At 40.1% G+C, this 72,089-nt stretch overlaps 1 protein-coding gene, 1 long non-coding RNA gene and 2 pseudogenes across 2 annotated transcripts; 2 read left to right on the top strand and 2 right to left on the bottom strand.

Annotated features, from left to right (window-relative positions):
- Positions 1–41,759: 41,759 nt before the first annotated feature.
- On the top strand, positions 41,760–43,043 carry LOC144366584 (archaemetzincin-2-like; annotated as a pseudogene).
- Positions 43,044–49,246: 6,203 nt separating this feature from the next.
- LOC144367724 (U6 spliceosomal RNA) lies at positions 49,247–49,342 on the bottom strand (annotated as a pseudogene).
- Positions 49,343–55,818: 6,476 nt separating this feature from the next.
- Gm2a (ganglioside GM2 activator) lies at positions 55,819–70,061 on the bottom strand. The gene is made up of 4 exons (XM_005335808.5): positions 69,802–70,061; positions 64,535–64,696; positions 57,792–57,974; positions 55,819–57,468 (listed from the first exon to the last, which is right to left on the bottom strand). Exons 1-4 carry the CDS (start codon positions 69,889–69,891, stop codon positions 57,313–57,315), a joined length of 591 nt encoding a protein of 196 aa, XP_005335865.2. The 5' UTR covers positions 69,892–70,061; the 3' UTR covers positions 55,819–57,312.
- LOC144378025 (uncharacterized) lies at positions 61,300–65,984 on the top strand. The gene is made up of 2 exons (XR_013439481.1): positions 61,300–61,378; positions 65,159–65,984. It is a non-coding gene; the product is annotated as an uncharacterized LOC144378025 (long non-coding RNA).
- Positions 70,062–72,089: the final 2,028 nt, after the last annotated feature.

Below are 72,089 nucleotides of genomic sequence, written 5' to 3'. Positions count from 1 at the left end.
ATTTACCTACAAATGCCATGATTTTATTCTCTTTTAATGCTGAGTAATATTCCATTGTGTGTATATATATACCACAGTTTCCTTATCCATTCATCTACTGAAGGGCATCTAGGTTGGTTCCACAATTTAAATATTATGAATTGTGCTGCTATAAACATTGATGTGGCTGCATCATTGTAATATACTGTTATCTTCATTCTTCATTCTCCTACACCAAAATAAAGTCAGAATATATGAAAGAAAATTCACCTGTGGTAAATATAGTAGTATGAGAGTAGAAATTCAATATTGGGCTAAACAAAAGAGAATAAATTACACAGCAACTGTATAAACATAGTAAATAGAGCAAAGCAGCGTGGAATAAACAAAAAAATATAATTAAAAATTAACTTTAACCAAAGGAATGGAAGGGCAGACACAAAAATATTTTTTAATGCTACAAAACTTAGGCAACCAGATTGAATAAATATGAACTCCAAGACCAGAAAGTCACTGTGAAGAAATGAATATGGAAAACTTAGATTTGTGTAAATAGACATGCTGAACAAATTCATTACAGAATAAATGACTAGGAATCAGAAAGAAATAGAATGCGGCTTTCAATTTAATTTTTGGTATGTAAATATACATAAAGGAGAAGGAAAGAAACAAAGTTATAAGTGATTCAAAGATGAGAGATTTTAAAAAAGAAAAGCCAAATAATGGAACAAAGTCATAGGTAATAATTATGGTTTCTGAAGTAAATAGATGAAAAACTTTGCAATATATCCAACTCACAGGTAAATGCCTCAAAGTTAAAAAAGAGTCAAAAAATTCAGAGTAATCACACTCAGGTCATCTTTCCTGTGTCTTATTACCCTCACAAATACTGTCACTTTCAGCAGCACAGTCTCCACTTTCAAGTTAAAAGGACTTACTTAGAAAGGTAACAATGATGCTTAACAGTATAAGGATTTAAACCCACAGGATTGCTGTATTGAAGTTGTCATTTTGATTTCACCTCCAACATACTTAATGCATGTTCCTAATCCATCAAGGACATGTTGTATCCACTTAGGTTAAGGGTATACCTTACTGTTTTAGCATCAAGTTCCACTACATTCAATTTATATAATTGTGTTTAATTCCAAAAACAAATTTTAACTTCTGTCTGTTACTTTGCCATCTCAAATCAAAGGGACAAAAAGAAGAAAATGAAAATTTAAGAAGTATTATTACTGACAATTTACAGTTCTACACACATACAGGGGAACTGATAAAGTGAAGAGTGATACATAACATATATAAGGATAGGACACTGTGTGTTGGCACATTTTAAATTATCCTGTTATTATTTCTGTTCCTCTGATTGGAGACAGTGAGGTAGCAAACAAAAATTTAAAATTATCCTTTGAAGTGCACACAATTAAATAGATTGAATGAAGTGAAGGCAAACTTGAGATAAACATGAAGAGCCAGGTGTTCATGCCCACAGTAGATGAGATATGGAGACATGAAGAGTGAGAAGCCAAAATACAATATCCCTCTAACTCCTCTGTCACCAGCATGCTCTTCCCCTAACTTCTGACAAGTTGTCATCTATCTTCTCTGCTGCTCACAGCTCTAGGAGTGAAAGTCATGTTTCCCATGAGTCTCAGGTCTCTCCACCTAGACTCCCTACTCCACAAACCTGTCTGCATCTACAATGGTTTTTACCTATTGTGTCCGGAGGTCACATTTAAATGTGGCCATTTTCCTCTGCCTTCCTCCTCTCCTATTTCTCTTTCCTGTACATTTGGCTCCTTGTTCTGGTAAAAGATGACATGGAAAGACTGGCAGCTAAAGCCCTCACTGACCCCATGTTGCACATAATCCTGAAGGGCCTCTAAGCTGGGACCCCCAGCAGCCCATACACCTGTAGCCGCTCTGCAGACCCACCAGCCAGCCACTCCGGGGATCTGGGCCTGGACTTTTCTCCAGAGGAGGAGGCAGCTCTGTTGGTCTGTCCACACCCTTTCTCCCCTCTTGTGCTATACCATCCAAGCCAACATCACTGCCCATTAATGTTCTTTGTAGACACATGGGACAGGGTCACCTCTCGGGAAAGGCAATGGTTTGCATTCTTGGCTTCTTTTTGGAGGGCTTCTCTCCTTCTGTCTCTCACTAGACAGACACGCCCCTCTCCATTTGGACCCAGATTCAGTAAACGTTCATAACTCTTTCCTTTTTCACTTGCCCTGAGGATGGAAAAGCTTCACTGGCCAAGGCCGTTGAATATTAGACATGTGGAAAAGTGGAGAAAAATCAGATCCTGATAAATTCTGTTCTAGAGGCATCTCAGAGGGACCAGGTTATAGAACTTTGATGTAATTTATTGATTTCTAGGAAAGGAGACAGGAGAGAGGATGGCCATAAGAATGTCCTTGTGTGTGAACATGAGGAATGTGGGTAAATATCTCTGTCATAATTGAGAATTGTGTTTGTGGTGTGTCTTGTCTGAAACATAAACCTGGCATAAATATGTGGGCCATGAGGTTGTGGTATGTCTTATGAAATTTTATGTATGTCCTGGTACACATGGGGTGAATATTTCTAGTGCTGTTTAAAGGAGAACATGATGAGTGTGTATCATTGTATCTCTGTGTCTTGTTTGTATCTATATGAGTGTATGAGTACATTTGTATAGTAACAGTATTTAGTGCTCAGCTGTGCACCCCTGTCAGACCACACAGTGCCCTCTGCCTAAATAGTGTTCTCCCCTTGTCATCTCTACTAATCACACTAGATCCTGTTTTGGAAGATTCCCAACTTCAGAGCACATTCTGAAACGTTGAGTGGGTTTTATTTTTTTCTTGCATGCTTTCTGTCCTTTTGAATCAATTCTACTGCATCTAAGATTTAAAATACAAATACAAATTTAAAATAAAAACGTCTAGCTTTTCTGATTTTTGTGCATCTATATTTCCAATGGGAAATATATTGCCAAATGGGAACAGCCATATCTTTGAATTCACAAAATTAAATTAGAATTGAAATACAGAACTTTATCTCTGAACTCCCATGTAGTGCACATTTGGGCACAGAAACCAACCATACAGGAGGCACAGAGCATTTTCATTCATTTACAAAATAAACTAAACTTTCTAGGATGTTACTCATTTCTTTTTTTTTTTTTAGAGAGAGGAGAGAGAGAGAGAGAGAGAGAGAGAGAATTTTTAATATTTATTTTTTTTTAGTTCTCGGCGGACACAACATCTTTGTTGGTATGTGGTGCTGAGGATCGAACCCGGGTCGCACGCATGCCAGGCGAGCGTGCTACCGCTTGAGCCACTTCCCCAGCCCGCATGTTACTCATTTCTGAAACCACTGATTATTTTTCAAATTCTTTCATGACAGCATTTTGATTATGTTTTTATATCCTCAGAAGATTTAAACATAGTTAAGAATGATCACAACAAATTTGTGGATTAATATGTCTGCCTACAACTTAAATATATCTTTTTGTTTTGATTGAAGAATTAATATTTAATTAAAATTATGTGTTCTGTTGTTTTATGTTAACTCCTTTTCACAAGTCTTTATTTATAGTATCGTCTTAAGGATGGTTGACTGACAATTCAGAGTTCTACATTTTTACATGCCAGACATACTGGGCTAATATTAGACATGTTTTAATTTTATGTTTGTTCTTTGCTTTTAGGTCTGATTGACACTACAAATTGAAATGACATTTCTCATGAATTCACCTCTTCTCCTCTGATATTCAACATTTTCTTCACAGAATGTAGCCACAGAGAAACTCCCATTTCCCCCCACCCAAAAAAATAGGAAGTTATTCATTATGAGATCCTGTTCATGAGACAAAAACAGAGGCCCAGAATCCCAAAAAAAGTACACAGGAGGTGAAGATTAAGATTGGGTCCAAACTATACCTTTCTTTCAGGAAGTGAGCAGAGATGTTGAGCTTGGTTTCTTCAGGTGTGTTCAGATTCCCACTCTATTGACCTAGACTTTGCTGTTCTGCAAGTGTGTGTGTGTAGAAAGAGGAGTCATAGGAGAAGTTATCCAAATCAGAGAATGAACCTTTATCCTCAAGGTCCAGGACATAGTCTTCCAATGAGTATGCAGAATTTAGATAATATGTGCGTAAGTTTGAAACTCCTAGAGAAGGAAATAAAGATCATGGATTTGGGGCTGGAGTTGGGGCTCAGTGGTAGAGTGCTCATCTAGCATGCATGAGGCACTGGGTTCAATCCTCAGCACCACATAAAAATAAAATAAAGGTATTGTGAGATATATATATATACATATATATATATATATATATATATAGAGAGAGAGAGAGAGAGAGAGAGATAATGTCTTAGAAAAAGATCATGAAGCTATAGTAGAAATTTAGTGCATTCATATATTCAAACAAAAAATATCTGAATATCATGTGCTAGACCTAAGGATAGATATGGTTCACGACTTTATAGAAAACAAATTGTATATCCTTCCCAACTGCAAACCTATATGAGCACTATATTCTCATTGCACATTGGGGTTTGCACTAGACTTCCTTCATTTGTTTGGACTCCATGCCATCCACCATAGCTCTATTCCTGATGGTGTCAGAGTTCATGAAGTAGCAGAATGGTTGACTTCCATTATTTTGCTAAATTTTGCTCTGAAAATTCTGCTGACATGGAGCCTGCAGGCTCACACACTCCTGTTCTTGGTTTCCAGGACACAGTTGCATACCCAGAAGAACCAAAATACCTAGGCAAACTCCATTAGGGATGAGAACTTGCAGCTAAAACAGCTGCTCACATCCCCATCCTTCTCCAACCACCAAGCACCACCACATAACACACATACATTCTTATTTTATTCTGTACAGTTACCTCTGGCTCAAATAGGGAACATAGGTTCCAATACTCTGTGCTTCCACCTGAATCCTGCCCTCAAGACTCCTCATACCCACTAACCTTGGTGAAGATTGGGAACTATTCACCTTTCCCTCGTTGCTAAAGTTCCATTCTCTCCTTGTCACATCCTACAGATTGACAGCCTCAAATCAAACATTTGGTAAAATTTGGTTTTTGAAGACATTAAATATTATGTCGTTGTGTACTATGCTAACCAAGCACCCCAGCCAGTATTTAACTGTCCAAGATTATCAAGATCTCTCATTAATGCATCTGGCATGTATGTTATACTCACATCACAGCCCGATGGTGTGTGGTGATGAGTGAGCTTGGCGTGAGTGAGTGCATAGCATGTAGGTTAAAATTGGATCCTGCTTTAATGTATGATGAATGACATGTTTACAAATGGGAATATGGGTATAGTTTGGGTGAGAATAAACAGTTTGTGTCTGTTGGTTTGACACATATCTATGTGCATTGATTTCTTGTCCTGTGATGGAGGACTTGTTTCTTTGTGTGCAGTTGGTGTTTGTACCTCTGTGTGTTGTGCATTTTTATGTGGTTTATCTGTTCACTGTAATTAATGAAATATCTGAGACTAGAGCAATTTGTGCATTTGTGAATTCTAATGAAAAAAATCAAAGAATAGGAAGATGTGAAAATCAATGTGTGTAAACAAAAATGTGAGTTTTCAAAACAAGTGTAATGAAAGTGGTATTTTTTAATTCATGTAGCACAGGAAGTAATGAGAATGAACACCCTAGAGTCCCAGCTGGCATGGATGAATAACCACACAAAATGATGAGTAAAAGCAGCGAGCACACAAAGGAACTAAACAGTCACTTCTCAAAGGAAGAAATATAAATGGTCAACAAATATATGAAAAAAACGTTCAACATCTCTAGCAATTAGTGATATGCAAATTTAAAATACATTCAGATTTCATTTCACTGTAGTCAGATTGAAAATAATCAAGAATACCGGGGATTCCAACATGGCGGCGGGCGCGGAGAGATCAAGTCTCTGACCTCTTCAGCTGTGCAGGCATAGGGAGTCGTAAACAGCCTAATTCTGTTTGCTCAGGATCACTAGGCAATGCTGAGCTGACGTGGATCTGGGACGAGCAGTCTGGGCCTCTCAGAACACACACTGAGCCCGGATCGGCTGAATTCAAGCTCCCGTTCGCCTGCTTCCCGCAGACAAACAGCTGTGACTCAGCACTAATCCATCCAGCTAAAACAACTAGTCAGCCCTTCTGATCCTACGGAGGTAAATGCCAACCAATCCTTCATAGGTAGTGGCCACAGGTATGAAACGGGGCTTGGGAGAGACAGTAAGGACCCACCCGTTGCATTGGTCACCCGGCAAAGGGAAACGAACTGTCGCCATTTGCAAGAGATACCACCATGGCAGACAACTGACGTCATCAGACTGCGGTGGAGGAGATAACTTCATTGAAACCTGCGGCTACAGGTGTGTAATTCCCTAGCCTTCCCTCTCCACACATCGGGGAAACCTTAAGGGCCAATCCCAGCTCTCCTGTAAGGGCCTCTCCCAGCTCTCCCGTGAGCACGGTAGCCAGACCAAGGGAATTAGAGGTGGCGCGGGACCCGCAGCGCGGGACTACAGCTCCAACCAGTGCTGACAGCTGAGGTCTCTTGCACCAGCTACCGGGGGTGTGGCTACCGGAGGGGCAGTAAAATTCGCTGAGGATTCTCAGCCCCAAGCTCTACAAACTTAGGGTCTGAGGGAATGGCAAACTGGAAGAGTGTGCCCAGTCATTCATGACAACAGGGCTCCCGGGAGCAGCAGACCTGGCGTGTACCCAGTATTGTGGTGAGCGGCACCTGTGAGAGGGGCCTGGCTAGAGGAAAAGTGGGAAGGTGACTAGACACAAGAGGATGCCCTAGGCACCCAGGATTGGAGACTTGCCCAGTCGGGGAGGAGGAGCTGCTGCACAGTATTGGTTTCCACGTATTGATAGGAGAAACTTGGCCTGGTGGTCACAGCGCCACCTACTGGAAGAGAAGTTAATCAAACTCTAAGACTGCATTTATTAGGTTTTTGTTTGTTTGTTTGTTTGTTTGTTTTCTTTTTTTTTAATTTTGATTTCGGGTTTTCTTTCATTTTCATTTTTCTTTCTTGTTTTTTTTAATTTTTTTTACAATTTTTTTTTCTTCCAATTTTAATTTTAATTTTTTTTTATTATTTAAAAAAAATTTTTTTTTCTTTTTTTATTTCCTATTTTTTTCTTCTTTTGTCTTTTCATTTCTTTTCAATTATCTTATCCCCCCTTCCTTGAATTCTACCTGCTTACTCTCATTCTCTTTAGTGACTTTTTCCCTTTCCTTCTAATACCTTTCCTCCCAACCATCAAATAAATTTATAGGAGTAAACAGTAACTCAGCAGTCAAACAGAAAAAGAAGTAACATGAGCAGCTTCAAAAAGCAAGGAAGAAAAGGAGTACAAACAATGCAGGACAGCCTAAATATTCAGGAGGACCTAGAGTCATCAGAAAAATGGTCATATAAAGAACTCAAGGAATACCTTAGACAGATGGAATGGAACCTTAAAGAGGATACGAGACAGCAAATTCAAGCAGCGAAAGAACACATTGAGAATGTATTACACAATCAGATAAAAGAAGAAGTTAAGCACCTTTATCAGGAGATAGAGATTATAAAAAAGAATCAAACCATAATCTTAGAAATGAAGGAAACTATAAACCAAATTAAAAACTCAATTGAGAGTATCACTAACAGAGTGGAGCAAGTAGAAGCCAGAACGTCAGATAATGAAGACAAAATATTTCATCTTGAAAAGAGTCTAGCCAACTCAGAAAGGCTGGTAAAAAATCATGAGAAAAACATCCAAGAGTTATGGGATAACATAAAAAAGCCAAACTTACGAGTCATCGGGATAGAAGAAGGTACAGAGATACAAACCAAGGGAATGAGTAACCTGCTGAATGAAATAATTACAGAAAACTTTCCAGAAATAAAAAAGGAAACAGATATACAAATTGAAGATGCATACAGGACACCGAGCACACAAAATCACAGTAGACCAACGCCAAGACACATTGTTATGAAGATATCCAATATACAGAACAAAGAGAAAATATTAAAAGCTACAAGAGAAAGGAGACAGATTACATTCAGGGGTAAACCAATAAGGTTAACAACGGATTTTTCATCACAGACACTGAAAGCAAGAAGGTCATGGAACAATGTATTTCAAACACTGAAAGACAATGGATGCCAACCAAGAATTCTGTATCCAGCAAAATTAAGCTTCAGGTATGACAACGAAATAAAAATCTTTCATGATAAACAAAAGTTAAAAGAATTTGCAGCCAGAAAACCAGCATTGCAAAGCATTTTGAGCAAAACACTACACGAGGAAGAAATGAAAAACAATAACCAAAACCATCAGAGGGAAGTGCCTAGGTAAAGACAGAGGGCGAGGGGAAAAATAATCATGGAGAAACAAACTAAATTTTTTTTTAAAAAAAGGATAAATAATCAAACATGGCTGGAAGTACAAACCATATATCAATAGTAACTCTGAATGTTAATGGCTTAAACTCTCCAATAAAGCGACATAGGCTGATATCATGGATTAAAAAAACAAATCCAACAATATGCTGCCTCCAGGAGACACATCTGATTGGAAAAGACATACACAGGCTGAAGGTGAAAGGATGGGAAAAAATATACCACGCACACGGTCCTCGTAAGCAAGCAGGGGTGGCCATCCTCATATCGAATAAAATCGACTTCAAGACTAAGTTAATCAAAAGGGATAAAGAAGGACATTATATACTGTTAAAAGGAACCATTCACCAACAAGACATAACAATTATCAATATTTATGCACCAAATAATGGCGCTGCGACATTCATAAAACAAATTCTCCTCAAGTTCAAGAATCAAATAGACCACAACACAATAATTATGGGTGACTTCAACACACCTCTCTCACCATTGGACAGATCCTCCAAACAAAAGTTGAATAAGGAAACTATAGAACTCAATACCACAATCAATAACCTAGACTTAACTGACATATATAGAATATATCAACCATCATCAAATGGATATACTTTTTTCTCAGCAGCACATGGATCCTTCTCAAAAATAGACCATATATTATGCCACAGGGCAACCCTCAGTAAATATAAAGGGGTGGAGATAATACCATGCATTTTATCTGATCATAATGGAATGAAACTGGAAATCAATGATAAAAGAAGGAAGGAAAAATCCTACATCACATGGAAAATGAACAATATGTTACTGAATGATCAATGGGTTACAGAAGACATAAAGGAGGAAATCAAAAAATTCTTAGAGATAAATGAAAATACAGACACAACATATCGGAATCTATGGGACACAATGAAAGCAGTTTTAAGAGGAAAATTCATCGCCTGGTGGTCATTCCTCAAAAAAAGAAAAAACCAACAAATAAATGAGCTCACACTTCATCTCAAAGCCCTAGAAAAGGAAGAGCAAAACAACAGCAAATGTAGCAGAAGGCAAGAAATAATTAAAATCAGAGCGGAAATTAATGAAATTGAAACAAAAGAAACTATTGAAAAAATTAACAAAACTAAAAGTTGGTTCTTTGAAAAAATAAATAAGATCGACAGACCTTTAGCCATGCTAACAAAGAGGAGAGAGAACTCAAATTACTAACATACAGGATGAAAAAGGCAATATCACAACATATGCTACAGAAATACAGAAGACAATTAGAAATTATTTTGAAAACCTATATTCCAATAAAATAGAAGATAGTGAAGACATCGATAAATTTCTTAAGTCATATGATTTGCCCAAACTGAGTCAGGAGGATACACACAATTTGAACAGACCAATATCAATGGATGAAATTGAAGAAGCCATCAAAAGACTACCAACCAAGAAAAGCCCAGGACCGGATGGGTATACAGCGGAGTTTTACAAATCCTTTAAAGAAGAATTAATACCAATACTTTTCAAGTTATTCCAGGAAATAGAAAAAGAGGGAGCTCTTCCAAATTCATTCTATGAGGCCAACATCACCCTGATTCCGAAACCAGACAAAGACACCTCAAAGAAAGAAAACTACAGACCAATATCTCTAATGAACCTAGATGCAAAAATCCTCAATAAAATTCTGGCGAATCGAATACAAAAACACATCAAAAAAATTGTGCACCATGATCAAGTAGGATTCATCCCTGGTATGCAAGGCAGGTTCAATATACGGAAATCAATAAATGTTATTCACCACATCAATAGACTTAAAGATAAGAACCATATGATCATCTCAATAGACGCAGAGAAAGCATTTGACAAAGTACAGCATCCCTTTATGTTCAAAACACTTGAAAAACTAGGGATAACAGGAACGTACCTTGACATTGTAAAAGCTATCTATGCTAAGCCTCAGGCTAGCATCATTCTGAATGGACAAAAGTTGAAGGCATTCCCTCTAAAATCTGGAACAAGACAGGGATGCCCTCTATCACCACTTCTATTCAATATAGTTCTCGAAACACTGGCCAGAGCAATTAGACAGACGAAAGAAATTAAAGGCATAAAAATAGGAAAAGAAGAACTTAAATTATCACTATTTGCAGATGACATGATTCTATACTTAGAAGACCCAAGAGGGTCTGCAAAGAAACTACTAGAACTAATAAATGAATTCAGCAAAGTGGCAGGATATAAAATCAACACGCATAAATCAAAGGCATTTCTGTATATCAGCGACAAAACTTCTGAAACGGAAATGAGGAAAAACACTCCATTCACAATATCCTCCAAAAAAATAAAATACTTGGGAATCAACCTAACAAAAGAGGTGAAAGATTTATACAATGAAAACTACAGAACCCTAAAAAGAGAAGTAGAAGAAGATCTTAGAAGATGGAAAAATATACCCTGTTCATGGATAGGCAGGACTAACATTATCAAAATGGCGATATTACCAAAAGTTCTCTATAGGTTTAATGCAATGCCAATCAAAATCCCAATGGCATTTCTTGAAGAAATAGATAAAGCAATCATGAAATTCATATGGAAAAGTAAAAGACCCAGAATAGCAAAAGCAATTTTAAGCAGGAAGTGTGAATCAGGCGGTATAGCGATACCAGATTTCAAACTATATTACAGAGCAATAGTGACAAAAACAGCATGGTACTGGTACCAAAACAGGCGAGTGGACCAATGGTATAGAATAGAGGACACAGAGACTAATCCACAAAGTTACAACTATCTTATATTTGATAAAGGGGCTAAAAGCATGCAATGGAGGAAGGATAGCATCTTCAACAAATGGTGTTGGGAAAACTGGAAATCCATATGCAAAAAAATGAAACTGAATCCCTTCCTCTCACCATGCACAAAAGTTAACTCTAAATGGATCAAGGAGCTTGATATCAAATCAGAGACACTGCGTCTGATAGAAGAAAAACTTGGCTACGATCTACATATTGTGGGGTCGGGCTCCAAATTCCTTAATAGGACACCCATAGCACAAGAGATAATAACAAGAATCAACAAATGGGACTTACTTAAACTAAAAAGTTTTTTCTCAGCAAGAGAAACAATAAGAGAGGTAAATAGGGAGCCTACATCCTGGGAACAAATTTTTACTCCTCACACTTCAGATAGAGCCCTAATATCCAGAGTATACAAAGAACTCAAAAAATTAAACAATAAGATAACAAATAACCCAATCAACAAATGGGCCAAGGATCTGAACAGACACTTCTCAGAGGAGGACATACAATCAATCAACAAGTACATGAAAAAATGCTCACCATCTCTAGCAGTCAGAGAAATGCAAATCAAAACCACCCTAAGATACCATCTCACTCCAGTAAGATTGGCAGCCACTATGAAGTCAAACAACAACAAGTGCTGGCGAGGATGTGGCGAAAAGGGTACTCTTGTACATTGCTGGTGGGACTGCAAATTGGTGCGGCCAATTTGGAAAGCAGTTTGGAGATTCCTGGGAAAGCTGGGAATGGAACCACCATTTGACCCTGCTATTGCCCTTCTCGGACTATTCCCTGAAGACCTTAAAAGAGCATGCTACAGGGATGCTGCCATATCATTGTTCATAGCAGCACAATTTACAATAGCTAGACTGTGGAACCAACCCAGATGCCCTTCAATAGATGAATGGATAAAAAAAAAATGTGGCATCTATACACAATGGAGTACTATGCAGCAATAAAAAATGACAAAATCATAGAATTTGCAGGGAAATGGATGGCACTAGAGCAGATTATGCTTAGTGAAGCTAGTCAATCCCTAAAAAACAAATACCAAATGTCTTCTTTGATATAATGAGAGCAACTATGAACAGAGCAAGGAGGAAGAGCAGGAAGAAAAGACTAACATTAAACAGAGTCATGAGATGGGAGGGAAAGGAAGAGTAAAGGGAAATTGCATGGAAATGAAGAGAGACCCTCATTGCTATACAAAATTACATATAAGAGGTTGTGAGGGGAATGGGAAAATAAACAAGGAGAGTAATGAATTACAGTAGATGGGGTAGAGAGAGAAGATGGGAGGGGAGGGGAGGGGGGATAGTAGGGGATAGGAAAGGTAGCAGAATACAACAATTACTAATTGGGCATTATGTAAAATTGTGGATGTGTAAGTGACGTGATTCTGCAATCTGCATTTGGGGTAAAATTGGGAGTTCATAATCCACTTCAATCTAGTGTATGAAATATGATATGTCAAGAGCTTTGTAATGTTGTGAACAACCAATAAAAAAATAAAAAATTTAAAAAAAAAAGAATACCGTAATGGGCTGGAATTGTGGCTCAGTGGTAGATCACTTGCCTCACATGTGTGAGGCATTGAGTTTGGTTTTCAGCACTGAAAAAAATAAATGACTAAATAAAGGCCCATAAACAACTAAAAAATATTTTTTTAAAATACAGTAACAATAAATGTTCATGAAGATATGGGGACAAAGGTGTACTTATACATTGCTGGTGGAACTGCAAATTGGTGCAAACACTATGGAAAGAAATAGAATTTAGTCATTATCAAGAGAAGATAAGAAAGACACAACAGAAATGAACTAGTAAAAATAACACAAAATCAAACCAAGACCTACAATACAAAATACCTGAACCCTCAAAAGACAAGGCAAGGATGAAATAACTACATTTCTAAAAAAACAGAGAAAAAGAAACAAATCAATGTATGTATATATGTCCCTGAACCAATCAGCACAGAAGAATTTGTGCACGTACACACACACACACACACACACACACACACACACACACAGAGAGAGAGAGAGAAAAAAAGTCTAACGAATGAAGGAATCACCTACACAGAGATGGTACAATAATTGACCAAATTGGGTGGTCATGTCCAGTATTCTTCCTTTCCAGTCCTTCTTGAGTCATGCACTGATAGAGCTGGGGTGGGGTTGTTGGCCCCTTCCTGTGTTTGTGTTGTTCTCTGAGCTGCCAGTTGGAGCAGCCTAATATTGAAGCTGTTTGATGTCAGACTCAGCTTCCCTTCTCACCAGTATGAGGCAGGGTGAGTTGGGATGGACTTTCAGTTGGCATTCTGTCCATTCAGGCGAGGTGGTGCACTGTCAGGGTGCTGCTTCTGCAGGATCTGTGAGGGGAGTTCCAGCAGGTGGGGCTGAGGGCTAATCAGGCCTCAGGTGTAATCAGGCTTTGTTGGGTGGTGTCTGCTTTGGAGACATTAGATCCACCTGCCTCTAGGGAGGAACAGTAGCTGATCTCTGATGTGGGTCTTGTTCTCAGCAGCCTCCAATGAAATCCAATTGTGAGACATGGGGGTCAATCCTCCACTCATTGCTGTCCCCAAGCACAGCCTTCCTGAGATTAGTCCCTGAGTGAATTCACCCCTTCTGCTTGGACTCCCAACCTACTTCAGCAGGTCACAGCAGCCACCAGACTCAAAGGAGAGGCAAGCTGGGCTCTCCTTCCCACATGAATTTGTTGAGAGCCACAGCCGAAGGGGCCCCAGCAAACTTCCAGCTGCCAGCAAACTTCCAGCTGCCAGCTGATGATTGGCTCACAGCGGCCCCAGCAACTTCTAGCTGCCAACTGATTGGCTCCTCTGCAGTGATGCTCATTGGGCTGTTTCCCTGCCCTTTCAGACCATGGAGCTGCTCATTGGGGGACTTTTTTGGCTCCACCCATGCGACCCAGCCAATCGGCCTCAAGAGCAGGAGGAGTGGGGGAGGTGGAGAGGCTTGTGGGAAGCTGGTGGTGGCAGTTGGGCTCTGAAGGTTTTCCTGAGGGGCTGTTCTGTTTGGCGTGTGTGGTTCTAAAAATAAAGTCAGAGCATACATTGATACAATACAAAAATGTAGCCCATGGCTTTTTAAGGAAGAGTTGTTAAATATATCACAATGGAACCATCATGGTGAAGATTTAAAAAGAATAGAAAAGAAAAGCCCAGGGACTCTGCCAGTTGGCACATTGCCATTGTGGACGTTGGTATCTTGTTTGCTTAGTCCAAAGCCTTCAGTTCAGACAAAGGTAGAGGAAGGAGAAGACATATTGATTCAAGTAAAAGAGAAGATCTCTTAAGTTATGTCACAAAGAGGAAAAGATTCAAGTAAAAGAGAAGGTCTTTCGAGTTAGTCAGATAGAGGAAGAAAGCTTAGAGCAGAAAAAGCCATCAGGGGAAAAGTTACAACAGGAGACTGCTACTAACACCTTTCTATCACCAGAGGGTGTAAGTGTCCAACCAACAGCACCACCTCTACAGGAGACTGCTACTAACACCTTTCTATCACCAGAGGTCATAAGTGTCCAACCAACAGCGCCACCTCCATATGCTGGGAGGCCCCCAACCCCTGCAGTTGATAGTTGGGATCCTGAGACAGGATCTCAAATATTAACATGCCCTGTATTTGAGGCAGGAGGGCAGCGAGTTCACCATGCTTTAAATTTCAAAACAGTGAAGCAGCTAAAAGAGACTGCAACAACCTATGGTCCTCAAGCACCCTTCACTGTAAGCATGGTCAAATCCATTAACAACTTGAACATGACGCCAGCAGATTGGGCTAATATGTGTAAAGCTGTGCTAAATGGAGGACAATACCTGTTATGGAAGGTTGCCAATGAGGAATTTTGCAAGGAGACGGCTAGGCAAAATGCAGCAGCTGGTTATCCTCAGAGAAATCTAGATATGTTGTTAGGAAAGGGACCCTATGAGGATCAGCAGCAACAAATTGCATATGATCCTGGTGACGCACAAATTCCTATAGATGCAGTTAAGGCATGGAAGACTTTACAAGGACATGGAGGTTTACAAGGTCAATTATCTAAGGTAATACAAGGAGCTAATGAACCTTATGCTGAATTTGTAGATAGGCTTATTCAAACAGCTACCAGAGTTTTTGGGAATACATAACAAGCAATGCAATTACTGAAACAACTGGCTTATGAGCAAGCAAATCGTTGGTGCAGAGAAGTCATTAGACCATGGAAACATGAAGATTTAAACACATATATTAAATTATGTAGAGACATTAATGAACAACAGCAAGTCATGGCAGCTGCAGTAAAACAAGCTTTAGAACAAGGGCAAGTCGTGGCAGCTGCAGTAAAACAGGCTTTAGATGCCAGGCCAAGAACATGCTACAATTGTGAACAAACAGGACATTTTAAAAGGAATTGCCCCATAGGAGGAGGGTTTAACAAAACTATGTATCAAAGGAGTAGAATACCAGGTATTTGCCCATGATGCCATGGAGGGAGACACTGGGCTAATGAATGCCATTATCAAACAACCATAGAGGGTACTCCATTATCAAAAACGAACAAAGACCAGGTGTTTATCCATGATATCGTGGAGAAAGGCATCGGGCTCCGTTGCCAAAAAATGGACAGGGGGGCCCAATGCTCCAGGGCCCAAAACCACAAATATATAGAGCACTGGAGGAACCCAGCAACCCCATCAGGGTAATGCCCAGGACACATTGTCCATCAGATCCCTCATCAGACAAACCAGAGGGAGCGCAGGGTTGGACATCTGCACCTCCGCCAGAACAGTACTAACTCCAGAGATGGGAGTTCAAATCATTCCCACAGGGGTAAAAGGACCTCTTTCCAAAGGAACAGTAGGCTTATTATTGGGACGCAGCTCTTCTACTCTAAAAGGACTTATGATACGTCCTGGGGTAATTGATCCCAATTATAAAGGTGAAATAAAAATTATAGCCAGTTCTCCAAAGGGTATATCAGGAATTTCACCAGGAGATAGAATAGCACAGTTACTAATAATACCCAGCCTACATGATAAATGTTCCAGTCGTACTGTAGAAAGAGGTTCCAAGGGATTAGGCTCCACGGGTGTAGATTGAGCTATGCTTTCTTTAAATTTAGATTCTCGCCCCATGCTAAAACTAAATATTCAAGGACATGAATTTAATGGGCTACTGGATACAGGTGCAGACCTTAACATCATCTCTCGTCAAGAATGGCCAAAACAGGGGCTGGGGATGTGGCTCAAGCTGTAGGGCGCTCGCCTAGCATGCGTGCGGCCCGGGTTCGATCCTCAGCAGCACCACATACCAACAAAGATGTTGTGTCCGCCGAGAACTAAGAAAAAATAAATAAATGTTAAAATTCTCTCTCTCTCTCTCTCTGTCCCCCTCTCTCTCTCACTCTCTCTTTAAAAAAAAAAAAAAAAAAAAAAGAATGGCCAAAACATTGGCCATTACAACAAGCCACTCAAACGCTTCAAGGCCTAGGAGTGGCGACTAATCCTCATAGAAGTGCAATGGTATTAGATTGGAAGGATCTTGAAGGATGTGAAGGAACTATACAGCCATATGTATTGGATCATCTTCCCATAAATTTATGGGGACGAGATGTCCTAGATCAATTAGGTTTGACATTAACAAATAACATCAATCAAAATGCACCCACTATTATGGCTAGACAAGTTTTAGGAAAGGAAAAAGATTAGAAAAACAAGAACAAGGTATAGCAGCACCAATACAAATAGATCAAGGAACAGAGAGACATGGGTTGGATTTTCAGAAAGGGCCACTGAGAAAATAAAAATTACTTGGAAATCATAAAGACCAGTATGGGTTCCTCAGTGGCCCCTGACTAAAGAAAAGATACAAGCAGCCCATGACCTGGTCAAACAACAATTAGCGGAAGGACATATACAACCTTCTGTATCTCCCCATAATACTCCCATTTTTGTCATCAAAAAGAAATCTGGTAAATGGAGATTACTGCAAGATCTAAGAGCCGTTAATAATGAAATGGTTATTATGGGACCTGCTCAATCGGGGATTCCTCAATTGTCTGCTTTGCCAAAAACCTGGTATGTTTTAGTTATAGATATTAAAGATTTTTTTTTTTCAATTCCAATTCATCCTGAGAATAGTCCACGTTTTGCATTTACTATCCCTGCACTGAATCATGAAGGTCCTGATCAGAGATATGAATGGAAAGTACTCCCTCAAGGGATAGCTAACAGCCCAACTATGTGTCGAATTTATGTTAACAAAGTAATCCAACCACTTAGAAATCAAAATCCTGAACTACAAATATTTCACTATATGGATGATGTATTATTAGCACACAAAGCTAAAAACACATTGCTAGAATGTTATGCCACACTTACAAACTTATTTAAAATTATAATCTAGAGATTGCAATAGATAAAGTACAATTAAATTTTCCAATTAATTATTTAGGAGTTCTATTATCCTCAACCATGGTCCATCCACCAAAAATACAAGTAGATCAACTCAAATCACTTAATGACTTTCAAAAGTTATTAGGACACATAAAGTGGATAAGGCCTTATCTAGGTATACCAACAGGAGAGTTGGGACCTTTATTTGATATCCTAAAAGGTCCATCAGATCCAAATTCACCCTGAATGTAACGCCTGAAGCAAGAAAGGCATTAAAAATCATTGAAACATATATGGAAAATATGCATTTGGATAGAATTGATATAAATTTGCCTTTATTATTTATTGTAATATCAACAAAAAATATTCCTACAGGAGTATTTTGGCAAGAAGGTCCATTATTATGGATACATTTATCTTATACTCCTAACACTATTCTTACTAGGTATCCTGAGGCTGTAGGACAATTAATACTCAAAGGAATAAAAGCAGCAAAGGGAGTGTTTGGGATTTCTCCCAATAAAATTATTACTCCATATACTATGAATCAAATTGATGAGTTAGCTAAAGAGTTAAATACTTGGGCAATAATCATGTGCAAATCTAATGTTTCATTTGATAACCACTTACCATCTAATCCTTTATTGTCTTTTTGGTCATTGCATCCTGTAGTTTTTCCAAAAATGACAAGAAAAACACCTATTATGAATGCTCCAAATATATTCACTAATGGGTCAAATAATGGTACAGCAGCAATAGTTACACCTGATCAAACTTTTACATTTTTAGTACCCAAACAATCAGCTCAAAAGGTAGAGCTTAATGTAGTATTACAAGCTTTTGTGATGTTAAAAGATTCTGTATTTAATTTATTTTCCGATAGTCAGTATATAGTTAATGCTATAGTATCCCTTGAAGATGCTGGTAGGATTTCCCCTTCCTCTACTGTTTTCTCTTTGCTTTCCACTATACAAAGTCTAATCTGGGACAGAAAAGATCCACTCTTTATAGGACATATCAGGGCACATACAGGATTACCTGGAGCCCTTAGTTTGGGCAATGATTTAGCAGATAAAACTACACATGACATACATATTTTCTCTACACTAGAAGAAGCTACAAATTTTCATAAAAGGTTTCATGTCAATGCTAATACTTTACAAAAGCGTTTTAAAATAACTAAGGAACAAGCTAGACAAATAATAAAACAATGTCAAAATTGTGTGACCTTTTTACCACAAGTTAATCTTGGAGTCAATCCTAGAGGATTGATACCTAACCATATTTGGCAGATGAACGTCACACACTTGCCAGATTTTGGAAAATTAAAATATTTGCATGTTACAGTTGATACTTCTTCTGGATTTTTGATGGGCTCCCTTCATGCTGGAGAAAAAACTAAAGATGTTATAGTTCATTGCTTACAAAATTTTGCCACTGTGGGCGTTCCAAAACAGTTAAAAACAGATAATGCCCCTGGTTATACTTCTACCTCTTTTAAACAATTTTGCTCAACATTTGGCATTACTCATATAACAGGAATCCCATACAATTAAGGCATAGTTGAAAGAGCTCATCAAACTATTAAAATGTACTTATTAAAGCAAAAAGAAGGAATTGGGAAGGGGTATATATTCCCCAAAGATCAATTTAAAATAACCCTTTTTACTCTAAACTTTTTAAATTTGGATTCATCAGGGCTTAGTGCTGCAGAAAGGCATATGTGTCCGAAAAATGTATATAAGCCCAGGGTACTTTGGAAGGATATTCTAACAGGACAATGGAAAGGTTCTGACCCAGTAATTGTCTGGAGTCGGGGGTCTGTTTGTGTGTTTCCACAGGGAGAACAGCAGCCGATTTGGATTCCAGAAAGATTAACTAAAGTGATTTCTACAGACCAAAAAGAAGATGATTTGGCTCAAATCCATAAAAACTGATATCCAAAACTCCAATTTGGCTATTCTTACATCTGTAACAGAACCAGGATGCTTTTTTCAATATCTATTTTATTATTGCCCTTTCCCATATCATGAAGTTCTATTTTGTTTTTTGAGCTCATATAGACCTAGGTTAATGTTTTGCTGATCAGTTCTATTTTTTTGACTATAGAGTTTTTAAACATTGCAATGGAGATTTCACCTGTAAAAAGTTATAAGGCCTTTACTATTATGTTATGTGTTGTATTATATTATGTGTGCACACTTGTGTTTTGTGTTAAATGTTTGAATGTACGTATGTCCATATATCATATATGATGAGCGCTCATGTAAAAATGGATCCAAATTTTTTTTCACGTGATTTAAATGGTTTAATTTAAATTGGGTAAATAGCTGTTGAGGATTGTTTTAATATATGAACAAAAAAGGAGGTTAACAGATCTGTTTGTTTACTTTCACCTTTCCTTTTTATTATATTTAATAATTTTAATAATTCTGTTGAAGATAAGGTACATTGTTAAGAAAATTGTTTTCTGGGGCTGGGGATGTGGCTCAAGTGGTAGCGCACTCGTCTGGCATGCGTGTGGCCCGGGTTCAATCCTCAGCACCACATACAAACAAAGATGTTGTGTCTGCCGAAAACTAAAAAATAAATATTTAAAAATTCTAAAAAAAATTGTTTTCTAAAAAAAAATTGTTTTCTTTTAGTGCCTTCTGGAACATTATATAATTTTTTCTTTAGCCATTATTGCCAGAATTCCTATCTTCATCCCAGTGCCAGTGAAGACAAAAATAAAACCAATCTACAGCTTCTGCAATAGCCATCACTGAACTGCTTGCAGAACTTGCCTGGACTATGAATTACTTGTATGCATTGTGAACTCACCTGTATGCATTGTGAACTATTTGTTGGTGCAGCGACTTGTGGTAGTGTTGGGGTATTTTTGCTGATGATGTCATTGGTGGTACAATTTTTCCAAAAGGAGCGGTCAATTGGCTTGGTGTATCTTCCTCCCTTCTGCTTGTCATGGTCGTTCAGCTAAAATTTGGGGACCAACAGAGGTGCTCACCCCCCCCCACGCTGATACAAAGACCTATCCACAGGTGTGGCTGTATACTGACGGGTAAGATCCAATTGCAATGGTACCAACCTAAGACAGGAGGCCGACACCTTGAGGTCAGCTCATCCAATAATGGGTAAGAACCATATGTACTATTGGACAACCTAAGGCAGGCACGGTCCCTAAGCCACATGCTTGTTGTTTAAACAGAGATGGGGAGATGTTGAGAGCCACAGACAAAGGGGCCCCAGCAAACTTCCAGCTGCCAGCAAACTTCCAGCTGCCAACTGATGATTGGCTCACAGCAGCCCCAGCAACTTCTAGCTGCCAACTGATTGGCTCCTCTGCAGTGATGCTCATTGGGCTGTTTCCCCACCCTTTCACACCATGGAGCTGCTCATTGGGGGACATTTTGGCTCCACCCACGCGACCCAACCAATCGGCCTCAAGAGCAGGAGGACTGGGGGAGGTGGAGAGGCTTGTGGGAAGCTGGTGGTGGCAGTTGGGCTCTGAAGGTTTTCCTGAGGGGCTGTTCTGTTTGGCATGTGTGGTTCTAAAAATAAATTTCGTTTCTTTTGACAAGTGGCTCCTGAATTGTGCCCAGCCAGAATTAACCTAGGTATAGTTTCTCTGCTCCTCTTTCACTCATATTCTTCCAGGCACAGCTTAGGCCACCAGGTGGCACCTGCTAGGATATTGTGACAGAGCTTGCTCTGATCTGTCACCTCAGATCCTCGTGGTGAGAGAGTGCTTTTCAAGCACCAGTGTACAGTGTGCCTCTGGATCAGCTATGTTTAGGCAGCATTTTTGATCTCAGGTTTTTCCATACCAAATCTGTGTTCTCCCCCCCTCTGGCGAATTAATGCCACTATTGCTGATTTTTGGTGTCAGTGCAGTACCTGGGCAGGCTCCAATATATTCTTATTTTCTGTGTTTTTGTACCCAAACTTCTGATTCCCTAAGCCATTTTGAGTATTTAATATTAAATTTTAGTGAAATTCCTTTCATCCATCTCACTGAGAAGCTGTCCACAGCTGTTATTGTCCTAGGCTGTGCCTGGCTTGGGCTGCAGCTGTCCTCTACTGTGCCATCTGCCCTCTCTCTAGCTGAAAAATGAGAACCCACTGAAGGGCTGCTGGTCTGGAGGTGGAAGATGTACTGTTTATTTAAGGGGATAACTGGTCAACTGTGGGATCCCCAAAATGTGGGCTCCCCAAAATGTAGGCTCCCTACAGTGCCCGTCAGGGATTTCTGTTCAAATTTAGTTTTATAGAGCTTGATCTGCTCCAAGGACCACTGTCCCAGACACATTTTAATTGTTTTTCCTTTTCTTTCCAAGTGTTGCTAAGGGGGTGAGCTCATGTGCTTTTCTGGTCCCTCTTTCTCTCTCTGTGGTCACACTGCCCTTCCCCAGCTTGGTCTAGATTCAGGATTGGGGAACTCTGCCCTTATTTTCTACTCTGGTAACCAATCTTCAAGTCTCTCCATGTCTCAGACTTTGTGATATTAGGTCTTAGCACATTTATTTTTTCACCCACCTCTCAGAGCTATTGTTTCTTTGCTGACTTTTTATATGTTGTAAGTGATGGGGAATTGCTGCCTAGCTCCTATCTGCCATCTTCCAAGTCTTCATAAGTTTTTTTATAGGGCAAATAATCTTCCAGGTATACCATATACACGTTCAATTATCTTAGATGTAAATAAATGCCATCCCCTGACTTATTTATGTGCTGTATGTATGTATATGTATGTGTGTGTGTTGTGTGTATGTGTATATATATGTATATATACACACCCTACACACACACACACACACACACACACACACACACAAGTGGTTATGAATAGGTGTATGTGATGGACATGTAGAGCTTATACTCAATAACATCTTGAATTGATTTTACTAAAGGTGAATGAGGACAACTTCACTCTCCAGGTTTCTGTACAAGGGACCATCAGAACACACAAGACCCAAACATTGTTGGAAATATCAGATTATCTTCAGAGATAAAGCAATAATTTGAAATGTTAGGGTTGGTCTCGAAATTCTCACAACCATCATTGAACACTGGTGATTTTTAGCAGTGATTTGTTTACTCTTAATCTCTATGTTAATTATAACTATCTCTTTTCCCATAAATTGCCAAAACTGATCACTTCAATTTTGCAATCATAATAGTGTTTTGTTTTGGTTTTGTGTGTATCTGTTCTTTTACTCTTTCCATTCCACTAGGAGTCCCACATTTGTATCTTCATCGTCTGAAACAGAACAATTTTTTACTTTTCACTTCTGAATATATACATTCTTTTTTATTTTTTTAATGTTTTAGTTGTAGATGGACACAATACCTTTATTTACTTATCTTTATTTGGTACTGAGGATCAAACCCACAGCCTCACACACGCTAGGCAAGCACTCCACCACTGAGCCAATCCCCAGTCCCTGAGCATACACATTCTCTACGACTTTATCTTCATCTATGCACAACCAGTTTTGAAGGGTTTAAATGTTTTTCAATGTTTCCCTCATTTCTATGAGGCACACTTTCATCTTTATTAGCAGGAAAAAGTACTATAAAAAATTTGTAACATTTACTTACCCATTTCCCTATGAAGAGGTCCATGAAAGTTTTTCTGGACCAGCCACTATGTCTGTGACACACAGTGATTTGGTGTGTGAGGCCTGAACCCAAAGCCACACATACAAGACCTGGATCATCTCAATCTTCTCTTCACTCTCAGACAAACTGGGCTCTCAGGAAGACCTCAGAACTCTACAAACATCCCTTTGTAACTTCTTCAGTCACCTCTCTTGGGCTTTCTTCTTTCCTCATATCACCCATCACAATCTAGCAATGCTCCCTTCTCTCTTCCTTAGAAGGCAGTTCCTGGCTACTTTATGCCCATTCAAGATGCCAACACATACCCCTTGACTTTTTGATGTCCAGGTGATAAAGGTGTTTTCTTGATGTTTTCTCTTTTATCTTCTCTTCATGGTGCAACTCTCGGGGGTTACGAAGACCAGATAACTTTCTAGAGGAGTTAGTTGATGATAACTGAGAATGAAATCTATACCTTAAAAAACAACAAATATGAGGAAAGTCTATTTTGCCAAATTGCTATCCTGGGCAGTGCTCAGTCCAACATCAAGGTTGTTATGAGACCAGCTCTCACTAAGGCCTCAGCAGTGTATTATGACCTATGATGACATCAGCACAGTCCAGGGACCCGGGCAGTATTCACAGTACAGCAGAATTGCTAAAGCCCATCACCTCAGAAGGCACCATTTATAGAGTGTAAATTTTGTCATTAATTTGAACTTTCCAAGATTGCACTTGATACCAAAATTAAAGAGCCAGTATGGATTATACAAAGGAAATTCTTCTGTGTCTAGAGATACCACATTATGCAACCTGGGCAGAAGTAGTAAGGATATGGCTGTGTCAGAAAGGGTCAGGCTCAGAACCATGCTTGTTTTGTAAAGGCTTTATCTTATTAGTACTGTTTACATTATGTACAAACCTAGGTGAGAGGCATGTTGGAATGCAGGTATGAGTTTGAGAACATCTCCTCCATTCATACACCCCCAGCAGTTACTTTATTTCCCCTGCTGCTGGCAACAGCCTCCTATATCTTCACAGCCAGGTTTGTCTCTTCTGCCACGCCTCCTCATCACGTCCATGTTGGTAGGGAGATGATAACCCTGGGCTTCACCACACCTAGCCTTTCCAGTCTGTCTTCTGGAAACATTTAGATCCCATACAGATTTTCAGCTCTGAGAGACCAGTATTGGACCTTCCATTCCGTGTAGATTGCACCTAATCTTTTAAGTTGAACATCTGTTTATTTTATTTTTTTGAAGTACAAATGTTTTATTTACACACTTAAATATTTATTTTTCTGAACTGAAAACTTATTGTAATACAGACCACAAGGGCTGTTTTTCTCTTCAGTTAGTACCATGTTAAATGTTATTTTTTGTTTTGGTGTTCACATAAATAGGAAAACATCTTCATAAGAAGTCTTCACTTCTATAATTAACCAAAGGGAAATTCAGTAACACTGCCATGCCCATTAAAAGTCCCAGCAAATGACAGGTGGAGTGGCACAATCCTGCTATCCCAGCTACTCCTTGAAGCTAAGGGAAGAGGATTGGAAGTTCGAAGCCAGGCTGGGCAACTGAGCAAGACATTGCTTCAAAATAAAAAGTTTTAAAAATGACTCAGCATTTAGTTCAGTGGTAGAGTGCCCACCTAATGTTTACAAGGCCCTGGGTTCAGTTTCCAATAATGGAATTAAAAAAAAAGTGCAGTTGGGCTGGGGATGTGGCTCAAGCGGTAGCGCGCTTGCCTGGCAGGCATGCACGTGGCCCGGGTTCAATCCTCAGCACCACATACCAACAAAGATGTTGTCTCTGCCGAGAACTAAAAAATAAACATTAAAAATTCTCTCTCCAAACGACCAACAATTTAAAAAAAAAAGTGCAGTAAATGGATGGAAATATTGCTGAAATTCATACTACATATTATAATACTTTTTTCCCAGTTGATTGATTATGCACATGTCATTAGGATTGGAAGAAAAAAAATCACGATTTTATTTAAACTTCTTTTTGCGATAGTGTCTCACTGAGTTGCCTTCTCTAATCCCCCTACCTCAGCCTCCCAAGTGCTGGAACCACAGGTGCCACTGTTACAGAAAAATTTCTAAAAGAAACAAATTAATGTGTAAGTATATATTTTAAACTCCTACTTGCAAAATTATATTATTTGTTATAAAAATTAAAAATCAGAAATGGTAAATGCAATTTTCATTGATTCCTGGATACTTTTTATTTTTCAAGCTCTGTGCTCTATTATATACAATTCAATCCTTTTTGTGGTTTTTGTTCTGAAAAAAAAAAGTATTATCACTGCCAAAGCATGTGTGGTACTGATTATTTTTTATGGGAACCTACTCTTTAACATTCATTCAAACTGAGGGCTTCTCACCAAGAATTCTCTGCTGTTTACTAAGATTTACCTAATATTTAAGTATTCCTCATATTTATAAAGTGAATGTTATGTATGGATTTTCTGATGTACAATAAGATTTGACTTCTGGGAAAATGCTTTCCCACATTTGTTACATTCATAGGGCTTCTGTCCTGTGTGAGTTATCTGGTGTCTAAGGAGAATGTGTTTATTTTTAAATCTTAATAATTACCATGACCCAGCCTTCTTCCATCTTCTTTACCCATAATAATCCCATTACTCTGGGTATTCTCTTCTTCAACATTAACTGTCAGGCACATTTAGTCAACAAATATTCAGCTTTGTAAGTTTTACAGAAATAAAAATTTTAAAATACTATTTTTCATGTAGTAAATTGTTAAAACTTAGAGGTCAAACTATACCAAATAGTGATTTAGATATAAGGGAATAAGGAATCTTCATGAACTAAATGAAGTATTGTCCTATATAATGTAATAGAGAAAAATTCCCCAATGTTTCATAAAATAAAATACATAACCTACAACTCTACAATTTCACATTGAATAGGGACATTTATAAGGATGATATTTGTAACATGATGTTTGTTTTTCAGGAGTTGGAATTTTTATTTTCCTACATGAAAGAATGAATAAGCATAAGACAAGATAATACAAATGGAAGAAATGATTTACAGTAGAAGGGGTAGAGAGGGAAAAGGGGAGGGGAGGGGAGGGGAGGGGGGATAGTAGAAAATAGGACTGACAGCAGAATACATCAGACACTAGAAAAGCAATATGTCAATCAATGGAAGGGTAACTGATGTATACAGCAATCTGTATACGGGGTAAAGTTGGGAGTTCATAACCCACTTGAATCAAACTGTGAAAGATGATGTATTAAGAACTGTGTAATGTTTTGAACGACCAACAATAAAAAAAAAGAATGAATAAGCAAATTATGGTGGATGATTGCTGTAGAATTCATTTCTGAAGATGGAGGTCATGCTGAGTAAATTATTCCTGAGCATCAGGAAGGGACTGGTGATCAGGGATCAAAGAAAATATGACTCCAAGAAATAAGCACTAGTGCCTTCATGAACAGGTTAGTATGTACTAAGCATATTACTATCTCAATCATCTATAATTTTAAAACAGGACAAAAAAAATCTCACCCAAGATCAAAATGACTCTCATAAGCCTAGATCTAAGGGGGAAAAAGTTATAATATTTGTCTCCTAGAATTTTATGGACTAAAATACAAATTTATTCTGAAGGTCAAAAGCCTTCCCTGGACCTCAGCCCTCCCCATGTCAGCAGGCTGCCCTGTCTGGAAGCTCTACTCGAGGATCTTTCCAGTTACTTTTTTTCCAGGTTCCAGAGCTACCTGCCTTCCTAGCTGTTGTTTTGCATCTTCAAAAGGCATCTGTCCAACATCTGCTCATTTAATAACTTTACCTAATATTATAGCTCCCCCTCTGTCCATCAGCCTCTTAGCTGCCTCTAATGAAGGCCATTGTGATGACCTTAGCTGTACCCAGACGATCCAGGAAAATCTTTCATTCAAAATTATCAACTTAGTCCCATCTTCAAAGTCTCTTTTACCATGCAAGGTCACATATTCATATCTTTCAGGGATTAAGAGGTTGACATTGGGTGGGGGACAGGGTGAGGGTATGGTAGGTGAAGTGGGTTTACTCTTCATCCTACGACACCAATATGTAGAGTGTATCAAAGTGATTTTCCCTGTAGTAAAATTCATAATTGAATTTATTCATTCATAATTGAATGAATAAATTAGAATCAGAAAGAAATAGAATGGAGCTTAAAATTTAATATTGGGCATATAAATTCATATAAAGTAAGGGGAAGGAACAAGACCAAGTTATAATTAATTCAAAGATGATAAATTTGAAAAAATACTGAATGATGCAAGAATTTAACAAATGCTGTTTCTGAAGTAAATAGGTTAACAACTTTGTATGATACCAACTCAAAAATAAATGGTAATGTCAAGAAAGAATATGAACCCAACTTTCAATGCCAAAAGACAGTAAAACCTTGACCGGAACCAACCTGGAATGCATGTAGAAGGGACAGGGTGAAATTAATGGATCCAATTACATTATATAATTTCCCAGGAAAACATTCTGTCCTCAGGTCCTTTAAGCCCTGATCAGGGACAGCTACTGCAGACCCGTCTTCCATCCTGCTCTGTCTTACCAGGGGCTCCAGCACCATCTCAGTTCTCATGGTATCTCCACACAATTTTTCTCACTTCTGGACTTTTTTCCTATCTATTCTTTCTGGGAAAGAACATTGGGTGCAGTATGTGTTGACTGCTCAGTTTAAAAGTTCTATAGGCCAGGAATTCTGATGAATACATCTTTGTATACCTGATTGCACATTATCCTGAGTTCCCAGTGTCCTTTTTAACCAAAATGGACATAAGGGGATCATCATAAAATTGAAAGAGCTAAAACAATTCAGTGCCCATGAGTCTCATGTAAAAATGCATCCCAAAAAATACCTTGACTGTAAATCCAGACAACTAATAAATGATTTAAAAAGCATCTTACATGGCCAAAGGACTGGAGTGTGCACTGAATCCATGCATATACAAAAACAAGACAAATGTAGAAATTATCAGAGAAGAGAAAGTAAATTTTCAAAAGTTTTACAAATAGAAGTAGCTACAAAAAACCATGATCTAGGGTCAGAGGAAAAGAGTAAATGTGTTAATTTCTTTATTTTCAATATCAGGATTTAATTTTACTGAGAATGAAACTTAACACTAGACCTATCTCAGCATTTTAAGTCTTTATTCTTAACTACAGGGGGGATTTTAAGTATTGATAATCTTAATTATTTATTAAGATAATTATTGATTATTATAAGATTAGTATTATTATTATATAACTGATAATTATAAGATTATTGATAGTCTTAATTAATTATTCTTAATTACAGGGGGATTTTAAGTATTGATAATCTAGTATCTATAAAACATTTGAAGTTTGACAACACTGTTTCATTTCATTCATTTTATTTTTTCTGAATTCAAGAATTATGGAATTTGATGTGTGATATCAATATTTATGGTATGATTCAATTTTCAGAAAATAACATATTTCTCTTTCCATCATCTATTCTTCAAGCATACATAAAATGTAACAATTTTATTAATGTGTAATCAAAATGTATAAAATCTATATATTTCATGAAAACAGTTTGCCGAGTCTGGTTCAGTTCTCCATTTTGCCTTCTATACATAGGTACAATTATGATAATCATTGGGGATGACATCTAACTGGTATTCAGAAAGGTTGCATTTGAATAGGAAGCTCTGGAGTAATTTTTAAATTTACAATTTTAATAACTTTAAAATTTCTATTTTAATATGTTTCAATTGTACAAAGTCACTACTTCATGGTAAGTGCAAAAGAAAATAGTACAAATATCTTCCTGGGAAAGAAACTTTTGCACAGTTTAGCATTTCTTTTGCTCAGCACTATCTTTTGGGGGGGTGGATATCTTTGCTTAATTATATGTCATTATATTGCCAAAAATTTCCTATTTATTGAGGGGGGTAGAATAGTTCTCATGAAGATGTTTACCTTGCTTTCCTCCTCTTAACAAAAGATAAACTTGAAGTGATGATTAATTAGGTGATAACGATGCAAATTTCAACCAAAAAAAAAACATCAATAAAAAAACACATACAATAGCATTACCTAATATTATAGTTTGGATCTAAGAATGTCCCCTGAAAAGCTCATGTGTTGGCAAGGTAGCAATGTGCAGAGGTGAAAATTGGGTCATGAGACTGACCTCATTAATGGATGAGTCCATTTGAATGATCAATAATTTGAATGGACAGCTGGGTGCCAATGGTGGTTGGTGGGACACTGCTGGAGGAAGCAGGTCACTGGGTGTGTGGTCTTGGAGTATATCTTGTCCGGGGTTCCTGTTTCCCTGCTTCTTGGCTGCCATCAACTTAGTTCCTGTCCTCTGTCTGGACCATCATCGATATTTCAGCCTCCTCACACCCAGTGGGGACGGCTAACCTGCGCCATCCCCACCGGCCGGAGATCACAAAGCTAGAGATGCAGGCAGCGGCAGAAGGGACAGGTGCGCGGCCGGCCAGTCCGAGCAGGTGAGCACACCTCCAGAGTGCGAGTGCGGCTGCTGGCCATCCGCCCTGGAGCGCCCAAAACGTGGGGGTACCAGAGTGAAAGCTGCTCTAGCAGCACCAGAGACTGAGATGCGCAACTCCCTCGGCTCACCTGTCCTGGTCCTCCTCGCTTGCCACCAAACCCAAAGGGAGCCCCTCCTCGTCCACTCCAACCCGGGATCCCGGGCAGCCTCCAAAACCAAGATGAGAGAAATGATCAGATCATCGTGGAGGATCCCGAATTAGTCCCTAAGGAGGTGAGAGGAGCAGGAATATACCTCTCCTTGGGTTTTCTGGTCTGTTTTTGGTTGAGACCTCCAGATTTCCCAGCTCCTGGGAAATGGCTGCAGATGGACGTTCTTTGCTTGGGAGACTCCTGAGAAGAGTTGCTGCACTTCCTTTTTTCAATCAGGAAGAAAATCAACTAGAGTTTTAATGAATGGACCTGGGATGGTGGGAGGGTGAAGCTAGCGTGTCTATATCTGAGCGCGTAGCTTGGGAGGAAGGGGTTCCCTGAGGGGGTGGGAGGTGTCAGCAGAGGAAGACCAGGGGAACCAGATAGGCGTCTGGAAGGAGTTTCTCCCCCCTCCCTTGCTCCCTTTAAGAATTTTCCGCAAGAAACATGGAAGCCTCCCTAAACTGGAGTGAAGACAACGGGGTTCTAGGTCCTGGACCAGGACATGGAAGACATTGTGTGGAGTCTCAGCTCAGGATGTCCTCCCAGCCTCTGGAGCCCCAATGAAAGGAAGGCGACCTGGGCTGCCAACAGAAGAATCCAGCTTTGGGGATGTGGGGAGGGCCTGGGACGTTCTCTTTTTCACAGTTCCTAAAACATTCCTCCCTGTTCATCTCCGAATGCCCCTCCCAGTAACTCTGATTTTCGCACCCAGCCCCCTGCCTGTCCTTCCTTCCCTCCTCCCTTTCATTCTGTCACTACTAGACATTGAACTTGAGGAACTGGGCCGCGGGGGACAGGGAAGCGAGTCTACACCGGAGATGGGGTCTTGCTACTTTTCCTCCTGGCTCTTTGGAACAGGAACTTTTTTTTATGCTTCCCTCCCACCAACTCACTCCCAAACCTTCCTAAACCCCACACTCACCCTACCCAATGATCCAGATTAAAATCAAAGAGGATGTCTGGTTGAGGCTTGCACAACTCTGCGGCACCTGGCTGGGGCGGGGCGGGACAGGCAGGGGAGAGGGTCTCCCCTGAGCAGGGCTGGCTGCTGGTGTCGTCCCAGAGCCAGTGTTGGAAACCTAGTGAATGAACTCCTGCTGAGGTTCTTGGTGAGGGCGTCCGCAGCTCCAGTTGTGCTAGAACAGCTATAACATCAGCTATAACAAGGTGATGATGCAGGCAGTGGAGAGAGAAGGGGCTGGGCATTCACAGTCAAATTCCAAAATGTAACTCTGTTTCCGAAGCCAAGGGGGAGGAGACTGCGGATTGTTTTGGATGATTGGCCTCTAGAGTTTCTCCTCCCTAATTTGTAATCCTTTGAGTAGTCCCCCCCCACCACCACTCCTTCACTTCGTTCACTCTATGATTTGAAGGACACGTTTACCAAGTTTAGGTCTGTTAAAATGGCCCATTTAGGGCTGGGGCTGGGGCTCAGCGGTAGAGCTTGCCTAGCACGGGCGAGGCAGGCCCTGGGTTCAATCCACAGCACCACATAAAATAAATAAATAAACAAATAAAATAAAGATTTTTAAATGGCCCATTTATCACCAAGGTCTATTTTGCCCATTGCAAATTCATTACTGTAGGCTGCTCTTCAAACAGAACATTTATTACTAAGGTCCTGAGAGTGGCCATTGAAACAGATGCCGCAGGGCAGAAAACTTGCCGGTTTGCAAGACTGCTCTAGGATTGTTGCTTCACAGGTGGTTGACAGCTGGAAGGGTTCTGCCCTGAAATTCAAGTCTAAATGTGTCACATTCCCAGCGACTAAACCACTCAGGGTCACTCCTTGGGAACTGGGCCACCCAAAATAACCACACAAAAGACAGAGATACCTTTTTCTTTGGGGGTCCTGTGACTGGCTTCTCCAACCTTATGGTTGGGCAGAAAGAGAGAGGGAGCAAGCGCTGCTGAGCCCCTTCTGTGGAGGAGAAGCCATTCTAATGAGGTAAAGGGTCAGGTTCCAAGGGGCTGAGTCTAGCTTAATGACATCTGCTGTTAGCAAGTTGACTGATGTCTAGGAAGACCATACTTAAAGGCAATGCAAGAGAAGAGGACACACAAAGGGTGTTTCCATGGAATATTCTATGCCAAACAGGGCAAGGGGATAATATCACAAAGGAACAGGTGAGTGTAGCTCCACCCATGGGGTTGCAGGAAGGCATGTCTATGCATGAGGACACATTTTGCTACATTTTTACAACTTTCAAGATGGGGCTACCATCTACAGCCATTTTGATGTAGCCAGATCACTTGGAAGTGACCCACAGAGCCTCAACCCATCAGGAAAGGAAAATGCTGGTCATATAGTGCTAAGTCCTCCCACATAAATGTTCACTGTTGGTTTATTATTCTTTTACTTGACTTGTTTACAGGTTGTGTTTTCATTTTCAACATTGTGGCACTTTATAAAAATGAACAAATCTGGCCTGTTTCTTTTATTACAGATGTGCTTATAGTTTTTGAGGTTTTAAAGTGGGAGATAAGAAAAACCTAAAGCAGCACAGTAGCATACTCATTGTCTTCTCCAGGCTGAGATTAAGAGAAAGTCAAAATCTGTGTCTATGGGCCATAGGTCCTTTTGTGTCAGTGTGTCAGTCCACTCCCTATTTTGGACAGAATAAATGGCAATTAACTAGTATGATCTTGTTTCTGCTTTGCTCACAAATCTAAGTTTGGAGAACAAGTAGATCAAATAGATTTATGGGGAAAATTTAAAGTCCTCTGGTTCTTGGATAGAATCAAAAAGGTGTAACTCAAGAAGTCTGTTAATCCCTCTGTGTCTTTAGGGAAACAGTAGTTCACAAAGTGTTAAGGTCTATAAACAAGTCAAAATAACACCTGGTATTTTGCCAGAGAAATGTTAAGAGTTCGTAAACAAGTCTGGATGATGCCTGGCAAAATGCCAGAGGGAGTAATTTGAGAAGTAACAAAAGCGAGCCATTAAGTTTGGAGATTTCTTATTGGTTGACTGATGTATCTAATTTATGCTAATTAAGATAAGCTGTGCAAAATGTATAAATAGCTCTGTTGTCCTACAATAAAGGGCTTCCACTCCTGCTGTATCAATCTACACAAGTTATTCGTCATCCCCCAGTTATTTTGCTACAGCCGGACTACGGCAACAAAGGAACAGAAAATAATAAGTTACAAGGAATGCAAGCAAACATTTCTAAGCACTGGAAAAGTCAGGGAAACACATTCTCCCCTGTACCCCTGGAAGGAGTGTGGCCCCACTGAAACCTAGATTTTTGCTACATGAAATTGCTTTTGGATTTCTAACCCTTTAAAACTGCATAGTTGTAAGCCTAAAAGAAAAGAAAAAGAAAAGCATAAGTAATACACAAGTAGATGAAGATATCTGGCAGATCTGGAGATAAAGTTTTTATTTGGTTGTTTGGAAGTTTTGATTGTAAGGCCTGTTCAGTAAAAATCTCAGCATGAAACTGAAATTTATGAATGATAAAGGATGGTACATGATAAATAATACAATGTGATTGTTGTCTACTTTGGTATTGACATCATCCTAGGTTTGAACATGCTAGTTATATTCAATGACTGACTCTAAAAACATTGGCCATTTATCTAATATGAATGGGAGTTGTTTTGAGAACAAAATATTTATAGAGCATGTTTAACCTATGACAGCTGTCCAACATCTATCTTTTTGGATAATACTGCATATGTGACTAAACATGCCTTTGATTTAGTTCTGAAGAACCAAAGCTTTATAAACTACAAAGTTTGACGTTTTCTAGACTCTAACTTGTAAATATAAATTTTACTATTAATTTATCACTTGACACTTTTAATCTGAATATGTATATATATATATGACGTATTATATATAGAAACTATAAACTGTTATAGTCAGAATTTTAACTCCTTTATTAGCAATGCTATAATTTTATTTATTTTATTTTATTGGTTGTACAAAACATTACAAAGCTCATGACATATCATCTTTCATACATTTGATTCAAGTGAGTTATGAACTCCCATTTTACCCCAAATACAAATTGCAGAATCACATCAGTTACACATTCACAATTTTTACATAATGCCATGTTAGTGACTGTTGTATTCTGCTGCCTTTCCTATCCCCTACTATCCCCCGTCCCCTCCCCTCCCATCTTCCCTCTCTACCTCATCTGCTGTTGCTCAATTCTCTCCCTTGTTTCCCCCCCTTACCCCTCACAACCTCTTATATGAAATTTGTGTAACATTGAGTGTCTCCTACCATTTCCATATGCTTTCCCTTATCTCTCCCTTTCTCTCCCCCCACTCGTCTCTGTTTAACGTTAATCTTTTCCTCATGCTCTTCCTCCTTGTTCTGTTCTTAGTTGCTCTCTTTATATCAAAGAAGACATTTGGCATTTGTTTTTTAAGGATTGGCTAGCTTCGCTTAGCATAATCTGTTCTAATGCCATCCATTTCCCTGCAAATTCTATGATTTTGTCATTTTTTAGTGCTACGTAATACTCCATTGTGTATAGATGCCACATTTTTTTATCCATTCATCTATTTAAAGGCATCTAGGTTGGTTCCACAGTCTAGCTATTGTGAATTGTGCTGCTATGATCATTGATGTGGCAGTATCCCTATAGTAGGCTCTTTTAAGATCCTCAGGGAATAGTCCGAGAAGGGTGATAGCTGGGTCAAATGGTGGATCCATTCCCAGCTTTCCCAGGTATCTCCATACTGCTTTCCAAATTGGCCTCATCAATTTGCAGTCCCACCAGCAGTATACAAGTGTACCCTTTTCCCCACATCCTCGCCAACACTTATTGTTGTTTGACTTCATAATGGCTGCCAATCTTACTGGAGTGAGATGGTATCTTAGGGTGGTTTTGATTTGCATTTCTCTGACTGCTAGAGATGGTGAGCATTTTATCATGTACTTGTTGATTGATTGTATGTCCTCCTCTGTGAAGTGTCTGTTCAGGTCCTTGGCCCTTTTGTTGATTGGGTTATTTGTTATCTTATTGTTTAATTTTTTGAGTTCTTTGTATATTATGGATATTAGAGCTCTATCTGAAGTGTGAGGGGTAAAAATTTGTTCCCAGGATGTAGTCTCTCTATTTACCTCTCTTATTGTTTCTCTTGCTGAGAAAAAACTTTTTAGTTTAAGTAAGTCCCATTTGTTGATTCTTGTTATTAACTCTTGGGCTATGGGCATCCTATTAAGGAATTTGGAGCCCGACCCCACAGTATGTAGATCGTAGCCAAGTTTTTCTTCTATCAGACGCAGTGTCTCTGATTTGATATCTAGGTCCTTGATCCATTTTGAGTTAACTTTTGTGCATGGCAAGAGAAAGGGATTCAGTTTCATTTTGTTGCATATGGATTTCTAATTTTCCCAGCAACATTTGTTGAAGATGCTATCCTTCCTCCACTGCATGCTTTTAGCCCCTTTATCAAATATAAGAAAGTTGTACTTTTGTGGATTGGTTTCTGTGTCGTCTATTCTGTACCATTGGTCCACCTGCCTGTTTTGGTACCAGTACCAAACTGTTTTTGTTACTATTGCTCTGTAGTACAGTTTGAACTCTGGTATCGCTATACCTCCAGATTCACACTTCCTGCTTAAAATTGCTTTTGCTATTCTGGGTCTTTTGTTTTTCCATATGAATTTCATGATTGCTTTATCTATTTCTACAAGAAATGCCGTTGGGATTTTGATTGGCATCGCATTAAAACCTGTAGAGAACTTTGGGTAATATCGCCATTTTGATGATGTTAGTTCTGCCTATCCATGAACAGGGAACATTTTTCCATCTTCTAAGATCTTCTTCTATCTCTCTCGTTAGGGTTCTGTAGTTTTCATTGTATAAATCTTTCACCTCTTTTGTGAGGTTGATTCCCAAGTATCTTATTTTCTTTGAGGATATTGTAAATGGAGTGGTTTTTCTCATTTCCATTTCATAAGTTTTGTTGCTGATATACAGGAATGCCTTTGATTTATGCGTGTTGATTTTATATCCTGCCACTTTGCTGAATTCATTTATTAACTCTAGCAGTTTCTTTGTAGACCCTTTTGGGTCTGTTAAATATATTATCATGTCATCCGCAAATAGCGATAATTTAAGTTCTTCTTTTCCTATTTTTATGCCTTTAATTTCTTTTGTCTGTCTAATTGCTCTGGCTAGTATTTCAAGAACTAAATTGAATAGAAGTGATGATAGAGGGCATCCCTGTCTTGTTCCAGATTTTAGAGGGGATGCCTTCAGTTTTTCTCCATTTAGGATGATGCTAGCCTGAGGTTTAGCATATATAGCTTTTACCATGTTGAGGTAAGTTCCTGTTATCCCTAGTTTTTCTAGTGTTTTGAAGATAAAGGGATGCTTTTATCTGCATCTATAGTGATGATCATATGGTTCTTGTCTTTAAGTCTATTGATGTGGTGGATTACATTTATTGATTTCCATATATTGAACCAGCCTTGCATCCCAGGGATGAATTCTACTTGATCATGATGCACAATTTTTTTGATATGCTTTTGTATTTGATTCACCAGGATTTTATTGAGAATTTTTGCATCCAAGTTCATTAGAGATATTGGTCTGTAGTTTTCTTTCTTTGAAGTGTCTTTGTCTGGTTTCGGGATCAGGGTGATGTTGGCCTCATAGAATGAATTTGGAAGAGCTCCTTCTTTTTCTATATCTTGAAATAGCTTGAAAAGTATTGGTATTAATTCTTCTTTGAAGATTTTGTAGAACTCCGCTCTATACCCATCCGGTCCAGGGCTTTTTTTGGTTGGTAGTCTTTTGATGGCTTCTTCTATTTCTTCCTTTTTTATTGGTCTGTTTAAATTGTGTGTGTCTTCCTGACTCAATCTGGGCAGATCGTATGACTTAAGAAATTTATCGATATCTTCATTATCTTCTATTTTATTGGAATATAGGGTTTCAAAATAATTTCTAATTATCTTCTGTATTTCTGTAGTGTCTGTTGTGATATTGCCTTTTTCATCCCATATGTTAGTAATTTGAGTTCTCTCTCCTCTTCATTAGCATGGCTAAGGGTCTGTGGATCTTATTTATTTTTTCAAAGAACCAACTTTTAGTTTTTTCAATTTTTTCAATGGTGTTTTTTTGTTTCAATTTTGTTGATTTCTGCTCTAATTTTAATTATTTCTTGTCTTCTACTACATTTGCTGTTGTTTTGTTCTTCCTTTTCTAAGTTTTTGAGATGTAGTGTGAACTCATTTATTTGTTGGTTTTTTTTCTTTTTTTGAGAAAAGAACTCCAAGAAATGAATTTTCCTCTTAAAACTGTTTTCATTGTGTCCCATGGATTCCGGTATGTTGTGTCTGTATTGTCATTTGTCTCTAAGAATTTTTTTATCTCCTCCTTTATGTCTTCTGTAACCCATTGATCATTCAGTAACATATTGTTCATTTTCCATGTGATGTAGGATTTTTCCTTCCTTCTTTTATCATTGATTTCCAGTTTCATTCCATTATGATCAGATATGGTGCATGGTATTATCTCCACACCTTTATATTTACTGAGAGTCGCCCTATGGCATAATATATGGTCTATCTTTGAGTAGGATCCATGTGCTGCTGAGAAGAACGTGTATCCACTTGATGATGGTTGATATATTCTATATATGTCAGTTAAGTCTAGGTTATTGATTGCATTATTGAGTTTTATAGTTTCTTTGTTCAGCTTTTGTCTAGAGGATCTGTCCAATGGTGAGAGCAGTGTGTTGAAGTCCCCCATAATTATTGTGTCCTATTTGGCTCTTGAACTTGAGGAGAGTTTGTTTTATAAACGTTGCAGCACCATTGTTTGGTGCATACAAATTGATAATTGTTATGTCTTGATGGTGGATGGTTCCTTTTAACAGTATATAGTGTCCTTCTTTATCCCTTTTGATTAACTTAGGTTTGATGTTGATTTTATTCAATATGAGTATGGCCACTCCTGCTTGCTTCCGAGGGCCATGTGAGTGGTATGATTTTTCCCAACCTTTCACCTTCAGCCTGTATGTCTTTTCCTATCATATGAGTCTCCTGAAGGCAATATATTGTTGGATTTTTTTTTAATCCAGGTTACTAACCTATGTCTCTTGATTGGTGAATTTAAGCCATTAACATTTAAGGTTACAATTGAAATATGGTTTGTACTTCCAGTCATGTTTATTTATTTATTTATTTTAGTTTGGCTAGTTTTTCCTCTTTGGTTATTTTTCTCCCCCTTTACTGAGATACCTCCCACTGTTAGTTTTGGGCACTATTTTTCAATTCCTCTTCTTGTAGTATTTTGCTCAAAATGCTTTGCAGTGCTGGTTTTCTGGCTACAAATTCTTGTAGCTTTTGTTTTTTTGTGAAAGGTATTAATTTCATTGTCAAAACTGAAGCTTAATTTTGCTGGATACAGTATTCTTGGTAGGAATCCATTATTTTTCAGCGTTTGAAATACATTGTTCCAGGATCTTCTCGCTTTCTAAGTCTGTGATGAAAAATCAGTCATTAACCTAATTGTTTTACCCCTGAATGTAATCTGTCTCCTTTCTCACGTAGCTTTTAATATTCTCTCCTTGTTCTGTATGTTAGCTATCTTCATAATTATATGTCTTAGAGTTGGTCTATTACGGTTTTGGATGTTTGGGGTCCTGTAGGCTTCCAGGATTTGGCAATCCATTCCATCTTTCATCTCTGGGAAGTTTTCTAGGATTATTTCATTTAATAAGTTGTCCATTCCTTTGGTTTGAACCTCTGTGCCTTCTTCTATCCCAATGACTCTCAAATTTGGTTTTTTTATGAGATCCCATATCTCTTGGATAGATTGCTCGTGAGATTTAAGCATCTTTTCTGTGTTGACTATATTCTTTTCAAGTTGATAAACTTTGTCTTCATTATCTGATGTTCTGACTTCTACTTGATCTAGTCTATTTGTAATATTCTTGTTAGAGTTTTTAATCTGGTTTATGGTTTCTTGCATTTCTAGGATTACTGTTTGGTTTTTTTTTTTTAATCTCTATCTCCTGGTAAAGCTCATTCTTTGCAGTTTGAATTTGTTTCTTTAGTTCGTTTTCAAAATATACTTTCAATGCTTGGACTTGCTGTCTCATGTCTTCTCTAACATTGTGTTCCATCTGAGTTAGGTATGCCTTGATTTCTTTCCCTGTCCATGTTTCTGATGCTTCTAGGTCCTCCTGTAGATTTAAGTTGTCCTGCATTGTCTGTAATCCTTTTTTCCCTTGTTTTTTCATGTTGTTCACATTACTTTCCAGCTCTGTTTGACTGCTTTGTAACTGCTTTCTCCTATACATTTGTTTTGGCTTTGTATATCTCTGTTGTCTCTCCTTTGTGGTGGGAGATTATGCCTAGAAATGTTGGGCTTTATTGTACTTTAAAGCTGATTCATTCAATTCATAAAAGGCTTCCAGGTTCTGTATGCACATAGTGATTTGTTGTTTGTTCTTAGGACTATATGTTTAGGTTAGGTGCTATGATGGTACGAGGGTTAGTATGTCTTGGCTACTTTAGAAGATTGCTCTACTGAAGGTGGATACTAACAGGTAATTGGATCAGGGAGTTGGTAGTAGCTAGGTATTTAGGAGCCCTATAGACAGCCTCGAGACATTCACCTATTTGCATTTAGACAATTACACGTAAGGGAAGATGTAATGCTTGGGATGAAAGTTGGAGGGTAGGGGAATGAAGGTGCTCTTAAAAAGAAAGAAGGAGAGAGAGATAGATTAGAGGAGAATGAAAAGAACAATAAAACTTGAAACGGGAAAGAAAGAGAGAAGGAAAAGGGGAGAAAGGAACAGAGAGAGAAGAAGAAGAAAAAAAAAATATTGAAGTCTTAGAGATCCATTTTCTTCTCTTCCAGTAGGCAGAGCCTCCGAGGGGAGCTTCTGCTCTCTACCTGCCCATAGCAATCCCTGTACGGCGGCTCCTGGGAGTCTCTCAGACTTGTCAGTCCAGAGCCGTTTCACTTCTCCAGCCCTTACCCCCCTTCCTCCTGTCAGCCAGCCAGCCAGGTCCTGTTCACCAGAAGCGGTTCCCCAGAGATTTAGTTACACTTGCAGCCCCACCGCATGTCCCATTTAAGCCCCAGTGCTGTGGTAAACTGGCGGCTAAGACCTTGGGAGTCACCGCTGGTGATACGGGGGGGTTGGGGTCGGGGATCCCCTCTGCTTCCCTACAGACACAAGTCCTGAAAGGTCCATGAAGTTTCCTGGCTGCTTGTATCTGGATGGGGAGGGAGTCACACACCTGCTAAAGTGGATTCTGCTGGGAAGGAATTCCGTCGGCCGAACTCCGATGACTTCACGTCTCTGCTATGGGGGGCCCCAGGCTCCTTGCCAGAGTGTCTGAAGGGAGGGGTGGGACTGGTCCGTCCCTGGTTGGCCTCAGCTCCCAGCTCGCTATTTCATGAAGGTTTGGCTAAAGACTTCTTCCTGGGCTGGGGATGTGGCTCAAGTGGTAGTGCGCCCGCCTGGTATGCATGTGGCCCGGGTTCGATCCTCAGCACCACATACCAACAAAGATGTTGTGTCCGCCAAAAACTAAAAAATAAATATTAAGATTCTCTCTCTCTCTAAAAAAAAACACGTTTGCTGTGGGCAGACGGGCCGGCAGCCGCGCCGCGGCGTGCGGACTATGGCTGGCGGATCTGGACCTCTGCATCTCGTGGCAGGGATTCGCTCGTCTGGGGCCAACTGTCACTTCAAAAAATCCTAGTAGTTCCCGGCCGGTCTCTCTTCAGTGGAATTTTGCTAGGAGATTCTCCGTTGGTAGAATCTAAGCGTTATCTATGCATTTTTATGACCCCATCACTGGGGGGGTATTGAAAGCACTGCCTCTCCGCCAGCTGCCATGTTGGATCCCCCGGCAATGCTATACTTTAGACCATAAATATTTTTATATAACTTAATAGTGACCTTTCATTAACTTGGAGTCGATATTAAAAATTAAAAACTGGCTATGACCAGATCACTATGTCAGTCACCATTATGGTATTTGTTTTTATTTTGTGTTTTTTCATTGTAATTAAATTCAATTTTTATAATATTCTGTTTTTTATCTTTGCATAAGCCCTACACCAACAATATTAAAGTTTTGTATTATTTTAAAGTTGTATTTTGTAGTTTTCTAGACTTCAGTTATCTGAATTCAGAGAGTAAGGTGGATTTGAACTTAGTAGTAGCTGCTCAAAACACTTGAATAGTTAGTAACAAAATTGAAATCTATCCAGCAACAAATGTAATTATTATGAATATCTTTTTATGATTAGTAATTTCAATATAGTTATTTAGATGTAGTTATTTAATCAGTTATAATTGGACTGTGTGATGGAGAAAGATACTTATCAGCTTCTGATACTCTAGAATTTTCACCTCTAGAATTTCAGCTCCTGGAGGTTGGTGATCTCTGTTTTGTTTTCTCCTGCATCTAACTTTCCTGAGCAGTGGCTGACATGCAGCAGGTGCTCATTAAATGAATTAATAAATAATTGGATTTTTTCCAACTTTAAACTTATCATCTGAAAGATCTAAAGGTCCAAAACTATCACTTCTCACTTGTCACTACATAGCCACTATCTGCAGAGAATGAACATAGAATAGGCACATTTCATGTGGGTTCTGACTATTACATATGCAGTGATGTGTGAGTTGGCTAGAGGGAGCTCTTGTTTTCCCTACTTTGATTTCATAATCTATTATCCTCCTTAAACCCAACCAGTTAAACCTAATCCATGGTATTATCCTTTGAAATGATCAAAGAATCTTTCAATAAGAGTGAATACAGCTGGGGCGGCAGCATGGAGACCTGTCAGGAGTGAAGGCACCCTCCACAGCACATTCCAGACAAGCCTGTCCTGGTATGGTAAAAACTTCACTGGGAGCCTTTGTTTATGAACATGCAAGTATTACATCACTCTGAACAGACACTAAAAACGGCTCTCATCTCTAAGAACCCAGTCAGTGCTTGTCTCACACTATGAGAAATTAGATGCTATGGAACAGCAATTAAGTGATCTCTTTGGACCTACTACTTAGCATTCACAATCAGATTGGATCCCCTCCCACTCTGAGGCTCCCCAAGACTTTGAACAGTTTTTCAGTAATCCCTACAGAAAGATACCCTCTCCAGAGAAGCATAGTATTTATATACTGGCCAACTGAATCTCTAGGAAACACCAGAGTTATCAATAAAGAATATATTAGGGCTGGGGATGTGGCTCAAGCGGTAGCGTGCTCGCCTGGCATGCGTTTGGTCCTCAGCACCACATTCAAACAAAGATGTTGTGTCCGCTGAAAATTTTTAAAAAATAAACATTAAAAAATTCTCTCTCTCTCTCTTCTCTCTCTTCTCTCTCTCTCTTAAAAAAAAGAATATATTAAATGGCTCAAAGGCTACTATGAAGTTTTTTTGTTTTTTTTTTTTGTTTTTTTTTTTTTTTTGTGTGTGTGTGTACTGACTATGAAACTCCTAGAAACTGGTTTCTGTTTCTGCCACACAGTGTTCTTTTAGAGTGAACCATCACACACGCAATTTATAAATTCATACAGGGCATATCCTGAAGTTCTTAAAAAAAAAAAAAAAGAAAGAAACTTGAAGATGCCTTCTGTGTTGTGGAAATAACAATGACTGATCTTATCCAAGAGGTTCCTAGAATTTAGTCTTTGGACAGGCTTGTTTGACAGATGGTGTGGGGCTTTTCAGCTTCACGAGGTATGGCAGTGAATTCTATAGCTTATACAAAGAAGGGACAGTGCAGAAGCTCCAGAAAAAAAAATCTTCCAATGGCTATTCCCTTTTTGATAACTACTTTATTCCTGAAATCACTAGTGTTTTCTGCTGCTAGTCCTATAAGACTTTAACCCATGAGATTGGACACATATCTGAACTGTGACTCTGCCAGTGGCTCGCATGCCTAACGCAAGGCTCCAACCACTTGGAGAAAGCTGACCACCATCCTCTAAATCTTTGCCCTGTCTATCTAGGCAAGGTACAATGTGTCATTGGCTTTAATATTGCAGAAAGATACAAAGCACTGGTAAAGGGGATTGATGATGCGTCTGCTGACACACCAAGAACAGCTCTGAAACATAGTCATGAAAATAATGTGTATTTACCAAAACCTGTGGGAGCCTTTAAGGAATGGAAAGAGTGCATAATAAAATGCCTTGCTGTTCTCTAAAAATAAGTATCTTCAGATAGAAACAATTAAAATAAATATTTACACATTTTTAAAAAAAGAATGAATACATGGAATTCCTACTATGTGTCAAGAGTTCTGAGTTTTAAAAGTATCTATATTAACTCATGAAATCTTCACCTTTCTAATTCCCCATCCAGTGGCTTCCAAGTTGTCTCTCCCATATGGAAATTCTGGAGACTTTCTGTCTACTGAAACCAGAAATTTGGCCTGGGAATCTCAGGGTTTCACCATCAGGAAAAGTCTGGCTCCAATCTGAGAGTATCCATTGTTTTCTTTAGACACAAGGATAGCTAACTATGTAGAATGATGTCTCCTAAATCAGGTATAATTCTTCTTTCTTCTATGTAAACTTAGACAAGGATAGAATGTCACTACTTACAGCATTGCCCACTTTTTTCTGCTTAAATATTCTGTCTTTTTTGCCATTAGTCCTTTCAAATTTTTGAAAAATGACATTCAAAAGGGGATATTGGACACTGTTTAAATGCATTCTAATCACTCCACTTAAGAAATAAGCAGTTTAGTGAGACCTAATGTTGTACAAAACTCTGAGGAAGGAGATAATGTCAATGCTGACTTTCCTTTCTTCTTTCTTTTACATATACTCCCCTCTAGTGTTCAAAAATATCGACACTTGCAATTAAGCTATTCAGAAACTAAAATACAGATATTAATGTAGAAATGAGGAGGTGGTTTGTTTGTTTTTGTTACCAGGGTTTGAACTCAAGGGTGCCTAGTCATTGAGCTACCTCCCCATCCCTTATTTACACTTTATTTAGAGACAGGGTCTCACTAAGTTGCTTAGTGCCTTGTCAAGTTTCTAAGGCTGTCTTTGAACTCATGATTCTTCTTGCAACTGTGTGCCACCGCACCCAGCTGAAATAAGGTTTTCTTAATCTAACATTATTTTGTTTTACTTATGAGATTATGTTGTCAAGCTATTCAGTATTGCCTGAAAAACACATTCTCTCTCCCATGAACTGTGAGAATTCGATCAGGCCTGGCCTCTGCAGAGGCTTGGCTGTTTTCAATCTGGGTGCTTCAGGCAAGGAGACCTTGGACTTCTGTCTTTAAGGACCATACAATGTTGCAAAATTGTCCTCCATTTATATAACTGAAGTATAGGTTTTATTTTTTTATTTTTTATTTTTTTAAAGAGAGAGTGAGAGAGGAGAGAGAGAGAGAGAGAATTTTTAACATTTATTTTTCAGTTCTCGGCAGACACAACATCTTTGTTGGTATGTGGTGCTGAGGATCGAACCCGGGCCACACACACGCCAGGCGAGCACGCTACCGCTTGAGCCACATCCCCAGCCCTGAAGTATAGGTTTTAGTTGTGCAATTTAAATATAAAAAAAAACTTTCCTACATGCTAACTATATGCAAAGTGAAAAACACTATAAACAAAAATAACTAGAGGAATGTCTTTGAATGTGGATATGAAAACATTTAATGGCATCATTTTGCTTTATTATAATGAAATGTTATTTAAATATATTATTTTCAAGCTGTATTAATACATAATCAAGATATCTCTAAGAACAACAAGTGAAAAAAATGTATATACCATTGTCATTTAATATAGAGTATTTTAATTGATAATACTTTTAAAAGCAAAGATCATTTTAAACTATAGAATTAACCTAGTTGTTGCTATTTGCTGAATTTTAAAATCAGGGACTAATTGAATCTATTTTTTTTTTTAAAGAGAGAGTGAGAGAGGAGAGAGAGAGAGAATTTTTAATATTTATTTTTTAGTTCTCGGCAGACACAACATCTTTGTTGGTATGTGGTGCTGAGGATCGAACCCGGGCCGCACGCACTCCAGGCGAGTGCGCTACCCCTTGAGCGGTAGCCCCGACTAATTGAATCTAATTGTTCCAAACTGACTTGTAATAATATTACAAGGCTCAGTGGTTGTAAGTCACTTTTATGCTTGGTATCTCAATTACTCATCATTAGATGAAATTTTAAAAAATAAAAAATAAATTATTTTCAATGATTTTCTGAAATATTGTTTCCTAAGCTCTATTCATTCCCTGGAAGTAGGTTATGTCATAATGATTAACACATTTTAAAATGGAATTCAAAACTCAACACGCACCCTGAACACTTCTTCAGGGAGATTTATATTCTCAATACTTTAGCCTTATTCCTAGCAGATTACATTACTTACCCTTGGAGAAACTTACATCTTTTTAATATCATAATCATATGGCACAGCCTGTGTATTGGTGGTTTTTCATTAATCACAGACAGTGTGCACCAAAATTCTTGACAGCTTAACATCTGCATTCTGAAGTAGTAATGTTTATGCTATCTAATGGATTCTGCTGCTCGCCAACAGCCTTTTGGTTTTGTGATTCATTGAATACTGGCTTAGCCAAAAGCACTTTTTACAGGGAGAGATAGTCATTGAGAAAATGCCCAGGAGAAATTTTATCATAATGTTTTTCTTTTATTCCACCAAAAAGCAGAGTCCTCTCTTACATAGTAACCATTCAGTATTGCCTGGTGGTCTTAACTCCTACAACTAGCTCTTCTTAGGTTTGAAATGGTGTGGGTCATGTTATGTTCTTCTTGGCTTCTGATAATGTGTCTTCTTTCCTTGAGAAAACTGATGAAGAAAGGGGAATTGATGAAAAAATCACTGATCCCAGAGAGGAGTTTCGGCATGAAAAGAAAACCCCTTTTTTCCTTAAGTAGGGACTCTATTAACAAGCTTGTTCTGTATGCACAGTTAGGACACTGACAAATTTAGTGAACCTGAAAGTAGGCTGCTATTTACTACTTTGATACAAGATGATGGTTTTCTTAAACTGTGGCAAAAGTCAAACCAATTAAGTACTTTTTAGTACATTTTAAGCGCCTATGGAACTGTATTTCATTCTTATACCAACGGTAAATCTATGAGAACTGATTCAATTTATGTCTCAAAAATTATCTTCTAAAACACACAGAAATTCACCAGACAGGTTAGAGAAGTGGAAAGATTCAGAAATTATTATTTACTACATTCCTCAAATATCCCCTTTTCTTTTAAAGCTACCCTATGTAGTCCCTACACAGGTGTGTGTGTGCCATACAGGTATGCACACACATTTGGTTAACATTTCAATGCTGCTTCCTGAACATTCTGCTGCTCTGCATGGTACCTTATTTATATGTTTGGGAGTGGGTTGGGATTGAAAGGCTGTCAGATGAGATTATGAGACCTGGAAAGATGAAGACATCTTCCTTTTTGCTCCCCCTACAAAACTATGTTCCTAGGTGTTACTACATACGTGTGGAGTTGAATTGAAGAGAGGCCTGCCCTTTTAGGGAGGTGGTAGAGTCTGTTTTTATCAGATATGCTCCTTCACCCAGGAGGAGTGCAGAATGTCAAAAACACTACTGAAAGAATGAAGGGTTCCAACACAAAAGCCTACAGCCTCATGCACTCATTCATTCCGAGTACACACGTGGCATTATTCTATAATCAGTATGGAATAAAGCCCATTTGTGTATATTCTTTCCTTGATTCTATCCACTGAACAATCTCTTCATCATTGAGAATTGAGAAATTTCATTGCTGCTGCCAATCTGGAAAAAAAATCAAAAGAATATATTCCAGAAGATGTCACATGGCCCTATTTCACTGCTCTTCAGTTTAGTGTTGGATGACCCTGCTCACACTGCATCTGTCGTGCCAGTCCACCCTGGAAACACCAGGTTTATATAAGGGAATCAGGAGTGAGCTAGCGGTGGTGACCGCTACACATCAGCATGTCTTAAGGCAACTTGGTGTTCACACTTGCAAGTGCCCAGGACACTTTTTAAATGTCCCTTCTTGGGAGAACCCTGAACTTACCTAAGGAAAAAAAAAATCTTTTCTTTCTTTTTTCAATGCTAGGGATTGAACCCAGGGCCTTGTGCACGTTATGCAAATGCCCTATCACTGACCTACAACCCCAGGCCCAGAGAACCCATTTCTTACTTTAAGTATTCCTAGAGTCCTGTCTCTGTGCTTCATAACCCCATTGTAGGGACACATAGTAATGCAGGCTTGTTCAATGAGACCTTCCCATTTAAAAATAATAATAATATAAAATATTGCTATATCATAATTATGCCTCATGACAAGCTTGACATATTTATACATGCTCATAACATGACTTCATCAGTTTCTTCCCCTGGTTTCCTCTCCCATTTCCCTCTCCACTTCCCTTCTCCTGATTCCCTTCCTCTATTCTACTGGTTTCCCTTCTATTTTTATAAAATCCCCTTTTTTCCTCTTTTCTCTCTAGCTTCCTCATATGAGGGATGGTCCTTGATCTAAATCTGGCTTATTTCACTGAACATGAACTTAACATTCACTTAACATGATCTGTCCAGTTCCACCCATCTTCCTGCAAATAACATAATTTTATTCTTCTTTATGGCTAAATAATCATGCTTATAACAGTTCAATTCACAATAGTCGAGTTATGGAACCAGTCTATATATTCAACAACAAACAATAGAAAAATGCAGTACATAGACACAATGGAATTTTAGTCACTAATAAATTTTTTTTTAGAGAGAGATTGAGAATTTTAATATTTATTTTTTAGTTATCGGCAGACACAACATCTTTGTTTGTATGTGGTGCTGAGGATCGAACCCCGGGCCGCACACATGCCGGGTGAGTGCGCTACCGCTTGAGCCACATCCCCAGCCCACTAATAATTTTTAATTGAGGGTGGAAAAAAGGATTTCCATCTCCTTAGATCATAACTATAAGGCTTTCATTAGTTATCTTTTCTTGTAATGTAGAGAAGCCTCATCCACAAAATGATATCTTATTAAAAAAAATTACAGAGATAAAAGATAGACTCCTGGTAGCACTGAATCCGAGTGTCAGTCTCTGAAATCTTGAGTCTGCTGGGGGAATTTTCCCCTCTTTGGTTTTGTGGATGGTTCCAGGATTCTCCAGTATGTTTTCCAGCCTATGGGAAAAAAAATACATTTTCGGGCTGGGGTTTTGTAGTTCAGTGGTGGAGCACTTGCCTAGCATGTGTGAGGCACTGGGTTTTATCTTCAGCACCAAATAAAAATAAAAAATAAATGAAATAAAAGTATTGGGCCCATCTACAACTAAAAATTTTTTTAAAAAAATACATTTTCCTTCCTATGGCTTCTTAAACCTCACAAACCAACCTCTGCCGGTTTCAGACTTCTTCTGCAGCTTTCTTGCCCCTGCCAAAATTTGTAGAACTGAAGGAAATTAGGGTCCTGCTATGGATTAGGTTTTTTAAGGGATTGCTCTGACTGGGTTGATTTTCTATCCAGACCACCAAAACTTTCTCCTATCACCAATAAAGCTAGTATAGAACTTTGAATTTCCTTCAAGAATTTCTTTGCATTTACAATTTGGCTAACCATTGGGCATATGAGGCCTATCTTTGGGCTTATTTTGGTTTTCAGCAGGGCTTCTACTAAGCTTAATCATATCTAGCTTTTCATTTAAAGTGAGAAATGTGTAACTCAGCCTTTAACTTAGAGGCTGTGGTGGGGATAATAACTGGTCCAGTTTCAACACGGTTGTATCTCAGAGAATAGAGAGGTCCCCAAAGAGGGAGAGTCAGAGGAATGGCTGGTAAGTTGAACAGTCACACACACACGTTTATCATTTAAGTCATGATGTACCAGAACAATTAAAATAATAATATAAAAGATCTCCAGTCGCACAGCACCATAAAAAATATAATAATTATGGAAAAGGTTGAAAGAATGCAACCATTGCCAAAATGTGCCAGAGACTAGAAATGGGACTGGAGATGTGGCTCAAGCGTAGCGCGCTCGCCTGGCATGTGTGCGGCCCAGGTTCGATCCTCAGCACCACATACCAACAAAGATGTTGTGTCCGCCGAAAACTAAAAAAAATAAAATAAAATAAATATTTAAAAATTCTCTCTCTCTTTCTAAAAAAAAGAAAGAAATGGGGAGGGGTTATGAGGATAAGAAAATGTATGATTGTACAAATGGTGCATCTCTATGTGTGTACAACCAGAGAATTGAAATATTGCACTCCGTTTGTGTATGATGAATTGAAATGCATTCTGCTGTCATATACAACTAAGTAGAACAAATAAATTTTTTTTAAAAAAAGAAGAAAATAACAGAGCTAGGAGTCAAATCAGATCTGCTTTAAATGCATCGATTTAAATAGTAATTATTGCTATAAATACTTTTTATGGGCCATGCTAATCTTCTCTGTATCGTTCCAATTTTAGTATATGTGCTGCCAAAGCGAGCACGGTTTCTTTAAACATTAAACATAAGCCAGGTACTATGACACACACTGATAATCCTAGCCACTCAGGAAGCTGAGGCAGGAGGATCACAAGTTCAAGACCAGCATCAGCAATTTAGCAAGATTCTGGGTCAAAATTAAAATTAAAGGGGTGAGGATGTGGCTCAAGCGGTAGCGCGCTCGCCTGGCATGCATGCGGCCCGGGTTCGAGCCTCAGCACCACATACAAACAAAGATGTTGTGTCCGCCGAGAACTAAAAAATAAATATTAAAAATTCTCTCTCTCTCTCTCTCTCTCTCTCTCTCTCTCTCTCTCTCTCTCTCTCTCTCTCTCTCCTCTCTCACTCTCTCTTTTAAAAAAATTAAATTAAAAATAAAATAAAAATAAAAAGGTCTGGGTATGTAGCTCAGTGGTAAAGTACCCCAGGTTCAGTACCACAAAAAAAAAAAGTTGAACGTATGTTTGTCATTTGATCCAACTATTCCATTCCAAGATCTTCACCTTTAAAAGAGGACATCATTAAAATACCTGTATGCAAGTGTTTGTCTCAAAATAATTATGCTGAGTGACATAATCCAGATCAATAAAAGAGTATATACTATGTGATTCTGCTTATAGAAAATTTCAGAGAATGAAAAATTATCTGTAATAACAGAAAGCAGATGGTGAGAAGGCAGTTCCAAAGGGGTGTGAAGAAACCTTTGGTAGTGATGGTTACTCTGTTCACTATCTCAGTTGTGGAGATGGTTTTACAGAATTGTGCATAAGTTAAAACTTACCATCTTGGACCTTGAAATACCTGTGGCTTACTGTATATCAACTGTATCTCAATAAAACTGTTTAAAATAAAATATGGAGGATGGCTCCATGTTGTTGTTTTGTTTTGTTTTTCTTAATCAGTCATATCCGTATAACTGAATGATTTTGAAGGATATGTGGAACAGGGTCTGGGGATTGTAACTCAGTGGTATAGCACTTGCCTAGCATGCAGGAGGCCCTGGGTTTTATCCCCAGCACCACCAAGAAATAAAGAAATTTTTAAAAAATACAGACTATAAAATGCCATAGAAATTTTCTTCAGGTGGATTGACTTGAGTTGTATTTTATATATACATAGATAAATAGATAGATAGATAGATAGATATTAATATATATATATCAATGGTAGAGTACTTGCTTAGCATGAGTGAGCGCCTAGGTTAAATCCCCAGTATTACCAAAAAAAAAAAAAAAAAAAGGAAAAGAAAAACCATCTCTGTGGCATTGCTCTCATAATATGACTCTGTCAAGGGAAATTTCTCAAGTGACCTCAAACAGGAAGTTGGACTTGCTGGTCAGGAACAATCAACCATGAACCAAAAGGCTCTGGGTGAAGTGGTCTGTGCTTATCTTCCCGGCCTCTTAAACCAGTAGCACCTTCTCCTTCCAGTCACACTGCCTGGGTCCAGTTCCCCCAAGGCACCATGCTTCCCATGACACAGGCCCTCCACCTCTGCTATTCCAGTTCAAAACCCTTTCCCCTCCCTTCACCTACTTGATTCCCCTTTTTCAGATCTCAACCACCACTTCCTCAGGATAACCCTCTCTGACCTCACCTATTGACCCAGGCTCCACTGCCCCTGAGCCTCTATTGTCATAACACATCAGTTATATTATCTCCCTTTATTATCTCCCTTCCTGAACTGAAGTTACGGAAAAGCTGGCTCACACTGTGTTTCCCATCCTCCTCAAAACAGAACTTCCATGATGTATTTTTACACCTTTTTTGCTTTGAAAACTTTAAACTTACAAGGGATGGCAAAAATAAAAGTTTCCATGTACCCTTCACCTGGCACTCATGTTTACACTTTCTATAACCACAGTACAGGGCTGGGGATGTGGCTCAAGCGGTAGCGCGCTTGCCTGGCATGCGTGCGGCCCGGGTTCGATCCTCAGCACCACATACCAACAAAGATGTTGTGTCCGCCGAGAACTAGAAAATAAATATTAAAAATTCTCTCTCTCTCTTCCTCTCTCTCTCCTCTCTCACTCTCTCTTTAAAAAAAAAAAAACCCACAGTACAACTGTTCAAATCACCTAATTAACATCAGTGAAATGCTACTTCTGGTCCTTTTTTCTAATCCAAAATTCAAATCAGGAACTCACAATGCATCCAGATGTCATATTTCTTTATTTTCTTTCAGTCTATGACTGTTCTTCAGTCTTCTTGTTCATGGCCTTGACACTTTTGTAAAGTAGTTGACAGTTATTTTGTGTCTGATCTTTTCTCATGATTAGATTGAGATTATGCATTATTGACAAGAATCCACAGAAGTGACATTCTGCCCTAGTCTATCATATCAGGAGATACACGAGGTCAATATGTCTTATTACTGGTGATTTTGATTGATCACTTGGTTAAGGTGGTGCGTGCCAGGTTTATTCTTATTACTGGTGATTTTGATTGGTCACTTGGTTAAGGTGGTGCGTGCCAGGTTTCCTTACCATAAATAGACGAGTTTTCCTTTGGCCATTGGTGAGTATCCTGTGAGGAAATATTTTTAAACCAAGCAAATCAGGTTTCCTATCACACTTGTATCCACTAATTTGGCACCCAAAAATGTTTCTTATAATTCTTATAAAAATTATTCCTGTGGTGTTGCCTACTGATCTTTTTTCCATTGCTACCATTCCTTTTACATTTCACAGAGATTCCACTGCATATAGGATTCTCCTGGGTATTCTTACTTAATGGAGTAGAACACATTTTGTCATTATTTGGTTGTTCAAATTGTGTTGCCCAAGATTTAGCCATCAAAAGCAAGTTGGTTCTTGAATCCTTTCAAGATGCCCCTCATCCACAATATATTTATCTTCTCATTCCTCATGTACACATAACATAGTTTCCAAACCTACAGCTGTGAAAAACAAATTGACTAACCAGACTCAATGTGTGTATGCAGTTCCTTTATGGCAGCCCACCACAATGCTGTAACTCACTTGAGTTACTTTTTCCTTCCCCCGCCAGTGTGGTTGTATTATTCACTTGAAATACAGTTCATTAATTCATTACTAAATTCCATTTTGAACTCTCCTCAAAACCTGTTTGATTTTTTCTATATTCCATGTGAATGAGATTTGTGGTACTTGTCTTTCTGTGCCTTTCCTGCATGTTTTAAATCTTCTCTACACCCTGCTCAGACTACTTCTTTGGCCCACCTATGTCCCACCCCTCCGGCCTTCCCACCTACATTCCATCACTGAAAGAACTATAAAAAGGGGAGACAACCGCACTTCCACGGATTCCACCTTTTGGGTCCCCTTCTTCCTCCGGGAGAAGTCTTTTCTGCTGTCCTTTTATAAACTTCTAATTTCTACTCTGAAAAAAAAAATCTTCTCTACATATAATACTTAGCACACATAAATGCTATATAAAAATGCATAGTAACATATGGAAACATTACTATGGCTCTAAGACTCATAGTTATACAGATATATTGAGTAGTGTCCCATCTTCTTCTTCCTTTATACCTTGATATCTCTCTCTCTCTCTCTCTCTCTCTCTCTCACACACACACACACACACACACACAAACACACACACATACACACACACACACACACTCCGCTTCTTTCCCCTCTATTCCCACCCACCCTCCATAGGTAAATAATCTCATTCATTTCTGGGTAATCTGTGTTTGTTTACTTTGCACAGATGAGCAGATTCATGTATCTTGTCTTATATTCTTGTCTTTCTTACACAAAACATAACATATACTTATTACACTTTGGTTTTTGCACTTTTAACAATGTATCTTGAAAAGAACTCATGAAGATCTTTCTCCTTCTTTGCAACTAAAATGACCTGTCAAGATTTATTCAATCCCTTATATAGGGACATTTATGTTGTTTTTACTATTTGTGATCACAGCATGATAATAAAAAACTGCATGCATATGTGCTTTTTATGGTTGGAGTTGTATCTTCAGAAAAAATTCCCAGAAGTTGGGTCAAAAGATGTTTTTGTAATTTTATCAATACAAGCCCTCCATGTGCATGCGTTCCACATCTATGGATTCAATTGCATATCAACATTTTTCTTCAAAAAAAAGAAAATTGTGTCTGTACTGAACATATACAGATTTTTTGTTATTATTCCCTAAATAATATGATAACAACTTTTTACATAGCATTTACATGTATTAGGCAATATAAGCAATCTAGATATTATTTAAAATATGCAGGGAAGGCACAGAAAGACAAGTACTGCATGATCTCAATTGTGAGGAAAAAAGTTGATTTCATAGGAATGCAGAAAAAAAGTTGATTGCTTGGGAATAGAATGTTCTCAAAGCTGGGAAAGAGAAACAGAAAGGAAGGGATGTGGAGATTGATCAATGGGTGAAAAAAAATCATAGGAATAAGAACTTCAGTTATAGCTAGTGATAACATACTGTATATTTCAAAAAGCTAGGAGTTTGAATGTTTTCACCATAAATAAGTGATAAATGGGGGCTGGGGCTGGGGCTGGGGCTGGGGCTGGGGCTCAGTGGTAGAGCACTTGCCTAGCATATGTGAGGACCTGGGTTGGATCCTCAGCACCACATAAAAATGACCAAATAAAATAAGGGCATGCTGTCCACCTACAACTACAAAAATAAATGATAAATGTTTAACCTGACTTAAACATTACACAATGTACATATGTATCAAAAAAAAACTGTGCTACCCTACCATTATAATGTCATCACATGTTAAATTTAAAAAATAAAAATAAATACAATAAAATATGGAAGAGCAAGCCAGCGTGGTGGTACATGCCTATACTTCCAGCTATTCAGGAGGTTGAAGCAGAATTGCAAGATTCTATCTCAAAATAAAGTTCTTTAAAAAGACTGGGGATATAGGGCATTGACAGAGCAGTTGTCTAATATGCTCAAGGTCCCAGATTCAATCCCCAGGACAATTTTTTAAAAATGCAAGAGGATGTTATATAAGGGACTTGAACATCTACAAATTTTGGTATCCCAGGGGGTTCTGGAAGTAACATACAAATTCCCCTACAGAAGGAGTTATGCTAGTCAGTTTTTCATCATTGTGAAAAACAGCTAAGATAATCAACTCTAAGGAGGAAAGGTTTGTCTCATCACTTCAGAGGTTTCATTCCATGGTCACTTGGTCACATTCCTTTGGGTCTATGACAAGGCAATACGTCATGGAGGAGTATGTGGTGGAGAAAGCTGCTCACCTCCTGGCAGCCAGGATGCAGAAAGTAACCAGGGTCCCAATAGCCCTTTCAAGGGCACACAACCTGGCTCCTGTCCACTAGGACCCACCTACTAAAGGTTCCACCACCTCCCAATAGTGCCACAGGCTGATGATTAAGTCTTTAAAACACAGGCCTTTGGGGGACATTCAAGATCCTAACTGTGGTAGGTGGTTTCCACTTGCATTTCCACCAGCAATGAGAAGGGCTGCTTCTCTGCAGCCTTGCTTAACAGGACATGCTGAAATACTTTCTTAGCTTTCAGCAGCCCAATAACAGATACTAAATGGTATTACATGGTGCTGGGGACTGAACCAAGGGGCTTGAACTTGCCCAGAAAGTGCTCTTCTACTGAGCTCCATCCCCAGCCCCCTCCCAGTATCATTTTACCTCGGATTTCTCTAACCATGAGTTTAGACATGTTTTTCATTGTTTATGGTTCATTTTTATATATTTGAGTGTGATCTTTTTTTTCTATCAGGTTTTTAAAAAATTACTTTGCTCCTTAATTTTTAGTTTACTTTTTGTAGTAGGAATATTAACCTTCTGTCTAGAACACAACACTGCAAATATTTTCTCCAAGTCTTTTTGACTTTATGGTGTTTTTTGCCAAATATTTTTTTTCCTCTCTTTATGTAGTCAGACTTACTTACCAACCTTCTAGTGCCATTGGATTTTTCAGGTGTTAGTATTTGTATGGTGTCATTTTCGTACAGAGCCAGGTCCATTTGGGAGTCCAACCTTCCACTGCTATAAAGTATGTATCTAATTTCAACTTTTTCCAAATGACTTTTGAGTAGGCGAAGCAACATTTATTAAAAAGTCCACTTTGTCTTATGATTTGAGAAGCCACCTCTCACTTCTCACCCCCAAGAAACCCCAAGGGAGCATCTGAGCCACGAGCAAGGCAAACACAAATCTTACCCGAGCCAATGAGATCCCAGTAATGTGGACCAGTAAACAACTGAGAAAGATCTAAGGACAGGGGGAAAGATCACAGAGGTCATGATGTGACGGGAAGGAAAAACAGCATCCCTAGGAAGCTGCGCAGGGATTAGCAGAGGGAATCGAGGGCTCCAGACAACAGCAGAATCACTAGTCCCCAGCGATGCCTCAACTCAGCTCACCTGGACCACTGCACGAAACCCTTCCAGCAGAAACGGCCCACAGCAAGCAAGCATCTGAAATCCCCAGATATACCCAAAGAAACATACGGCCGAGACAAAGGAGGAACTCTCAGCAAGTTAAAAAAGATTTATTGCCAATTCAGGCTTCAAATAAGCCTGGCATGTGGGGCTGTCCATGGTTCAGAAAGCTATCACAGCACAACAGGGTAGTGGACAAATCCAGGCAGCCTGACCTAGAATCCACCTTCTCTTCATCAGATCTCTGCTGCACAAGGCAGCTGCTGGAGTGGCCAATTCTTCAGCATCAGTCCCTCACCTGAAGGGACTCCAATGCTGGAGCAAGTAGCCTCAAGATCCTTGCAGGTCACTGCTGAGAGGCCACCTAGACCTCTTTCAGCACTGGCAGATCTCCTTGGGGCCAGGCACTATGGATTTGGTCCTATGGAGGGAGAAATGGTGCTAGTGGAGTCGTCTTGACAGTCTTATCTTAGAGGTTGCAAACTGGCCATCCATGGGCCAGATTTCTCCAGACAAGTACATTTGGCCCCTTTGACCCCAACAGTGTATAAAAAAGAACAAGTAGTTGCCAATACATAAAAATCGTAAAATTTCATATTTAAAAATCTGCATTTTTGGCCTCTCTAGGGGGAAAAAAATGTGACTATCTGGCGTTTCTGGACCCAGAACATTTTTATATGGCACTCATTGGCTAGAATGCAATTGCCCCTTATGGACTGAAGTACTTCCTCCACTATATCATATCTCCAACTGCAGACTGGAGCTCAGCTGCCTTGTATCAGTGTAGTTATTTATTTATTTATTTATTTTGTATAGTATGAGGAGTGCTTATTGTATCCATGGCATGTATTATCTTTATCCAAAGGTCACACCTGGAAGCAGCAGGTTTCTAGTGCTCCTTCTTGCTCACGGATGTCTCTTGCTTGGCCCTGAAGCCACCAGAATAGGTGACTGATTGTAAACAATTACAGCATTCCTAAAATAACTCCTGCAAGGAAACCTCAACCACATACACCCTGCCTCTCCAGGATACACTGTGCCCCAGTGTCAGGCAAACCTAGAAAAGAATGCAAAATTAATTATAGAAGTTAATGGAGGAACAGATGGAGATCAACTACTTCGGCCCCTTTACTATAGGAGGGGCTTGGAGTAGGATGAAAAATGTTAATACCCTGAACTCTACTTATCAGTTAGTGACAAAAAGAAAGAGAAAGTTAAAAAGGTACTTCTAGAGGCCAAGACTGGGTCAGTCGAACTTAAAGTCCCCAAACATGTTGGTTTCCTTTCCTTGGAAATAAAAGAAGCTCTTAAAAAGTTATCTGGATGGGGAGGAGAATGATGTGGCTAGCCCACAGACATCCTAGGCTCTTGGGAACTGCCACACTCACCCTCCCTTAGTTCAGAGCTGCTTGTCCCAGCTTGAAATGTAAGTGGCACATAAGGATATTCAGTGAGCTCAGCAGAATCATCACAGTAAAGGGCTTGAAGTCACGCAGAGAGTCAGAATTGGGCCTTGGCAAACAAGACGAAGGAAGACAAAGGCCTTCCTTCTATCCCTGCATTCTGCTGTGGCTGCTGCCACTTTATTTGCCCTTTAGAGATGCAGAGATCTTGACACAGCCCAGACGCTTCCCGCCACTGCTCAGGACGCTCTCGATGCGGTAGTTCCCGGTGCTGAGCCAGCTTGGAAGCTCCAGGTCAGGCACTGTGAAATCACTCTTGGGCAGCAAGTAGGTGCCCTGTGAGAAAGAAGTGGAGCATGGGTCAGGGGAACCCAATGACAGGACTCTCCTTCCTGGAGCCACCTCGAGGACTGCCATGAACTCCCCTTCTCCCATTCTCCTGGGTCCACACAAGCTTAGAGATTGCCATAGCATCAAAAGGACCCTGGAGGTCACAGCTAAGTTCAAGTCCTCCACTTCACCCCAAGATAAGCAATTCTTACATATCCCTACACCGACACATCTAAGAGGAGAACGCAAAGACTCTCCTCTCCAAACCCTCACTTTACTCCAGCCACAGAAGTAACGCTCCCCACCACCCAACCTTGTTAAGTACATACTTCCTTGAAGGGACAGTGACAGGGAAGTCCATAGGTGTGCAAGGGCTCTGGGCAGGGCTCCCCAGGGGGAAGTACGGTGTTAAGCACATCACAGAAGTCTTCATAGGTACAGCTGCCAAGCTGCTCCACACATGGAATCTTGACCCAGAAGCCAGCCACTTCCTTCTCCACCGTTAATTCTACCTGATGAGAAAGGATTTGAAAAAGGCTACAAGTGTAAATCTGGTGCCAAACACACCAGCTCCCCAACCTCTTTAGAGGTCAGTATTAAGTTTTAATCATAGAATATTTAACTGGACAGGATTTTTTTTTTTTTTTTTTTTTTTTTTTTTGTCCTAGAGAGTAAACCCAGGGGCATTTAACCGCTGAGCCACATCCCCATCCCTTTTTATATTTTGTCTACAGATAGGGTCTCACTAAGTTGCTTTGGGCCTTGATAAGTTGCTGAGGCTGGCTTTGAACTTACAATCCTCCTGCTTCAGCCTCCCAAGCTGTTGGGATTACAGGTGTGCACCACCACTCCTGATCCCAGAAGGACAATATTATGGTACATGCCCCAGCACAATATCCTTTCCTGTGCTCATGGTAGGCGTTAATCATTGAATGTTAATTTAATCATTGAATGTTAATTTCCAGTACTGGGAATTGAACCTAAGGTTGCTCTACCACTGAACTATACCCTAGCCCTTGTTATTTTTTGAGACCAAGTCTCACTAAGTTGCTGAGACTGTCCTCAAACTTGCAATTGTCCTACCCCAAGCCTCCTGAATGGCTGGGATTAAAGGCATGTTCTACTGAGCAGGCTCAATTTTAGAATTCTTGAGGTTGTCACTACCCATTGATTAAAACTAACACTTGCACTGAAATTGCACTAACTGGCTTCATTGTGGCATTGTTTCCTGGCTCCTTCTAAGGCCATCTTGTCTGCAGAACTCTTTTACACAGGACTTCAGACAGCTTTAAGCAATGACTGAAGTTGGTGATCAAGGTGAAGCCTATCAGCTATACTTGTGACAGAAATGGTGCTGAGAAAATTGGAAATCCATATGCAACAAAATAAAATTAAACCCCTATCTCACACCATGCCCAAAACTCAACTCAAAGTGGATAAAGAACCTAGGAATTAAAACAGAGACATTGTGTCTATTAGAAGAAAAAGTAGGCCCAAATCTCCACTTCCTCAATAAGACTCATATAGTGCAAGATTAATATCAAGAATCAATAAATGGGAGGGATTTAAACTTAAAAGTTCTTCACAGCAAAAGAAGCAATCAGGTGAATAGAGAGCCTACTAATTGGGAATAAATTCGTATCATACACATATCAGATAAAGCACTAATCTCTAGAATATATAAAGAACTCAAAAATCTTAATACCAAAAAAAAAACCAAATAACCCAATCAATAAATGAGCCAAGGAACTGAACAGATACTTCTCAGAAGATGATATATAATTAATCAACAAGTACATGAAAAAATATTCAACAATTAGAGAAATGCAAGTCAAAACTACTCTAAGATTTCATCTCACTCCAGTCAGAATGGCAGCTGTTATGCGCACAAACAGTAATAAGTGTTGGTGAGGATGTGGGGGAAAAGGTACACTCATACATTGCTGGTGGAACTGCAAATTAGTGCAGCCAATATGAAAAGCAGTATGGAGAATCCTTGGAAAACTTGAAATGGAACCACCATTTGACCCCAGCTATCCCTCTCCTCAGTCTACACCCAAAGGACTTAAAATCAGCATATTACAGGGACACAGCCACATCAATGTTTATAGCAGCACAATTCACAATAGCTAAACTGTGGAGCCAACCTAAATGCCCTTCAGTAGATGAACAGGAAAAAATGTGGTATAAATACACAATGGAATATTACTCAGCATTAAAAGAGAATAAAATCATAGCATTTGCAGGTAAATGGATGAAGCTGGAGAATATAATGCTAAGTGAAAGTAGCCAATCCCAAAAAACCAAATGCTGAATAATTTCTCTGATTTAAGGATGCTGATCCATAATATGCGGGGCGGGGGGAGAGATTAAATGAATTTTAGATAGGGCAAAGGGGAAAAGGGGAGGGAGAGAGCATAAAGGTAGTAAAGATTGTGGAATGTGAGGGTCATCATTACCCTAAGTACATGTAAGAAGACAAAAAGGATGTGACTCTACTTTGTGTACAACCAGAGAAATGAAAAATTGTGCTCTATATGTGTAATATGAATCATAATGCATTCTGTTGTCATATAATCAAAAATAATAATTGCCGCAGTCTGGCTGGGCACAAGATCACGAGCCACTCACAGCTTTGTAGATTCAAACAGCAATTCTTTATTCCCGAACTCACACCGGCCCTGTACAAACACTTTCTGGGGAAATCCAAGTTCTGCCGCAAAATACACGTACTCCCCCAGGCTTTTTTTCCCAAATACCTTCTGAATTCCACGAGAACTCAGGGGGAACTCAGGCCCCAGGATACACCCTATTCCCAGCAGGAATAACCTTAAACCTGGAACTGCCCTAAACCCAGATTGTCCTAAACCGGGAACGCCCTAAACCCAAGGAGCAGGATACTTCCTAAAACCTGCAGGATACACCCTAAACCTGGATCCACCCTGGTCCTTGAGCAGGGTCACCTTTCTCAAACACACATGCAATGTTACAGCGAATGTCCAAGGCAAGTCCATTTCCACGAGTCCTTCCTCTAAGCAACATGGGGTACGCTGGCAAGGAAATTTCGATGCGTCATTCCTACTTGGCAATGGCCCTCAGCAAATAATAATAAGGTCTTAATCACAGCTGGGTTACAACAGATGAAACTATCTGCAGAAGTGGCAGGCTCTCCAGACTCAGTTGGGGAAGCCACAAAAGGATCCTCAAAACCTGAGAGAAGCTGAATGAGAAGATCTAGAATATGTCTCACACCTCAGTGCTGTCATGGTCCTGCTCCCGTTCCAGAGGACAGAGCTCACCCAGAAGGGGTCAGCCCAGCTGTACCTTGCACACATCGAGCATGAATTCTACATGAGCTCCACCAGTGCCAAAATGAGTTGTCCCCTCATTCATGCTCCACCAAAGCTATCAGGGGAAATGCTAAGGAAGAGGCAGCAGGAAGTTAGCTCTTAAACATCCAACTTTTTGTAGATTTATGGCAGGAAGCCACATTTTTAGAATTCCTTTCCACTCCGACATTCCAGCAACTTATGAATCCCAGGCTTGCTTGGGGCGAGGGGGGGGGTGATTTTGTTTCTAAGAGACAGATCCTGGAGAGGTACTGTTATTTCTTCACAGTCTGCTAGGCTCAGGCTGGTTCTCAGGCTACCAACTTAAGCCTTCCAACTGCTCCAAGTATCAGAATATTGGCTCCTCTCCTCCAGGCTAACCAAGAATGGACAAGTCAGAACACCCTGTAACCTGTATGGACAAGTTCAAACTGAATTCCTTTGCTGGCCTTAACTGCTCTATGACACATCCATTATCCAAACCCCTAGTTGCACAATAGCCCTTCCACCAGCTCTCCCTCCTCTCTGACAAGCCTGCTCCTACTCCTCTGACCAGGAAGAGCCAGACAGAGGTCCTGAGTTGGAAGGTTAGTTCTCCCCCTTTCTAGTAGGATGCCTTTGGGGGAGTTACTCTACTTCTCTCAGTTTCCATTCCCTCACCTTCAAAAGTGGGGTATTTTATAGTTCCAGTCTCTCTCACAAGGTCTCCCTAAGTGGGACAATAGCTTCCCAGCACCTAGCATCATGCCTGGAATGCAAAAACTGTCTCCTGCCAGGCATGGCAGCTTAACCCTATAACCCCAGCTACTAAGAAGACTGAGGCAGAAGGATTGCAAGTTCAAAGCCAGCCTGGCCAACTTAGCAAGATCCTGACCCAAAATAAAATTAAATGGAAATCATTAAAAAAAAAAAAAGTGAGCTGAGGATGTCACTTAGTGGTAGAGTTTGCCTGGCATTTTCGAGGCTCTGGATTTAATCCCCAGTAGAGTGGGGCAGGGGGATGGGACACACCTATCTCCTGCCTGCCTGACTTCTGACTTGGCTGACACTCTCTCCTTGTTTCTCCAATACCCCAGTGAGAATGCTTGAGCCAGTTATGCCTTGAACAAGAACACCCAGCTGAGGGGAAGGGGGGGGGGGGAAGCAAGTCCTGCCTGGGCTCCTCCCACCAAGCTGGCAGCCTGGGGGGGGGCTGCACCCACCAGAAGGAGCAGTGCTTCCCTTACACCTTTCCTACCCCTACCCCAAACCAGCAAGGCCCTGGAGACAGCACAAGTTACTGAACTTAAGTCAACAGCCAGATCTGAGGTCACAGCCATGCCTACCACTTGGAGATTACAGCTAGAATGGTTCCATAATTTGGTTATTGTTAATTGTGTTGCTATAAACCCAGGTATGCTTGTATCACTCACTATAGTATGCTGACTTTACTTATTTTGGATAAATACCAAGGAGTGGTATAGCAGGGTCATTTCTAGTTCTATGACTCATTTCTAGTTCTCAATCTGTTTGCTCAAAGAGAAGCAAGCAGGGCTGGATGAGAAGGTATCATTAACCTCTCTGTTCCACAACTTCACTGGCACTTCCATGACACAGAGGCACTGATGAATCCTGGGTTCCAGCCCTAAGTTGGCAAGTACCTGCTGGGTCCCTTCAAAAGCCCTCTCCCCTCTTGAGGACTTGTTTCTCCACCTTGACAGTGAGGTATGTGGATCTCACGACTGCAAGGAGACCTACATCTGAGTCAAAGTTTCCTGCGGTTTCAAAAAAAAAAAAAATGACCTCTCTCTCTGTTTCCTTCACAGGCTAGGCATCATTGTCTTGGTCCAAATTTATGACTAGTAAAATAATAGAAAAAAGAGCAGCCATGCACCATGGCCCACATCTGTAATCCCAGCAGGTCAGGAGCTGAGGCAGGAAAATCACAAGTTCAAGGCCAGCCTTGGCAACTTAGTAAGACCTATCTCTAAATAAACAGAGAAGAACACAAAGATAGATAGGGCTAAAGATATAACTTAATGATAGAGCATCTCCTCAATGCAAAAAAAAAAAAAAACCACACACAAAAAAAAAACTCCCTTGTGTATACATACCACATTTTCTTTATCCATTTGACAGACATCTAGAATGGTTCCATAATTTGGTTATTGTTAATTGTGTTGCTATAAACACAGGTATGCTTATATCACTCACTAAAGTATGCTGACTTTACTTATTTTGGATAAATACTAAAGAGTGGTGTACCTGGGTCATATGGTGGCTCTATGCCTAGTCTTTTGAGGAAACATCGTATTGATTTTCATAACGGTTATACTAATTTACAGTCCCACAAACAGAGTAATGTTCATTTTCCCCACATCCTCATCAGCATTCTTTCTTTTCTTTTTTTCGGTACTGAGGATTGAACTCAGGGACACTCAACCACTGAGCAACACCACCACACCAGCCCTTTTTAGTATTTTATTTTGAGACATGGTTTCCCTGAGTTTCTTAGGGTCTCACTAAGTTGCTGAGGCTTGGGGCTGGGGATGTGGCTCAAGCGGTAGCGCGCTCGCCTAGCATGCGTGCCGCCCGGGTTCGATCCTCAGCAGCACCACATACCAACAAAGATGTTGTGTCCACCGAGAACTAAGAAAAAATAAATAAATGTTAAAATTCTCTCTCTCTCTCTCTCTGTCCCCCTCTCTCACTCTCTCTTTAAAAAAAAAAAAAAAAAGTTGCTGAGGCTGGCTTTGAACTCAAGATCCTTCTGCCTCAGCCTCCCCAGCCACTGGGATTACAGGCGTGCACCACCGCACTATTTGAATTCTTGACAATTGCCACTCTATCTGGAGTAAAATGAAGTCTCGGTGTAATTTATTTATTTTTTTTAAGAGAGAGTGAGAGAGGAGAGAGAGAGAGAGAGAGAGAGAGAGAGAGAGAATTTTTAATATTTATTTTTTAGTTCTCAGAGGACACAACATCTTTGTTGGTATGTGGTGCTGAGGATCGAACCCGGGCCGCACACATGCCAGGCTAGCGCGCTACCGCTTGAGCCACATCCCCAGCCCCTCTCGGTGTAATTTAGATTTGCATTTCCCTGCTGATTAAGGATGCTGAACATTTCTTTTTGTATTTGTTGGCCAACTGTATTTCTTCTTTTGAGAAATGTCTGTTTAGTTCATTTGCCCATTTATTGATCGGGTTATTTGAGTTTATTCTGGTGTTGATTTTCCTGAGATTCATCTCTATATATACTATGGATATTAATCTTCTGTTGGAAGAGTAGCTGGCAAAGATATTCTCTTATCCAGTAGACTCTTTCTTCACATTCTTGTCTCCTTTTCTGTGCAGAAGTTCTTTTTTAATTGATGCCACCCACTTATTGATTGTATTATTTCCTGACCTTAACCATCTGCAGTTTCTAACATGGTTTTATAATTTTATATGTCACTACTTTGTAATTAACATCAACAACAAAACCCAATTGCCAACCAGAGTGGACCACCACGTCCAGAGAATGGATCAATCATCCCTGATGTCAGCCCATAACTTCAGGAAGTCATTGGGCTAACATCAGGGATTCCCTGCAACACTGTGATCCTGAGATTTCACAAAGCTTAATAAGAGTCACTGGATCTTTGCCTCATGTGCTGCTCTGTGATCGCTGGATTCAAAAATTCTTCAGTTCCCTAAGCAACTTCCTCTCAGGGCCTTGGATGGCTGCCCATACCACCTCCCTCTCCCCACCTACCCCAACTCACCTTCTGAGGCGAAGTGAGGGGAACACTGGTCTTGCCCTCAACACTGACAGTCACATTCCCAGGAACGACAATGGGGTCAGGTTCCAACATCAGGCTTCTGATCACAGCAGGGTCCTTCCCTTCATCACAGTTATCCCAGGAAAAGCTACCAAGCTGGGGGGGCTAGGGACAGTCAAGTAACAAAGAAAGAGGAAAAAAGTGAAGTTGACAGATTATTTTGGTTTTTATGATCAAGATATGAAAAATTCAGAGTGATACATATGCGTTTGAAATGATAAAAAAAGAATTGTCATGGCTACTGGTTATTTTAATTACATACATGAATCCCATAAAATATTTGAACTCAAAAAAACAATGGAACCATCTCAGGTCAGAAGAATTGACAGAACAGGCTGCTGATGGTGTGAGCCTCCCGATGGTACAAACTTACATGAGGCGAGACCTCCCCTCTTTGAGCCATCTGCAACCCTCTATCTTAAATTTAGGATTACATTTGTCCTACCCATTTTATAGGCAGGACTATAATAAAAGAGTATAGCCCTTATATAGTATATCGAACATTATAGAGCACAATATAAAAGACCTTGAACTTCAAAATAGACGACTAACCTTGTTTTTTGGCAGGTGCCTTCTCGGATCTGCCCCCTCCCTGCTGCCCACTCCTCTCTAGCCAGCCTTGGGATCCCAGTAGATGACAAGCTCCTGGAAGACCCACCTCTGAAATCCACATCCAGGACCCTATTCACATCATACCCCATGCTCAATCCAGGGCCAGGAACAACAAAGAACACAAAGCACGTGGGAAACATAACAGCACCCCAAGCCCTATCCTCAAAAGAACAAGGACCCACATGCAAAGATCCCCCGTGGGGCCCTTGTTGATGGACAATCCCCAGGGAACAGACTTGCCCCACCCCAGGTGGTGCTTTCTTACTCCCACTCCATCACTCACGCCACGTACCCCTACTTGAGTCACCCTCGGTTCCTCTGCAGAGCCACTTCTCTCATTCTTCCTCCAGATCCCCCAGGAGGTCTCCTGATTCTACCACTGTCTTGTCCGGCTCACTTCTCACTCCCACAGGACCTCATGATCTTTAACACGCCCCACTCTGTACAAACTCTCCCACCTGCTCACACCTTTCCCAGCCCCCAAAGGCCACCTGTGAGAGACCGTCAAGAGTCCCACCATCCACACTCAGTCTTAAAAAGAAAACCTGCCAGTCCCATGCTCCCAAGCTGACCTCCATCTTCAACATCCCCACAGCTGACTGGACAAGAGAGAACATCTGGTTCAATCCCCAGTACCAAAGAGGTGCGTGGAGGAAAAGAAACACCTAGCCCAAAGATTGACAGATTCTGATTTTAGAATGAAGACACAAAAGACTGTATCATCCCTGGGATATGGGGCTTGGTGCTCTTGGATCATGAGTTTGGGGTTGGGGCCAAAGCATCTAATGTTGAGAAATGTCTGTTTAGTTCATTTGCCTATTTACTGATTGGGTTATTTGGGTTTATTTGGGTGTTGATTTCCCTAAGTTTTATACACACACACACACACACACACACACACACACACACACTGTATTAATAATATAATAATAAGTATCTCCATATACATATTATGGATATAAATCTTCTGTTGGAAGAGTAGCTGGCAAAGATATTCTATCCAGACCTGAATCATGACCAAACTGACGCTGAGAAAGAATGAAGGGTTCTGCTGGTCTGTGGAAAAGGGAACAAGATAAAGTGACTACCCTGTGTACAAAGCAGTGAGGGACATGGCTTTGGAGTGATGCATGTCAAAGGAAGGCGCCAGTCAAGCCGACCCAGGCTGAAATCATAGCTCGGCCATATTTCCTGAGTAATTCCATAGGTCAGTAACCCCCTGGAGCCAAAGTTTCCACATCTTTTATGTGGAGGCATTTTTATCTCCCTCTCAAGGCTGTCACAAGGGGACAAGCATGGATGTCAAGCTCATAACACCAGGCCAAAATTCACGCTGGCTCACTAAATGACAGCCATGAGACATCCCAGCCTCCACATCCTGCCCTGAGTTCCGTGTATACCTGTTAAACTTCCCTTTACTTGAGCTCCTTGGAATGGGTTTCTAATCCTTGGAATGACTAGTCCCACCGTGACTAAGAAAGGCAGGACGGAATAGGTGCCAGCAAATGTTTCCTTCAATATTCATTCCACAAATATGTATGGAGCAACAACTACAGGCCCTAAGGACTGTGTCAATTAGTGGTAAACAATCAGACATGGCCCCTGCCCTGCCTTGTGGAGCTTATAGTCTAATATAAATAAACAGCACTAAAATTTTTGAGTGCTACAAAGGAAAAGAACAGAAGGTGATGTTGAGAGTAACAAAGGACCCACTTAAGTAGGGTGGTGGGGAAAAGCTAAACCTGAAGGATGAGGAGTCAGCCATGTGTGTGCTGAGAGAATATAGCAAAGGCCCTGCGGCAGGAAGAAGCCTAGCTACACCAGGCACTCACTACAAAGCCAACAGGCTAGATGTGTTGGAGGAGGAACATGGCTGAGGCTGGAGGGGTGGCAAGGTCATTTAATATAGGACTTCATAGGTTATAATCAGGAGGCTGAATTGACCATGGTGCAATAAAACCCACTGAAGAAAAACACCAGGCTCTGATTTATGGTTGTGAACAGACAGCTTGAAAGGGGGGATCACTTGGGAGGTCACTATCAAGTGAAAAAGTGCCTGGAGTTAAGATTTGGGCTGAAGAAATAGGTAGGAGGACTCACTATTCTCTGAGGCTGCTTTCCCAACTCTAAAGTAATCTGATTCACATTGAGGATTGATTCCGAGCTGAGGGAAGTTTCCAGAATACCCCTTTAGATCCTTCTCCCCTCTCCTAAACTCCTTCCCTATTTCTAGGTCCTGGGGGAGATGTAACAAGGTACTTTTCAGGTACCACCTGGCTAGCCGCAGCTATGGGGAGGGGTTCTGCAGCTGCACCCAAGCTCCCTGGGGAAAGTAAATATGATGGATTAGCAATGCCCATCCAGGGCCAGGCTGAGTACCAGGCATCTGCCATCCCCATCCTAGACCAATACATGGGAAGAGGCAGCATATGGAAGATGGGAAAGACCTGACAATGGAGGCAGAAATGTTTGTGCAAATCAGAGACATAGGTTAAAATCACAACTCGGCCGCTCTCACTGCTGAGACCATAGGTAGGTGAATCCCTCAAGGTTCAATTTCCTCAGCTATTAAATGGGCTTAATTATATCTTCTCACAGGGTTATTGCGAGGGTAAGAAATTTGTATACACAAAGCAGAGAGTTCAACTCATCAAGACTTTCAAGCTCATGGGGAAAAAAAAAAACAAGGAAAGACTGAGAAACTATCACAGGCCACAAGACAGTGGCAAGACATGACAACACCATGTGGTGTTCTGATCCAGATCCTAAAACAGGAAGAAGACATTAACGGAAAACTGGTGAAACACAAATAAAATATAGAGTTTAGTTAATCATAATGTACCTATATTGATTTCATAGTTTTGACAAATATGCTGATAATATAAGATGCTAACAATGAAAACTAGGTGAATATATTGAAACTCTATACTATCTTTGCATATTTTCTATAAATCTAAAATTATTTCAAAATTTAAAAATGTATTAGAAAAAAAAGCACAAGACTCAATGCATAACACCTAGTATGTATACAATAAATAACACTGTATAGCATTAAAAATTCTATTAAGCACTTACTATGTGTCTCCACAGAGCTAAGGTGCTTAATAGACTTTTTAATAGCCCAGAGTCACTGAGTCGGGTTAATGCCAGAACTAGAATTCAGGTTTCCAGAGGCTGAAACACTTGACTTGTCACCCCACTACCTTTATCTGGCCCTTGATCACAGAATCCTGCCAGGACTCTGAATCACATGAGCTCAGTGAAAAGATATACATGATAAGAAAATATAAACTGAAAGTGCCACTTGCTGTGTGATCTTGAGTGAGCCCCTAAAGGTCTGAGTGAAGTGGGTGATCTCTATGATGTCTCAGAGCCTCGCTAAAACTGCCAGTCTAAGACCCCAATGGTTTGGGATGGTACCCAAACACAAGGCATACAAGAGAACAGGGCAAGCTCAGAGCCTCTACCAGACCCCACAGTGGGTGGCCATGCCTGAGGTCCAGAGTAGCTTCTCAACCACACTCAGGGACAAAGTGCAAAGGCTTTGTGTAAATAAGGCCAAAAGGTCCTCACTCCTTCATTCAACAAGCAAAACAGGGGCTGGGTTTGTGGCTCAGTGGTAGAGTGCTTGCCTAGCATGTGTGAGCACTAGATTCTCGGCACCACACATAAAAAAATAATAAAATGAATAAAGGTCTATCAGCATCTAAAAAAGAAAAAGAAACAAGCAAAATAGTCTTCCTGCTCTGAGCAAGGGAGATCAAGAGAAGTCAGTTTCCTTTCCTGACAACAACCCAGACATCACACTCTACAAATGAAAAAACCAAGACTCAGGGAGTCACGGATTGGAAGAGAGCTGGATCAGAAGCCAGGCCTCCTCTGATGGGTCCTAACCACTTTCCCCTACATCATACTGTTCCTCTCTCTCTGGAACAAACCTCCAAGGTGGTGTGGGGAAGTGATCTGCATTTGACCTGTCCCTTTGCTACCACAGACGTGTCTTGTCCACAGCTGTGAAGCAAAGAGGCAATGGAACGGGACTAATTAGGTCTCAGAATGACAGAACTTCCCTTTTCCAGGGGTCTGCAGCATGGGATAAATAAGAAGTGAAGGGGGAAGTTTGGGAGGTGGGAGGGCCTGTCCTCTCGGTGGCCCACAACCAGCTGGGTCACACACAGATCTGGACAAGTATAGACCTCCCACCTACCTCCCAGGAAGAATTCAGAGAATTTGGGCAAGAGAAGGCATGAGGCACCAGGCCTCATCACAGGGAAATGGGAAGCAGGGATAATGGGTATGGAGCAGAGTATTTGACTAAATCAAGTACTGGGCTAAATCTCTGGGCCTGGAGCAGTGCTTTAGCTCTGCGGGTCTGTGCAGGCTCTAGGAGAGCGCAGGAGTAAAGACCGGAGCGAGATTACTCCCTCCAAGAGAGTATGGAGCACCACACCATCACTGCACAGAATCCCATATTTGATCGCTTTGGGAGGCTCTGCTTGCAGAAAAGGAAACACTAAGAAACAACCCCATATCCCACCCACCCGCACAACCCCAGTAGGGAGATTGCAAGCAGCCGCCTATAAGGAGGGGGAACTCACGCGGTTTAGGACTGTGCGCGCCCAGGCCGAAGGGCCGGCAAGAAGCAAGCCCAGAAAGATCAGGAGCAGAGTACGCATCAAGGGATGCATTGCGAAGGGTGGATCCGCGCGGAGTTAACTACAAGGATTGAAGCACCAGCGGCGCCTTTAAATGCCTGTCTTCTTTGGGTATGCAAAGCTGTGCTTCGCTATGCAAAAGCTGAGTTCAGCCACCAGCAGGTTGGCCCTGCCCTGTCCAGCTCCGCCCAGTGGAAGATTTTAGGGTAGGAATTGGAAGGATCTTTCCCGGCTCCGCCCCCCAGCGCGAGTGTAAACCGCCTCCTTCCAATGTGCAGAGGTTGAACCGGAGGAGGAACCGAACAGAGCTTAGCGCGAGGAAGGGGCGGGGCCGAGCGCCAGAGAGGGGCGGGGCTGAGAGCTGGGCAGGGGGGAGGCGAAACCGAGCGTGAGGGAGGGGCGGAACCCAGTGCGGGGGCGGGGCGGAGCTGAGCGCTAGGGCGGGGCGAGACTGGGAGCCGGGGCGGGGCGGAGCTGAGCGTGAGGCGCCGAGGAACTGAGAGCGGTTAAGGGGGCCGCAGTGGGAGGGCGGGGGCAAGGATGTGTCTGTCACCACCCAGGGATCTCAAGGACCCACGTACCCAGTTTTATCACGACCAAGTCCTTCTCCTCAAACATGACATGCTCCCTGCATAGACAGCTGCTCACGTTACGAATCACTGTCTTTTTATTATAAATGCTTTAAGGCAGGCTAAGGCCTTATTGAGAGCATCTAGGTTTTAGCCCCGTTTTAGCACCGACCGAATGCGGTGAGGTCAGCTTTGCGGAAGTCACGCAGCTAAGAGATGAAACAACCTGACTCTGCTAGTTAAAGTTTGCTTTAAGAAAAACAATAGAAATATTATTTCTACCAAATAACCACTAGATTGTACACTTCACAAGAGGTAAAACCATAAATTTTAGTCACTGATGGATACCCAGTGCCTGACACAAAATAGTCATTGTTAGGTAAATGAGTGCGTAAGTAAAAATTAAAAGTCACCTAATTTTTTTTTTAATAAACTGTATTTTGAAATGAATTTTAAATTTATAGAAAAGTTTACGGAACTTTTTACGAACTAAACTAGTTCGAAACTCTCTTCCAATTCCCTTTTTAACATTAAAATGTCATGGCACTTTTCCAAAAACTAAGAACATGGCATCTGTACTTTACTGTCAACTAGGCTCCAGATTTTTCTAATGATCCTCTCATTATGATAAACTCTCCCCTCTTCCATCTTACGGAACCTTTTCATTACACACAAGTGCGATTTGAGGTCCAAGGGACAAAAGGACTTGCCCAAATGGTACATGGCAGAAGCGTTACTTGAAATCATTTCTCCTGCAGCTGATCCTATACATTGTATGAGAGATGCCCATATGGGCGTGCTCCTTGGTGGATGGTGGGGGCTATAATGTCAGCACTGAAACTCCCTAGAGCATCACCCAGAATTAGGCAAAGAAGTGTTTCCAGCATCATTCCTTCATCTTGGTAGCTGCCGGATTCCATTCTCTTAGTCCCAGATTCTCTCCATCATCACACTGCCAAGGTCAACGGCCTTGAGGTTCATTCTCCCAGCCACCTTGGAAAACTGCATAGTGAGTGAGCACATTCCTTTCAGATTAGTGTATCTGGCATCGCCATATGAAGAGCTTCCAGAAGTTAGCATACCCAGTGACTAAAAACCAAGACCATAACATAGATGGAAGGAGGAACAGGACAGAGGTTTGTTGAGAGTGCTTTGCTTGAGTCAAGTAGACGCAAGCTTGCATCCTGGGCCTGTTGCCTGCTGCTGGAAGAAACTGGGTAGGAACCTTAACCCCTCTACCTCAATTTTCTCATTCGAACAACAAGGATTTAAAATAATGATGATTTAAAATAACAATGATGATGATGATGATGATGAAACTACCTCTTAATGATAAGCTATTTACTCATTCACTTGTAGATTCAACAATTGAACAAGATAAAGACCCTGCCCCTATCCCAACAGGCAAACTCACATCTCCACTATTACTTAGAGAAGAGCAATCAGGAAGAAAATAATAATAAGCAAAATGATATTATCAAATGATAATATTAAAAAGAAAAAAATCAGGTGAAGGTAATACAAAGTGAGGATAAATTGCCTTTTTGAGTCATGTAAGAACTCTCTGAGGAGGTGAACTTCAATAGTCCTTGGGAAAAATAAGAAACCTTTAGGGAGGGGGAAGCCAGTGTGACAATCAAACATGGTCAAGACCATCAGGCC

This window comes from Ictidomys tridecemlineatus, chromosome 1 (assembly GCF_052094955.1).
Source record: "Ictidomys tridecemlineatus isolate mIctTri1 chromosome 1, mIctTri1.hap1, whole genome shotgun sequence".
Taxonomy (NCBI): domain Eukaryota; kingdom Metazoa; phylum Chordata; class Mammalia; order Rodentia; family Sciuridae; genus Ictidomys; species Ictidomys tridecemlineatus.
The sequence above is the reverse complement of the archived record's forward strand: the minus strand, read 5'-3'. Positions and strand labels throughout refer to the sequence as shown.

Excerpts from the sequence above, each read along its gene's own strand:
- Gm2a (XM_005335808.5), bottom strand. The coding sequence starts at position 69,891 with ATGCATCCCTTGATGCGTACTCTGCTCCTGATCTTTCTGGGCTTGCTT. Across the intron at positions 57,975-64,534 it reads CCCTCACTTCGCCTCAGAAG|GTAGAATTAACGGTGGAGAA; the intron begins GTGAGTTGGGGT and ends CTTTCTCATCAG. Across the intron at positions 57,469-57,791 it reads GTCACTGTCCCTTCAAGGAA|GGCACCTACTTGCTGCCCAA; the intron begins GTATGTACTTAA and ends TCTTTCTCACAG.